Raw genomic sequence first — 72,089 nt, forward strand, 5'->3', positions numbered from 1 at the left:
CGGACGTTCACATCTTCTTGCAGCCGAACACCACAGCTTCCGCTTTTGATGGTATATATTTGGGCATTCGAACCTTTTCTTACCCGCTTTTTACAAACCATGGTCGGACTTTCACACCTTCTTGTAGCCAAATAACTCCACTCCCGCTATTGATTGTGTACAGTCGGGTATTTTAAACTTTTCTTACCCGCTTTTTACCAACTAAGGTCGGACATTCACACCGTCTTACAGCGGAACACCTCCGCTCCTGCTTTTGATCATGTATGGTTGGGCATTCGAAGCTTTTCTTACCCATTCTTCAGTAATTATGTGTGGACATTAACACCTTCGTGCAGCTGAACACCTCCTCTCCCGCTTATGATCATGTGCGGTTTGATATTCGAAAATTTTCTTTCATGTTTTCTAGCAATTATTGATGGACATTCAGACCTTCTTGCAGCTGAACACCTCCGCTCCCGCTTTTGATGGTGTATAGTCGGGCTTTCGAGCCTTTTCTTCCCCGGTTTTTACAAATTATGTTTGGACATTCAGACCTTCTTGCAGCCGAAGACTTCCGCTCCACCTTTTGGTGTTCTATCACACCTTTTTTTTCAACGCATTTTATAGATTATGGTTGGAAATTCTCAACCACTCTCATCCCAAGACCTCTCCTCTCGCTTTTGTTAATATATTTGAACTTTAGTCGGACATTCACACCTTCTTGCAGCTGAACCACCTCCGCTCCCTGTTTTGATCATGTATGGTCTGGCAATACTACCTTTTCTTACCCGTTTGTGAGTAATTATGGCTGGACATTCACACCTACTTGCAGCCGAACACCACCTCTCTCGCTTTTGATGATGTATGGACCGGCATTCTTACGTTTTCTAACACATTTTTCAGAAATTATGGTCGGAGATTCACACCTACTCACAGCCGAACAACTCCGCTCCCGCATTTGATGGTGTATAGTTGGGCATTCTCACCCATTCTCATTAGCTTTTTGCAAATTATGATCTGACATTCACACCTACTTGCAGTCGAACAGCTCTACTCCCGCTTTTGATTATGTTTGGTTGGATATTCGAACCTGTTCTTAACTGCTTTTTACAATCTTTGGTCGGACGTTCACACAATTTTGCAGCCGAACACCTCCGCTTCCGCTTTTGATGGTATATAATCGGGCATTCGAACCTTTTCTTACCCGCTTTTTAAAAACCATGGTCGGACATTCACACCTTCTTGTAGCCGAACAACTCTGCTCCCGCTATTGATTGTGTACAGTCGGGTATTTTAACCTTTTCTTACCAACTTTTTACCAACTATGGTCGGACATTCACACCGTCTTACAGCGGAACGCCTCCGCTTCCTCTTTTGATGATGTATGGTTGGGCATTTGCACCTTTTCTTACCCATTTTTCAGTAATTATGGGTGGACATTGACACCTTCTTGCAGCTGAACACCTCCTCTTCTGCTTATGATCATGTGCGGTTTGATATTCGAAAATTTTCTTTCATGTTTTCTAGCAATTATTGATGGACATTCAGACCTTCTTGCAGCTGAACACCTTCGCTCCCGCTTTTGATGGTGTATAGTCGGGCTTTCGAGCCTTTTCTTCCCCGGTTTTTACAAATTATGGTTGGACATTCAGACCTTCCTGCAGCCGAAAACCTCCGCTCCCTCTTTTGATCATACATTGTCGGGCATTCGCACCTTTTCTTACCCGCTTTTAACAAACCATGGTCGGACGTTCACACCTTTTAGTACCCGAACAACTCCACTCCCGCTATTGATTGTGTACAGTCGGGTATTTTAACCTTTTCTTACCCGCTTTTTACCAACTATGGTTGGACATTCACACCTTCTTACAGCGGAACACCTCCGCTCCCTCTTTTTATGGTGTATGTTCGGGCATTCAAACCTTTTCTTACCCGCTTTTTACAAACTATGGTCGGATATTCAAACCTTCTTGTAGCCGAACATATCCACTCCTGCTTTTGATGATGTATGGTTTGACATTCGAAACTACTTGTTGCCCGCTTTTCATTAATTATGGGTGGACATTCACACCTTGTCACAGTCAAACACCTCCGCTCCCTGTTTTGATCATGTATGGTTTGACCTTCGCACCTTCTCTCACCCGCTTTTTACTATGGTCGGCCATTCACAGCTTACTCTCCACCATACTTGTATGGTGGGATATTCACACCCACTTGCATCTGAAGACCTCCGCCCCCACTTTTGTTGATATTTAGTCGGTCATTCGCACCTTACCCGCTTTTGGCAAACTATGGCCTTCTTGCAGCCAAACACCTCTGATCTCGCTTTTGATGATGTAAGGTTGGGCATTCAGACCTTGCTTCACCTGCTTTTCAACAAATATAGTCGGACATTCACACCTTATTGCAGCCGAACACTTCCGCTCCACCTTTTAGTGTTCTATCACACCATTTTTTTCACCGCATTTTATAGATTATGGTTGGAAATTCTCAACCACTCTCATCCGAAGACCTCTCCTCCCGCTTTTGTTAATATATTTGAACTTTAGTCGGACATTCACCCCTTCTTGCAGCTGAACCACCTCCGCTCCCTGTTTTGATCATGTATGGTCTGGCATTCTTACCTTTTCCTACCCGTTTGTGAGTAATTATGGCTGGACATTCACACCTAATTGCAGCCGAACAGCACCTCTCCCGCTTTTGATTATGTATGGACCGGCATTCTTACCTGTTCTAACACATTTTTCAGCAATTATGGTCTGAGATTCACACCTACTCACAGCTGAACAACTCCGCTCCCGCATTTGATGGTGTATAGTTGGGCATTCTCATCCTTTCTCATCAGCTTTTTGCAAATTATGATCTGACATTCACACCTACTTGCAGTCGAACAGCTCTACTCCCGCTTTTGATTATGTTTGGTTGGATATTCAAACATTTTAACTGCTTTTTACAAACTTTGGTCGGACGTTCACATCTTCTTGCAGCCGAACACCACAGCTTCCGCTTTTGATGGTATATATTTGGGCATTCGAACCTTTTCTTACCCGCTTTTTACCAACTATGGTCGGACATTCAAACCTTCTTGTAGCCGAACACATCCACTCCTGCTTTTGATGATGTATGGTTTGGCATTCGCACCTTTTCTTACCCATTTTTCAGTAATTATGGTTGGACATTCACACCTTCTTGCAGCTGAACACATCCACTCCTGCTTTCGATGATGTATGGTTGGGCATTCGCACCCTTTTTTTTACCCATTTTTCAGGAATTATGATTGGACATTCAGACCTTCTTGCAGCTGAACTACGTCCGCTCCCTGTTATGATCATGTGCGGTTTGATATTCGAAAATTCTCCTTCATGTTTTCTAGCAATTATTGATGGACATTCAGACCTTCTTGCAGCCGAACACATCCACTCCTGCTTTTGATGATGTATGGTTGGGCATTCGCACCCTTTTCTTGCCCATTTTTCAGGAATTATGGTTGGACATTAAGACCTTCTTGCAACCGAACACATCCACTCCTGCTTTCGATGATGTATGGTTGGGCATTCGCACCCTTTTTTTTACCCATTTTCAGGAATTATGATTGGACATTCAGACCTTCTTGCAGCTGAACTACGTCCGCTCCCTGTTTTGATCATGTATGGTCTTGCAATACGACCTTTTCTTACTCGTTTGTGAGTAATTATGGCTGGACATTCACACCTACTTGCAGCCGAACACCACCTCTCTCGCTTTTGATGATGTATGGACCGGCATTCTTACCTTTTCTAACACATTTTTCAGCAATTATGGTCGGAGATTCACACCTACTCACAGCCGAACAACTCCGCTCCCGCATTTGATGGTGTATAGTTGGGCATTCTCATCCATTCTCATTAGCTTTTTGCAAATTATGATCTGACATTCACACCTACTTGCAGTCGAACAGCTCTGCTCCTGCTTTTGATTATGCTTGGTTGGATATTTGAACCTTTTCTCAACTGCTTTTTACAAACTTTGGTTGGACGTTCACGTCTTCTTGAAGCCGAACACCACCGCTTCTGCTTTTGATGGTGTATATTCGGGCATACGAACCTTATCTTACCCGCTTTTTACAAACCATGGTCGGAGATTCACACCTACTTGTAGCTGAAAAACTCCGCTCCCTCTTTTGATTGTGTACAGTCAGGAATTTCGAGCCTTTTCTTACCCGCTTTTTACCAACTAAGGTTGGACATTCACACCTTCTTAAAGCGGAACACCTCCGCTCCCTCTTTTGATCATACATTGTCGGGCATTCGCATCTTTTCTTACCCGCTTTTTACAAACCAGGGTCGGACTTTCACACCTTTTAGTAGCTGAACAACTCCGCTCCCGCTATTGATTGTGTACAGTCAGGTATTTTCACCTTTTCTTACCCGCTTTTTACCAACTATGGTCGGACATTCACACCTTCTTGCAGAGGAACACCTCCGCTCCCTCTTTTGATGGTGTATGTTCGGGCATTCAAACCTTTTCTTACCCATTTGTCAGTAATTATGGGTGGACATTCACACCTTCTTGCAGCTGAACACCTCCTCTCCCGTTTATGATCATGTGCGGTTTGATATTCGAAAATTCTCTTTCATGTTTTCTAGCAATTATTGATGGACATTCAGACCCTGCAGCTGAACACCTCCGCTCCCTGTTTTGATGATGTATGGTTTGACATTTGCACCTTTTCTCACCCGCTTTTTATCATGGTCGGCCATTCACAGCTTCCTCTCCACCATACTGGTATGGTGGGATATTCACACCCACTTGCATCCGAAGACCTCCGCCCCCACTTTTGTTGATATTTAGTCGGTCATTCGCACCTTACTCGCTTTTGGCAAACTATGGCCTTCTTGCAGCCAAACACCTCTGATCTCGCTTTTGATGATGTAAGGTTGGGCATTCAGACCTTGCTTCACCTGCTTTTCACCAAATATAGTCGGACATTCACACCTTCTTGCAGCCGAACAACTCCGCTCCCACTATTGATTGTGTACAGTCGGGTATTTTAACCTTTTCTTACCCGATTTTTACCAACTATGGTCGGACATTCACACCGTCTTACAGCAGAACACCTCCACTGCCTCTTTTGATGGTGTATGTTCGGGCATTCGAACCTGTTCTTACCCACTTTTTACCAACTATGGTCGGACATTCAAACCTTCTTGTAGCCGAACACATCCACTCCTGCTTTTGATGATGTATGGTTTGGCATTCGCACCTTTTCTTACCAATTTTTCAGTAATTATGGTTGGACATTCACACCTTCTTGCAGCTGAACACATCCACTCCTGCTTTCGATGATGTATGGTTGGGCATTCGCACCCTTTTTTTTACCCATTTTTCAGGAATTATGATTGGACATTCAGACCTTCTTGCAGCTGAACTACGTCCGCTCCCTGTTATGATCATGTGCGGTTTGATATTCGAAAATTCTCCTTCATGTTTTCTAGCAATTATTGATGGACATTCAGACCTTCTTGCAGCCGAACACATCCACTCCTGCTTTTGATGATGCATGGTTGGACATTCACACCTTTTCTTACCAATTTTTCAGTAATTATGGGTGGACATTCACACCTTCTTGCAGCCGAACACTTCCGCTCCACCTTTTAGTGTTCTATGGGGTATTCACACCTTTTTTTCACCGCATTTTATAGATTATGGTTGGAAATTCTCACCCACTCTCATCCGAAGACCTCTCCTCCTGCTTTTGTTAATATATAGTCGGGTATTGGAACCTTTTCTTACCCGCTTTTTACAAATTATGGTCGAACATTCACACCTACTTGCAGCCGAATACTTCCGCTCCTCCTTTTAGTGATGTATGGTTGGCATTTGCACCTTTTCTTACTCTCTTTTTATACTGATTGCTGAAGATTAAGTTGTTCTTTCTCAAACTACAAAATTTTTTTAATTGTTGAAACTTGATTTGAAGTGGATAAATAAGGAGGACAAACAGTTTTAAGTCAGGCTGATAGAAGGAATTAATTTTATAGCAAAATCTGTATTTCGTCATATGTCGAGAGATGCTTATTGCTGAAGAAGTTCTTTCTCATTCTACAAAGTACAAAGTTGTTTATTGTTGAAACTTGATTAGACATGAATAAATATGAAGGACAAAGCAGTCTTAACTTGGTTTGAGTTAAGGAATTCGTTTTATAGGAGAATCCGAATTCGTGCATAACTCGTAAAATAGAGCTTATTTTCGGATTCCTGAAGAATGAGTCTGGTTCTTTCTCATAATACAAAGTTTGTTGTTTATTGTTGAAACTTCATCAGAAGTGAAGAAATAAGGACAAACCGTTTTAAGTCAGTTTGATAGAAGGATTTCCTTTTGTAGCAAAATCTGTATTGCTTCATATCTCCTCGAGAGAAGCTTATTGTTGAAAATTAGTTCTGGTTCTTTTTCATACTACAAAATACAGTGTTGTTTATTGTTGAAACTAAATTAGAAGTAGATAAATATGAAGGACAAAGCAGTGTGAACTTGGTTTGAGAGAAGGAATTAATTTTATTGCAAAATCCGAATTCATGCATAACTCGTCAAATAGATAGTGATGTGTCGTTCGTGAGCGATTCGTTCGATATGAACTAATTTTTTATATGACTCGGGAGTAACGAGTTGTCTCAGTGAGTGATTCGTTCATTTTCATGCAGTACCCTTCCTCACCACATGGCAGGCGGCAGCTTCATAAGCTCAGTCAGCAGGACAGGAAACGGTATTGATTCGTTCACGACTCAACTCCTCGGGTGACGGGTCCTCGCACAGGAAACAGTATTGATTCGTTCATGACTCAACTCCTCGGCTGACGGGTCCTCGCACAGGAAACAGTATTGATTCATTTACGACTCAACTCCTTGGGTCTTCGTTCATTTGTCACGTTTCAAATTCTACGTTTCATTTGACAGGCTGAAGAGCAGTAGGCACAACAGTTCGTTCACAAACCAGATCATTAATCCCATAGACTATTCTACCATCAACAACTTGGAAACCACAATCGACTCTCTAGATGCAGAAAAAGCATTTGATGGAGTGAACTGGAAATTTTTATTCGCAGCATTAAACAAATTCGGGTTTGGGTCACACTTCATCAACTGGATAAGGATATTATATAGCTCCCCAAATGCAAGTGTCAGGACAAATGATCAAAATTCTCCAAGCTTCAGTCTGCAGAGAGGTACAAGACAGGGTTGCCCACTTTCTCCCTCACTTTTTGCTATTTTCATCAAACCTTTAGCAGCTTCTATCAGACAAGATAGAAATATTAAAGGCATCCAATCCCAAAATATTGAGCATAAAATAAGTCTTTATGCTGATGATGTATTACTTTTCCTTCAGAACTCACAGACGTCTCTCACTCACACGATCACACTCATAAATAAATTCTCAGCACTTTCTGACTACTCTATCACCTGATCTAAGACCACAGTTCTGCCTATTAACTGCAGGGTCCAGAATATACCTGCGATCACTTTACAGTCAGGAAATATTAGATATTTAGGCATAAACATTTCCTCCAGGCTCTCAGAGCTAACAAAGCTAAATTATGTGCAATTATTAAAGAGAGTAGAGGACGATCTCTCTCGTTGGAAGTCCTTACCTATATCACTTATGGGGAGAGTTACAACCATTAAAATGATGATACTACCAAAAGTTAACTATTTGTTCTCAATGATCCCCATAAAACCATCTGCTACTTGGTTTAAGTCACTAGATTCATGCATCTCCAAATTTCTGTGGAAAAACAAACCACCACGTATTAGTTTAAAAACCCTACAGAAGACCAAGGACAGTGGTGGATTAGATTTACCTCATTTTCAGCACTATTCCTTAGCCAATAGGTTACAATATATATCAAAATGGTTTAAACCTAGCCCAATAGATGAACCATGGATAAATATATATATTCGAACCTTTTCTTACCCGCCTTTTACAAACTATGGTCGGACATTCAAACCTTCTTGTAGCCGAACATATCCACTCCTGCTTTTGATGTATGGTTGGGCATTCGAACCTACTTGTTGCCCGCTTTTCATTAATTATGGGTGGACATTCACACCTTGTCGCAGCCAAACACCTCCGCTCCCTGTTTTGATCATGTATGGTTGGACATTTGCACCTTTTCTCACCCGCTTTTTACTATGGTCGGCCATTCACAGCTACCTCTCCACCATACTTGTATAGTGGGATATTCACACCCACTTGCATCCGAAGACCTCCGCCCCCACTTTTGTTGATATTTAGTCGGTCATTCGCACCTTACCCGCTTTTGGCAAACTATGGCCTTCTTGCAGCCAAACACCTCTGATCTCGCTTTTGATGATGTAAGGTTGGGCATTCAGACCTTGCTTCACCTGCTTTTCACCAAATATAGTCGGACATTCACACCTTCTTGCAGCCGAACACTTCCGCTCCACCTTTTAGTGTTCTATGGGGTATTCACACCTTTTTTTTCACCGCATTTTATAGATTATGGTTGGAAATTCTCACCCACTCTCATCTGAAGACCTCTCCTTCCGCTTTTGTTAATATATAGTCGGGCATTCGAACCTTTTCTTACCCGCTTTTTACAAATTATGGTCGAACAGTCACACCTACTTGCAGCCGAATACTTCCGCTCCACCTTTTAGTGATATATGGTTGGCATTTGCACCTTTTCTTACCCTCTTTTTATACTGATTGCTGAAGATTAAGTTGTTCTTTGTCAAACTACAAAATTTTTTTAATTTTTGAAACTTGATTTGAAGTGGATAAATAAGGAGGACAAACAGTTTTAAGTCAGGCTGATAGAAGGAATTAATTTTATAGCAAAATCTGTATTTCGTCATATGTCGAGAGATGCTTATTGCTGAAGAAGTTCTTTCTCATTCTACAAAGTACAACGTTGTTTATTGTTGAAACTTGATTAGACATGAATAAATATGAAGGACAAAGCAGTCTTAACTTGGTTTGAGTTAAGGAATTCGTTTTATAGGAGAATCCGAATTCGTGCATAACTCGTGAAATAGAGTTTATTTTCGGATTCCTGAAGAATAAGTCTGGTTCTTTCTCATAATACAAAGTTTGTTGTTAATTGTTGAAACTTCATCAGAAGTGAAGAAATAAGGACAAACCGTTTTAAGTCAGTTTGATAGAAGGATTTCATTTTATAGAAAAATCTATATTCCTTCATGTCTCCTCGAGAGAAGCTTATTGTTGAAAATTAGGTCAGGTTCTTTTTCATACTACAAAATACAGTGTTGTTGGCAGGCGGCAGCTTCATAAGCTCAGTCAGCAGGACAGGAAACAGTATTGATTCGTTCATGACTCAACTCCTCGGGTGACGGGTCCTCGCACAGGAAACAGTATTGATTCGTTTACGACTCAACTCCTTGGGTTCATTTGTCACGTTTCAATTTCTACGTTTCATTTGACAGGCTGAAGAGCAGTAGGCACAACAGTCCGTTCACAAACCGGATCATTAATCTCATAGACTATTCTACCATCAACAACTTGGAAACCACAATCGACTCTCTAGATGCAGAAAAGCATTTGCTGGAGTGAACTGGAAATTTTTATTCGCAGCATTAAACAAATTCGGGTTTGGGTCACACTTCATCAACTGGATAAGGATATTATATAGCTCCCCAAATGCAAGTGTCAGGACAAATGATCAAACTTCTCCAAGCTTCAGTCTGCAGAGAGGTACAAGACAGGGTTGCCCACTTTCTCCCTCACTTTTTGCTATTTTCATCAAACCTTTAGCAGCTTCTATCAGACAAGATAGAAATATTAAAGGCATCCAATCCCAAAATATTGAGCATAAAATAAGTCTTTATGCTGATGATGTATTACTTTTCCTTTAGAACTCACAGACGTCTCTCACTCACACGATCACACTCATAAATAAATTCTCAGCACTTTCTGACTACTCTATCAACTGGTCTAAAACCACAGTTCTGCCCATTAACTGTAGGGTCCAGAATATACCTGCGATCACTTTACAGTCAAGAAATATTAGATATTTAGGCATAAACATTTCCGCCAGGCTCTCAGAGCTAACAAAGCTATATTATGTGCAATTATTAAAGAGAGTAGAGGACGATCTCTCTCGTTGGAAGTCCTTACCTATATCACTTATGGGGAGAGTTACAACCATTAAAATGATGATACTACCAAAAGTTAACTATTTGTTCTCAATGATCCCCATAAAACCATCTGCTTCATGGTTTAAGTCACTAGATTCATGCATCTCCAAATTTCTGTGGAAAAACAAACCATCACGTATTAGTTTAAAAACCCTACAGAAGACCAAGGACAGTGGTGGATTAGATTTACCTCATTTTCAGCACTATTCCTTAGCCAATAGGTTACAATATATATCAAAATGGTTTAAACCTAGCCCAATAGATGAACCATGGATAAATATAGAACAAGCATTGTGTGATAATCTGGAATCTCTGACCTGCCACTTATTAGTCAAAACGTAAAAAATCACAAAAGTTTCAAAAGCATTAACATCAACACCTCTCTGGCAGCCTGGTGGGAATTTTTTAAAATAACAAAGTCCTCACTTGTCCCGTGTAAGCTTACACCCATCTGGAACAATCCTGACATACTGCAAAACAAAAAAATGCTAAACTTTACTCTGTGGAACATCAAAGGAATCAAACATCTGGAACATATAATCCAAAATGGAAATTTTATTTCATTTGATGAGCTCATATCACAACATGAGATAGGCAGCAATAAATTCCTAGAATATCAACAACTTAAGTCTATAATAACAAAGAAATATATCCTCCACCAACCAGACTTACAACTCCCGACTAGGGTAGCAGAATTTCTAAGCATCTGCACCCCAAAACTACTATCAAAAATATATAAATTATTGTCTAACATAGATGACACAATGTCTCTTCCATCCTCAAAATGGGAGGCAGATTTATCCATCAGTTCTAGTCATAGCTTCTGGCCGCAAATATGTTTGAACACCTTCAGAATGACTCGAAATCCTAATTTACAGCTCATTCAATACAAAATCCTTCATAGAACACACTATACAGGACAAAGGATGTTCAGGATGGGTCTAACACAGTCAAACATCTGCTCACATTGCACAGATAACACACCTGATGATTATGCACACGCTTTGTGGTTCCGTGCTCCTGTCCAGAAGTTCTGTCTTGAAGTCTGTGAGGACCTATCAACATGGCTAAAGTGTAGCATCCCTGCATGCCCCACACTGTGCATACTGGGTGACTTAGACAACATCAACATGGAAATGAACTCAGCACACATGGTTCTCACAGTGTTATGTATCGCAAAGAAAACTATTCTCATGAACTGGAAAGCGAAGAACAATCTGTGTATTAACCAGTTTAGAAATTTTCTTTTAGATTATATTAGCATGGAAACAATGTCTGCCTCCTCAAAACATCAATTGGCTGAATTTCATTCTCTCTGGTCCCCTCTGATTAGCTTTATCACATAGTGGTGGTGGTGGGTTGCTGTCCCGTCGCTCTGGGCGGTTGGGTGTGTGCTGGGGGGGGCTGTGTGGCTTCGGGCTTGGAGGGCAGTTTTGGGGGCTTGCGAGTGGTGCTGTCTTGCGGTGTGGGGCGGGGTCCCTTAGGGGCCTTGGGGTGGTGGCTGCTGGCTCTATGCCGGTTGGCCGGGCCGCTCTGGCGTGGGTGGTGGTGCTGGGCCTGGGACCTGGTGGCTGGGCGCTGCCTTGCGCCCGGAGGGGGTCCCTGCCTGTGCCTGGGGGGGCTGGGTTGCCCTGGACGCGCCACAGTATGGGTGGGTTGGTGCAGGTCCTGGTGCCGGGCTTGTTGCTCTGGGACCTCCAAGGTGTCCGCAGATGGTTGTTTTTTTTTCAGGGTGTTGGGGCGTGCGGTGGGGGGGGGGGGGCTTTTCCCCTGTTAGGGGGGGGCCTGGGTGATGGTGGGTCTGAGGCCCGGGCTGCTGCGACTGGTGTGACCGGGTGGTTTGTTTGTTTGCTTTTTGTTGTTGTTTGTTTGTTTTTGGTAGAGGTCCTCCGGGGTGGGGTTGGGTTGAGTGGGGTGGGGCGGGATGGGTACCTTCTGGGGGTACAGTAGCTCCCGGAATATGGTCGCTGCAGGCCCCGAATCTGGTGGACATCAGGCCCTCCTGCCCTGTGTTGGCTCCCAGGTAGCGGGGATGCCTATTGCAGCCAGTCCCTGGCTGCCCTCTCTGGGGGAGAGAAGCTCCCCCGGTGTATATCCCCATACCCCTCTCCCTTCTGGCTCCTGTACACAGCACACACTCACACATGAAGGGTTTTGGGGGCGTGTGTGTTCGGTGGGGTGTAGTGGATGGGGCCACGTAGGTGGTCCCCTTTGGTTGCACTCTGCAGTTCCCCGCCCCTGTTTTAATTACACCTTAGACATTACTACTTATCAAACACACTCACAAACACACATTAGGTCTTGGGGGGTGGTTACACTGAGTGGCATCTGGTGGGCGGGTCTCTTTGGGTATGTAGGCTGCCCAGAGGGCCGCGCTCCCAGTTTGGCTGCCCCTCAATTTTAATTGCTCACTATTAGAAAATATTGAAGAGCCAGAAGGGTGAGTGGAGGGGTCTTCTTCGCACACCCCTGCTTCCTGGTTGCTGCTCGGGGCGGGAGGGGCCAGGAGGATTAATTAATTGTTCTGCTGGTTCGGGGTCTGTGGTGGCTGGGGGGCTGCTGGCCCCCTGGTGTGCCCGCTGCACTACACCCCAGCGGAGTCGAGGGAGGGAGGACGTGTGGATGTGTGGATGTATGGGACGTGAAAGTGTGTGTGGTAATGATTGGGCCTGGATCTGGGACTTGCTGTCGCCTGGCCTGCCTGTGCTTCTACTGCCATCCCGATGGGGGGGCAGCGTTGCCTCTCCCCGCTGCTCGCGACTTCACCCATCTGTGGGCACGTCTTGACTCCCAGGGCACTTGGCCAGGGGCGCTGGGGCAGGCGCTGACCCACTGTGTGGCTGTCTGGGGTGCTTGGCCCTCCTGGGTATTGGGTGGGGCCTCTGCCGGGGGGTTTGGGGGCGCTCGGGCTCCTGGGGCCTGGGTCCAGTGCACAGCCCATGTCTGGGCGGCTGGGGCCTGGCGGGGTCGGTGGGCTGTTGCCCCTGGCTCCCGGAGGGCCTCTGCCCTATGCTTATGGGGGCTCTTTCCGGGGGATTCCTCTGCAGTCCTCTGGGTGAATGCGTGGTTGCCCCTGCGGTGGGCTTCCTGGGTTCTGTGCTCTGTGGGGGCTGCTGGTGGCCTGGGTCTTGTGGCCCTCTCTGCCTGCTTCTGATTGCTTGGGGGGGCTGTGGATTGTGGCCCTGTACGCTTATACACTCATAACTAAGCACGGTTATCATGTAGGTCCTGTGCCATGGGTGTTGCATGTTCTCGCACACACACACACACACACACATTCATTAGTCCAGTAGCATGGTCGCTAAGCAGTTGATGTATTATCATGTCGTCTCAGGTCATCTATATCCACAGCTGTGTTGTATGCGATTGCCGCTTCTTGTGCTTGTTTTTGTTTCTTTGTGTGTTTGTTTTTTCTCTGCTTGTCTGCTTTCAGGTGCTTCTGGTGGCGCTAAGGCTGGATTCCCCTCAGAGGCCATGGATTGTTGTCTGTTTTGTTTTTTACAGGTGTAGCAGCTGGTTGTCTGGTTTTTGTTTCTATTTTTGTTCTGTTTCCTCTTCTTTCCTCTTCTTCTTCTTTCCTTGTCCCCCGGTCCGGTTCAGTTCTATTACATGTCATATATTGTAAACAGAAATAAATAAATGGGCATCAAGGGGAGCTTTACATTTATAAAACTTCCCTTGGCAAAGCAAATCTGTTTGGCATCAAAGGTATTCAGACTACAATTCTGCTGCCATAATGCTGAACAGGACAAGGGAAAAAAAAAAAAGTAAAGAAGACAGTTCTGCCGAAAGCCAGGGACTAGACCTGTTCTAAGTTCTATACTTTTTAAAAGGGGCATGTTTATCAACTATAGAATTAGAAGATTTACAAAAATGGTCAAGTGCTAGATCTTCATCTGGGATTTTAACAGTGTCATGAACTATTCAACAGATCAGTTAAAAAAAAGCCTGCTCATGGAGATGTTTCAGGATCTGGATACCAAGCGTGGACCTAATGTTTTCATTTTTTGCAATTCTGATAAAGGCTATTGAGCAGTGATAACTAACACCAAGTTCGGATACTGCGGATTTTCTACCTTTGATTTGTTAAGATTGAGCCAATCAGGGACAACCTTGAAGGATCTCTTAAGTTTGGTTTAGTAGGATCAGTAATTACCTGAGAAAGGTTGATATTGGTACACACCTTTTTTAAATGATCAGAGGCAGAGTTCAACTTGTTTAAATTAAAATTGCCACACAGAGATTGGGTTTAGGCCACATGCACACAGAATGCCCTCAACAAATAAAAGAAATATTAAACATTTACACATGGATTTTTGAATACATGTAGAGGAATGATACTTTGAAATGTGCTCATTGCGGAGTTATGCTCAGTTGCGTAATGAAGGTTGAACTATTCTGGGAAAGAGGTTCTATTCCCAGCATCATGATGGACACTCCTGATATAGAAGGTTTCGCTAACGCATTGGAATTGTTTTACTATTTTCATATGCATGTGCAATGAAGAATTGCTTGTTGCTGATAAATGCAAAGAAGAACAGCTTACACATAGATGCTCACATATAGGCTGCTGAATGCAACGAAGACCTGCTTATCCAGTAAAGTTCAATGTCAATGTGTAATATTCAATTAGGATTTGTAAAACAGTGAAGTTAAACAATGAATGGGTCCATAGTCGGTATGAGAAGACTATAGGAATATTTACCTGGGTGTACGTTCAAACAGAGATGAAAAAATTGCGATAAATAATTGTTTGTTTGTTTGTTAGTATGTATATGAATGTTATGTGTATAAACTGTGTTGAGTTATAGTTACTCAGTAGTGTCTCAGTGAAACAACCGACGGGGGAAGCCTTGCGGTGACAACAAAAGCAGTGTTTTACTGATCAGTCAAGTTGCTCCAGTGTACTCCATACAAACTGGTTGGCTACTGAAGGGATAGAAATTGAAGAATGCCTTTCTGAAGAGCTGTTTACCACAGATGAGCAGCTTTGCGACCAAGCACATTGTAGATCGCTTTACTGCCAAAATGATCTAATTTAATGGATTGGTTTAGACATGCATAACAGCATTTTAAGAACAAAGAGAGAAACAAAAAGGGACAACGCTTCATGGTGGAAGGTGATGTATAAATAACTGTGTATATGATGAAGGAGAGACCATTTGAGCAGCACAGCCATTTCGCAGCACAGGGACAGCAGTCCAAGTTAAAGGATCTCCCACGTGGTATCACCTGTCACACTGTCTCAAGGCATCAAAAGAAGAAAAAATCACCAAACTCAAGGACAAAGAGACGAAGACTCCGGTGAACGAAGAGAGAGGACTGACAAACCATAAATACAAAAGGATGCTCGATATCAAGATCCAGAAGAAGAGGCTAACAATGCCACGAACACTTACGATGCTGGGAATGATGCCAGCAATGAACAGAGAAGAAGATTCAGTGTCATCAATCTGCAACACGTGCCTCTAATGACGGGGTGAATATAGAATCCTCAACAATTACAACGTCTCTGGGAACTGTGACAACAACAAGGTTTAAACCATTTTGATATATATTGTAACCTATTGGCTAAGGAATAGTGCTGAAAATGAGGTAAATCTAATCCACCACTGTCCTTGGTCTTCTATAGGGTTTTTAAACTAATACGTGGTGGTTTGTTTTTCCACAGAAATTTGGAGATGCATGAATCTAGTGACTTAAACCAAGTAGCAGATGGTTTTATGGGGATCATTGAGAACAAATAGTTAACTTTTGGTAGTATCATCATTTTAATGGTTGTAACTCTCCCCATAAGTGATATAGGTGAGGACTTCCAACGAGAGAGATCGTCCTCTACTCTCTTTAATAATTGCACATAATTTAGCTTTGTTAGCTCTGAGAGCCTGGAGGAAATGTTTATGCCTAAATATCTAATATTTCCTGACTGTAAAGTGATCACAGGTATATTCTGGACCCTGCAGTTAATGGGCAGAACTTTGGTCTTAGACCAGTTGATAGAGTAGTCAGAAAGTGCTGAGAATTTATTTATGAGTGTGATCGTGTGAGTGAGAGACGTCTGTGAGTTCTGAAGGAAAAGGCTCCCGGAGGGCCTCTGCCCTATGCTTATGGGGGCTCTTTCCGGGGGATTCCTCTGCAGTCTTCTGGGTGAATGCATGGTTGCCCCTGCGGTGGGCTTCCTGGGTTCTGTGCTCTGTGGGGGCTGCTGGTGGCCTGGGTCTTGTGGCCCTCTCTGCCTGCTTCTGATTGCTTGGGGGGGCTGTGGATTGTGGCCCTGTACGCTTATACACTCATAACTAAGCACGGTTATCATGTAGGTCCTGTGCCATGGGTGTTGCATGTTCTCGCACACACACACACACATTCATTAGTCCAGTAGCATGGTCGCTAAGCAGTTGATGTATTATCATGTCGTCTCAGGTCATCTATATCCACAGCTGTGTTGTATGCGATTGCCGCTTCTTGTGCTTGTTTTTGTTTCTTTGTGTGTTTGTTTTTTCTCTGCTTGTCTGCTTTCAGGTGCTCCTGGTGGCGCTAAGGCTGGAATCCCCTCAGAGGCCATGGATTGTTGTCTGTTTTGTTTTTTACAGGTGTAGCAGCTGGTTGTCTGGTTTTTGTTTCTATTTTTGTTCTCTTTCCTCTTCTTTCCTCTTCTTCTTTCCTTGTCCCCCGGTCCGGTTCAGTTCTATTACATGTCATATATTGTAAACAGAAATAAATAAATGGGCATCAAGGGGAGCTTTACCTTTATAAAACTTCCCTTGGCAAAGCAAATCTGTTTGGCATCAAAGGTATTCAGACTACAATTCTGCTGCCATAATGCTGAACAGGACAAGGGGAAAAAAAAAAAAAGTAAAGAAGACAGTTCTGCCGAAAGCCAGGGACTAGACCTGTTCTAAGTTCTATACTTTTTAAAAGGGGCGTGTTTATCAACTATAGAATTAGAAGATTTACAAAAATGGTCAAGTGCTAGATCTTCATCTGGGATTTTAACAGTGTCATGAACTATTCAACAGATCAGTTAAAAAAAAGCCTGCTCATGGAGATGTTTCAGGATCTGGATACCAACCGTGGACCTAATGTTTTCATTTTTGCAATTCTGATACAAGCTATTGAGCAGTGATAACTAACACCAAGTTCAGATACTGCGGATTTTCTACCTTTGATGTGTTAAGATTGAGCCAATCAGGGACAACCTTGAAGGATCTCTTAAGTTTGGTTTAGTAGGATCAGTAATTACCTGAGAAAGGTTGATATTGGTACACACCTTTTTTAAATGATCAGAGGCAGAGTTCAACTTGTTTAAATTAAAATTGCCACACAGAGATTGGGTTTAGGCCACATGCACACAGAATGACCTCAACAAATATAAGAAATATTAAACATTTACACATGGATTTTTGAATACATGTAGAGGAATGATACTTTGAAATGTGCTCATTGCGGAGTTATGCTCAGTTGAGTAATGAAGGTTGAACTATTCTGGGAAAGAGGTTCTATTCCCAGCATCATGATGGACACTCCTGATATAGAAGGTTTCGCTAACGCATTGGAATTGTTTTACTATTTTCATATGCATGTGCAATGAAGAATTGCTTGTTGCTGATAAATGCAAAGAAGAACAGCTTACACATAGATGCTCACATATAGGCTGCTGAATGCAATGAAGACCTGCTTATCCAGTAAAGTTCAATGTCAATGTGTAATATTCAATTAGGATTTGCAAAACAGTGAAGTTAAACAATGAATGGGTCCATAGTCAGTATGAGAAGACTACAGGAATATCTACCTGGGTGTACGTTCAAACAGAGATGAAAAAATTGCGATAAATAATTGTTTGTTTGTTAGTATGTATATGAATGTTATGTGTATAAACTGTGTTGGGTTATAGTTACTCAGTAGTGTCTCAGTGAAACAACCGACGGGGGAAGCCTTGCGGTGACAACAAAAGCAGTGTTTTACTGATCAGTCAAGTTTTCCAGTGTACTCCATACAAACTGGTTGGCTACTGAAGGGATAGAAAATGGGGAATACTTGTTTTAAAGCAAACAAGGAATTAGATGGGAAAAATACATGTTTTAACGGGACCCAGACAATATTAAATACTCAGACAGATGGGAGAAGAAGTGTAGTTTTGTAGCAAATCACAAAATTATTACATAAAATTAGTGAAATCAATTGAAGAATTTCTTTCTGAAGAGCTGTTTACCACAGATGAGCAGCTTTGCGACCAAGCACATTGTAGATCGCTTTACTGCCAAAATGATCTAATTTAATGGATTGGTTTAGACATGCATAACAGCATTTTAAGAACAAAGAGAGAAACAAAAAGGGACAACGCTTCATGGTGGAAGGTGATGTATAAATAACTGTGTATATGATGAAGGAGAGACCATTTGAGCAGCACAGCCATTTCGCAGCACAGGGACAGCAGTCCAAGTTAAAGGATCTCCCACGTGGTATCACCTGTCACACTGTCTCAAGGCATCAAAAGAAGAAAAAATCACCAAACTCAAGGACAAAGAGACGAAGACTCCGGTGAACGAAGAGAGAGGACTGACAAACCATAAATACAAAAGGATGCTCGATATCAAGATCCAGAAGAAGAGGCTAACAATGCCACGAACACTTACGATGCTGGGAATGATGCCAGCAATGAACAGAGAAGAAGATTCAGTGTCATCAATCTGCAACACATGCCTCTAATGAGGGGGTGAATATAGAATCCTCAACAATTACAACGTCTCTGGGAACTGTGACAACAACAAGGTTTAAACCATTTTGATATATATTGTAACCTATTGGCTAAGGAATAGTGCTGAAAATGAGGTAAATCTAATCCACCACTGTCCTTGGTCTTCTATAGGGTTTTTAAACTAATACGTGGTGGTTTGTTTTTCCACAGAAATTTGGAGATGCATGAATCTAGTGACTTAAACCAAGTAGCAGATGGTTTTATGGGGATCATTGAGAACAAATAGTTAACTTTTGGTAGTATCATCATTTTAATGGTTGTAACTCTCCCCATAAGTGATATAGGTGAGGACTTCCAACGAGAGAGATCGTCCTCTACTCTCTTTAATAATTGCACATAATTTAGCTTTGTTAGCTCTGAGAGCCTGGAGGAAATTTTTATGCCTAAATATCGAATATTTCCTGACTGTAAAGTGATCACAGGTATATTCTGGACCCTGCAGTTAATGGGCAGAACTTTGCTCTTAGACCAGTTGATAGAGTAGTCAGAAAGTGCTGAGAATTTATTTATGAGTGTGATCGTGTGAGTGAGAGACGTCTGTGAGTTCTGAAGGAAAAGGCTCCCGGAGGGCCTCTGCCCTATGCTTATGGGGGCTCTTTCCGGGGGATTCCTCTGCAGTCTTCTGGGTGAATGCATGGTTGCCCCTGCGGTGGGCTTCCTGGGTTCTGTGCTCTGTGGGGGCTGCTGGTGGCCTGGGTCTTGTGGCCCTCTCTGCCTGCTTCTGATTGCTTGGGGGGGCAGTGGATTGTGGCCCTGTACGCTTATACACTCATAACTAAGCACGGTTATCATGTAGGTCCTGTGCCATGGGTGTTGCATGTTCTCGCACACACACACACACATTCATTAGTCCAGTAGCATGGTCGCTAAGCAGTTGATGTATTATCATGTCGTCTCAGGTCATCTATATCCACAGCTGTGTTGTATGCGATTGCCGCTTCTTGTGCTTGTTTTTGTTTGTTTGTGTGTTTGTTTTTTCTCTGCTTGTCTGCTTTCAGGTGCTCCTGGTGGCGCTAAGGCTGGAATCCCCTCAGAGGCCATGGATTGTTGTCTGTTTTGTTTTTTACAGGTGTAGCAGCTGGTTGTCTGGTTTTTGTTTCTATTTTTGGTCTCTTTACTCTTCTTTCCTCTTCTTCTTTCCTTGTCCCCCGGTCCGGTTCAGTTCTATTACATGTCATATATTGTAAACAGAAATAAATAAATGGGCATCAAGGGGAGCTTTACATTTATAAAACTTCCCTTGGCAAAGCAAATCTGTTTGGCATCAAAGGTATTCAGACTACAATTCTGCTGCCATAATGCTGAACAGGACAAGGGGAAAAAAAAAAAAAAGTAAAGAAGACAGTTCTGCCGAAAGCCAGGGACTAGACCTGTTCTAAGTTCTATACTTTTTAAAAGGGGCGTGTTTATCAACTATAGAATTAGAAGATTTACAAAAATGGTCAAGTGCTAGATCTTCATCTGGGATTTTAACAGTGTCATGAACTATTCAACAGATCAGTTAAAAAAAAGCCTGCTCATGGAGATGTTTCAGGATCTGGATACCAACCGTGGACCTAATGTTTTCATTTTTGCAATTCTGATACAAGCTATTGAGCAGTGATAACTAACACCAAGTTCAGATACTGCGGATTTTCTACCTTTGATTTGTTAAGATTGAGCCAATCAGGGACAACCTTGAAGGATCTCTTAAGTTTGGTTTAGTAGGATCAGTAATTACCTGAGAAAGGTTGATATTGGTACACACCTTTTTTAAATGATCAGAGGCAGAGTTCAACTTGTTTAAATTAAAATTGCCACACAGAGATTGGGTTTAGGCCACATGCGCACAGAATGACCTCAACAAATATAAGAAATATTAAACATTTACACATGGATTTTTGAATACATGTAGAGGAATGATACTTTGAAATGTGCTCATTGCGGAGTTATGCTCAGTTGAGTAATGAAGGTTGAACTATTCTGGGAAAGAGGTTCTATTCCCAGCATCATGATGGACACTCCTGATATAGAAGGTTTCGCTAACGCATTGGAATTGTTTTACTATTTTCATATGCATGTCCAATGAAGAATTGCTTGTTGCTGATAAATGCAAAGAAGAACAGCTTACACATAGATGCTCACATATAGGCTGCTGAATGCAATGAAGACCTGCTTATCCAGTAAAGTTCAATGTCAATGTGTAATATTCAATTAGGATTTGCAAAACAGTGAAGTTAAACAATGAATGGGTCCATAGTCGGTATGAGAAGACTACAAGAATATTTACCTGGGTGTACGTTCAAACAGAGATGAAAAAATTGCTATAAATAATTGTTTGTTTGTTAGTATGTATATGAATGTTATGTGTATAAACTGTGTTGGGTTATAGTTACTCAGTGGTGTCTCAGTGAAACAACCGACGGGGGAAGCCTTGCGGTGACAACAAAAGCAGTGTTTTACTGATCAGTCAAGTTTTCCAGTGTACTCCATACAAACTGGTTGGCTACTGAAGGGATAGAAAATGGGGAATACTTGTTTTAAAGCAAACAAGGAATTAGATGGGAAAAATACATGTTTTAACGGGACCCAGACAATATTAAATACTCAGACAGATGGGAGAAGAAGTGTAGTTTTGTAGGAAATCACAAAATTATTACATAAAATTAGTGAAATCAATTGAAGAATGCCTTTCTGAAGAGCTGTTTACCACAGATGAGCAGCTTTGCGACCAAGCACATTGTAGATCGCTTTACTGCCAAAATGATCTAATTTAATGGATTGGTTTAGACATGCATAACAGCATTTTAAGAACAAAGAGAGAAACAAAAAGGGACAACGCTTCATGGTGGAAGGTGATCTATAAATAACTGTGTATATGATGAAGGAGAGACCATTTGAGCAGCACAGCCATTTCGCAGCACAGGGACAGCAGTCCAAGTTAAAGGATCTCCCACGTGGTATCACCTGTCACACTGTCTCAAGGCATCAAAAGAAGAAAAAAATCACCAAACTCAAGGACAAAGAGACGAAGACTCCGGTGAACGAAGAGAGAGGACTGACAAACCAGAAATACAAAAGGATGCTCGATATCAAGATCCAGAAGAAGAGGCTAACAATGCCACGAACACTTACGATGCTGGGAATGATGCCAGCAATGAACAGAGAAGAAGATTCAGTGTCATCAATCTGCAACACGTGCCTCTAATGAGGGGGTGAATATAGAATCCTCAACAATTACAACGTCTCTGGGAACTGTGACAACAACAAGGTTTAAACCATTTTGATATATATTGTAACCTATTGGCTAAGGAATAGTGCTGAAAATGAGGTAAATCTAATCCACCACTGTCCTTGGTCTTCTATAGGGTTTTTAAACTAATACGTGGTGGTTTGTTTTTCCACAGAAATTTGGAGATGCATGAATCTAGTGACTTAAACCAAGTAGCAGATGGTTTTATGGGGATCATTGAGAACAAATAGTTAACTTTTGGTAGTATCATCATTTTAATGGTTGTAACTCTCCCCATAAGTGATATAGGTGAGGACTTCCAACGAGAGAGATCGTCCTCTACTCTCTTTAATAATTGCACATAATTTAGCTTTGTTAGCTCTGAGAGCCTGGAGGAAATTTTTATGCCTAAATATCGAATATTTCCTGACTGTAAAGTGATCACAGGTATATTCTGGACCCTGCAGTTAATGGGCAGAACTTTGCTCTTAGACCAGTTGATAGAGTAGTCAGAAAGTGCTGAGAATTTATTTATGAGTGTGATCGTGTGAGTGAGAGACGTCTGTGAGTTCTGAAGGAAAAGGCTCCCGGAGGGCCTCTGCCCTATGCTTATGGGGGCTCTTTCCGGGGGATTCCTCTGCAGTCTTCTGGGTGAATGCATGGTTGCCCCTGCGGTGGGCTTCCTGGGTTCTGTGCTCTGTGGGGGCTGCTGGTGGCCTGGGTCTTGTGGCCCTCTCTGCCTGCTTCTGATTGCTTGGGGGGGCAGTGGATTGTGGCCCTGTACGCTTATACACTCATAACTAAGCACGGTTATCATGTAGGTCCTGTGCCATGGGTGTTGCATGTTCTCGCACACACACACACACATTCATTAGTCCAGTAGCATGGTCGCTAAGCAGTTGATGTATTATCATGTCGTCTCAGGTCATCTATATCCACAGCTGTGTTGTATGCGATTGCCGCTTCTTGTGCTTGTTTTTGTTTGTTTGTGTGTTTGTTTTTTCTCTGCTTGTCTGCTTTCAGGTGCTCCTGGTGGCGCTAAGGCTGGAATCCCCTCAGAGGCCATGTATTGTTGTCTGTTTTGTTTTTTACAGGTGTAGCAGCTGGTTGTCTGGTTTTTGTTTCTATTTTTGGTCTCTTTACTCTTCTTTCCTCTTCTTCTTTCCTTGTCCCCCGGTCCGGTTCAGTTCTATTACATGTCATATATTGTAAACAGAAATAAATAAATGGGCATCAAGGGGAGCTTTACATTTATAAAACTTCCCTTGGCAAAGCAAATCTGTTTGGCATCAAAGGTATTCAGACTACAATTCTGCTGCCATAATGCTGAACAGGACAAGGGGAAAAAAAAAAAAAAGTAAAGAAGACAGTTCTGCCGAAAGCCAGGGACTAGACCTGTTCTAAGTTCTATACTTTTTAAAAGGGGCGTGTTTATCAACTATAGAATTAGAAGATTTACAAAAATGGTCAAGTGCTAGATCTTCATCTGGGATTTTAACAGTGTCATGAACTATTCAACAGATCAGTTAAAAAAAAGCCTGCTCATGGAGATGTTTCAGGATCTGGATACCAACCGTGGACCTAATGTTTTCATTTTTGCAATTCTGATACAAGCTATTGAGCAGTGATAACTAACACCAAGTTCAGATACTGCGGATTTTCTACCTTTGATTTGTTAAGATTGAGCCAATCAGGGACAACCTTGAAGGATCTCTTAAGTTTGGTTTAGTAGGATCAGTAATTACCTGAGAAAGGTTGATATTGGTACACACCTTTTTTAAATGATCAGAGGCAGAGTTCAACTTGTTTAAATTAAAATTGCCACACAGAGATTGGGTTTAGGCCACATGCGCACAGAATGACCTCAACAAATATAAGAAATATTAAACATTTACACATGGATTTTTGAATACATGTAGAGGAATGATACTTTGAAATGTGCTCATTGCGGAGTTATGCTCAGTTGAGTAATGAAGGTTGAACTATTCTGGGAAAGAGGTTCTATTCCCAGCATCATGATGGACACTCCTGATATAGAAGGTTTCGCTAACGCATTGGAATTGTTTTACTATTTTCATATGCATGTCCAATGAAGAATTGCTTGTTGCTGATAAATGCAAAGAAGAACAGCTTACACATAGATGCTCACATATAGGCTGCTGAATGCAATGAAGACCTGCTTATCCAGTAAAGTTCAATGTCAATGTGTAATATTCAATTAGGATTTGCAAAACAGTGAAGTTAAACAATGAATGGGTCCATAGTCGGTATGAGAAGACTACAAGAATATTTACCTGGGTGTACGTTCAAACAGAGATGAAAAAATTGCTATAAATAATTGTTTGTTTGTTAGTATGTATATGAATGTTATGTGTATAAACTGTGTTGGGTTATAGTTACTCAGTGGTGTCTCAGTGAAACAACCGACGGGGGAAGCCTTGCGGTGACAACAAAAGCAGTGTTTTACTGATCAGTCAAGTTTTCCAGTGTACTCCATACAAACTGGTTGGCTACTGAAGGGATAGAAAATGGGGAATACTTGTTTTAAAGCAAACAAGGAATTAGATGGGAAAAATACATGTTTTAACGGGACCCAGACAATATTAAATACTCAGACAGATGGGAGAAGAAGTGTAGTTTTGTAGGAAATCACAAAATTATTACATAAAATTAGTGAAATCAATTGAAGAATGCCTTTCTGAAGAGCTGTTTACCACAGATGAGCAGCTTTGCGACCAAGCACATTGTAGATCGCTTTACTGCCAAAATGATCTAATTTAATGGATTGGTTTAGACATGCATAACAGCATTTTAAGAACAAAGAGAGAAACAAAAAGGGACAACGCTTCATGGTGGAAGGTGATGTATAAATAACTGTGTATATGATGAAGGAGAGACCATTTGAGCAGCACAGCCATTTCGCAGCACAGGGACAGCAGTCCAAGTTAAAGGATCTCCCACGTGGTATCACCTGTCACACTGTCTCAAGGCATCAAAAGAAGAAAAAAATCACCAAACTCAAGGACAAAGAGACGAAGACTCCGGTGAACGAAGAGAGAGGACTGACAAACCAGAAATACAAAAGGATGCTCGATATCAAGATCCAGAAGAAGAGGCTAACAATGCCACGAACACTTACGATGCTGGGAATGATGCCAGCAATGAACAGAGAAGAAGATTCAGTGTCATCAATCTGCAACACGTGCCTCTAATGAGGGGGTGAATATAGAATCCTCAACAATTACAACGTCTCTGGGAACTGTGACAACAACAAGGTTTAAACCATTTTGATATATATTGTAACCTATTGGCTAACGAATAGTGCTGAAAATGAGGTAAATCTAATCCACCACTGTCCTTGGTCTTCTATAGAGTTTTTAAACTAATACGTGTTGGTTTTTTTTTCCACAGAAATTTGGAGATGCATGAATCTAGTGACTTAAACCAAGTAGCAGATGGTTTTATGGGGATCATTGAGAACAAATAGTTAACTTTTGGTAGTATCATCATTTTAATGGTTGTAACTCTCCCCATAAGTGATATAGGTGAGGACTTCCAACGAGAGAGATCGTCCTCTACTCTCTTTAATAATTGCACATAATTTAGCTTTGTTAGCTCTGAGAGCCTGGAGGAAATTTTTATGCCTAAATATCTAATATTTCCTGACTGTAAAGTGATCACAGGTATATTCTGGACCCTGCAGTTAATGGGCAGAACTTTGGTCTTAGACCAGTTGATAGAGTAGTCAGAAAGTGCTGAGAATTTATTTATGAGTGTGATCGTGTGAGTGAGAGACGTCTGTGAGTTCTGAAGGAAAAGGCTCCCGGAGGGCCTCTGCCCTATGCTTATGGGGGCTCTTTCCGGGGGATTCCTCTGCAGTCTTCTGGGTGAATGCATGGTTGCCCCTGTGGTGGGCTTCCTGGGTTCTGTGCTCTGTGGGGGCTGCTGGTGGCCTGGGTCTTGTGGCCCTCTCTGCCTGCTTCTGATTGCTTGGGGGGGCAGTGGATTGTGGCCCTGTACGCTTATACACTCATAACTAAGCACGGTTATCATGTAGGTCCTGTGCCATGGGTGTTGCATGTTCTCGCACACACACACACACATTCATTAGTCCAGTAGCATGGTCGCTAAGCAGTTGATGTATTATCATGTCGTCTCAGGTCATCTATATCCACAGCTGTGTTGTATGCGATTGCCGCTTCTTGTGCTTGTTTTTGTTTCTTTGTGTGTTTGTTTTTTCTCTGCTTGTCTGCTTTCAGGTGCTCCTGGTGGCGCTAAGCCTGGAATCCCCTCAGAGGCCATGGATTGTTGTCTGTTTTGTTTTTTACAGGTGTAGCAGCTGGTTGTCTGGTTTTTGTTTCTATTTTTGTTCTCTTTCCTCTTCTTTCCTCTTCTTCTTTCCTTGTCCCCCGGTCCGGTTCAGTTCTATTACATGTCATATATTGTAAACAGAAATAAATAAATGGGCATCAAGGGGAGCTTTACATTTATAAAACTTCCCTTGGCAAAGCAAATCTGTTTGGCATCAAAGGTATTCAGACTACAATTCTGCTGCCATAATGCTGAACAGGACAAGGGGAAAAAAAAAAAAAAGTAAAGAAGACAGTTCTGCCGAAAGCCAGGGACTAGACCTGTTCTAAGTTCTATACTTTTTAAAAGGGGCGTGTTTATCAACTATAGAATTAGAAGATTTACAAAAATGGTCAAGTGCTAGATCATCATCTGGGATTTTAACAGTGTCATGAACTATTCAACAGATCAGTTAAAAAAAAGCCTGCTCATGGAGATGTTTCAGGATCTGGATACCAACCGTGGACCTAATGTTTTCATTTTTGCAATTCTGATACAAGCTATTGAGCAGTGATAACTAACACCAAGTTCAGATACTGCGGATTTTCTACCTTTGATTTGTTAAGATTGAGCCAATCAGGGACAACCTTGAAGGATCTCTTAAGTTTGGTTTAGTAGGATCAGTAATTACCTGAGAAAGGTTGATATTGGTACACACCTTTTTTAAATGATCAGAGGCAGAGTTCAACTTGTTTAAATTAAAATTGCCACACAGAGATTGGGTTTAGGCCACATGCGCACAGAATGACCTCAACAAATATAAGAAATATTAAACATTTACACATGGATTTTTGAATACATGTAGAGGAATGATACTTTGAAATGTGCTCATTGCGGAGTTATGCTCAGTTGAGTAATGAAGGTTGAACTATTCTGGGAAAGAGGTTCTATTCCCAGCGTCATAATGGACACTCCTGATATAGAAGGTTTCGCTAACGCATTGGAATTGTTTTACTATTTTCATATGCATGTGCAATGAAGAATTGCTTGTTGCTGATAAATGCAAAGAAGAACAGCTTACACATAGATGCTCACATATAGGCTGCTGAATGCAATGAAGACCTGCTTATCCAGTAAAGTTCAATGTCAATGTGTAATATTCAATTAGGATTTGCAAAACAGTGAAGTTAAACAATGAATGGGTCCATAGTCGGTATGAGAAGACTACAGGAATATTTACCTGGGTGTACGTTCAAACAGAGATGAAAGAATTGCGATAAATAATTGTTTGTTTGTTAGTATGTATATGAATGTTATGTGTATAAACTGTGTTGGGTTATAGTTACTCAGTGGTGTCTCAGTGAAACAACCGACGGGGGAAGCCTTGCGGTGACAACAAAAGCAGTGTTTTACTGATCAGTCAAGTTTTCCAGTGTACTCCATACAAACTGGTTGGCTACTGAAGGGATAGAAAATGGGGAATACTTGTTTTAAAGCAAACAAGGAATTAGATGGGAAAAATACATGTTTTAACGGGACCCAGACAATATTAAATACTCAGACAGATTGGAGAAGAAGTGTAGTTTTGTAGGAAATCACAAAATTATTACATAAAATTAGTGAAATAAATTGAAGAATGCCTTTCTGAAGAGCTGTTTACCACAGATGAGCAGCTTTGCGACCAAGCACATTGTAGATCGCTTTACTGCCAAAATGATCTAATTTAATGGATTGGTTTAGACATGCATAACAGCATTTTAAGAACAAAGAGAGAAACAAAAAGGGACAACGCTTCATGGTGGAAGGTGATGTATAAATAACTGTGTATATGATGAAGGAGAGACCATTTGAGCAGCACAGCCATTTCGCAGCACAGGGACAGCAGTCCAAGTTAAAGGATCTCCCACGTGGTATCACCTGTCACACTGTCTCAAGGCATCAAAAGAAGAAAAAAATCACCAAACTCAAGGACAAAGAGACGAAGACTCCGGTGAACGAAGAGAGAGGACTGACAAACCAGAAATACAAAAGGATGCTCGATATCAAGATCCAGAAGAAGAGGCTAACAATGCCACGAACACTTACGATGCTGGGAATGATGCCAGCAATGAACAGAGAAGAAGATTCAGTGTCATCAATCTGCAACACGTGCCTCTAATGAGGGGGTGAATATAGAATCCTCAACAATTACAACGTCTCTGGGAACTGTGACAACAACAAGGTTTAAACCATTTTGATATATATTGTAACCTATTGGCTAACGAATAGTGCTGAAAATGAGGTAAATCTAATCCACCACTGTCCTTGGTCTTCTATAGAGTTTTTAAACTAATACGTGGTGGTTTGTTTTTCCACAGAAATTTGGAGATGCATGAATCTAGTGACTTAAACCAAGTAGCAGATGGTTTTATGGGGATCATTGAGAACAAATAGTTAACTTTTGGTAGTATCATCATTTTAATGGTTGTAACTCTCCCCATAAGTGATATAGGTGAGGACTTCCAACGAGAGAGATCGTCCTCTACTCTCTTTAATAATTGCACATAATTTAGCTTTGTTAGCTCTGAGAGCCTGGAGGAAATGTTTATGCCTAAATATCTAATATTTCCTGACTGTAAAGTGATCACAGGTATATTCTGGACCCTGCAGTTAATGGGCAGAACTTTGGTCTTAGACCAGTTGATAGAGTAGTCAGAAAGTGCTGAGAATTTATTTATGAGTGTGATCGTGTGAGTGAGAGACGTCTGTGAGTTCTGAAGGAAAAGGCTCCCGGAGGGCCTCTGCCCTATGCTTATGGGGGCTCTTTCCGGGGGATTCCTCTGCAGTCTTCTGGGTGAATGCATGGTTGCCCCTGCGGTGGGCTTCCTGGGTTCTGTGCTCTGTGGGGGCTGCTGGTGGCCTGGGTCTTGTGGCCCTCTCTGCCTGCTTCTGATTGCTTGGGGGGGCAGTGGATTGTGGCCCTGTACGCTTATACACTCATAACTAAGCACGGTTATCATGTAGGTCCTGTGCCATGGGTGTTGCATGTTCTCGCACACACACACACACATTCATTAGTCCAGTAGCATGGTCGCTAAGCAGTTGATGTATTATCATGTCGTCTCAGGTCATCTATATCCACAGCTGTGTTGTATGCGATTGCCGCTTCTTGTGCTTGTTTTTGTTTGTTTGTGTGTTTGTTTTTTCTCTGCTTGTCTGCTTTCAGGTGCTCCTGGTGGCGCTAAGCCTGGAATCCCCTCAGAGGCCATGGATTGTTGTCTGTTTTGTTTTTTACAGGTGTAGCAGCTGGTTGTCTGGTTTTTGTTTCTATTTTTGTTCTCTTTCCTCTTCTTCTTTCCTTGTCCCCCGGTCCGGTTCAGTTCTATTACATGTCATATATTGTAAACAGAAATAAATAAATGGGCATCAAGGGGAGCTTTACATTTATAAAACTTCCCTTGGCAAAGCAAATCTGTTTGGCATCAAATGTATTCAGACTACAATTCTGCTGCCATAATGCTGAACAGGACAAGGGGAAAAAAAAAAAAAAGTAAAGAAGACAGTTCTGCCGAAAGCCAGGGACTAGACCTGTTCTAAGTTCTATACTTTTTAAAAGGGGCGTGTTTATCAACTATAGAATTAGAAGATTTACAAAAATGGTCAAGTGCTAGATCTTCATCTGGGATTTTAACAGTGTCATGAACTATTCAACAGATCAGTTAAAAAAAAGCCTGCTCATGGAGATGTTTCAGGATCTGGATACCAACCGTGGACCTAATGTTTTCATTTTTGCAATTCTGATACAAGCTATTGAGCAGTGATAACTAACACCAAGTTCAGATACTGCAGATTTTCTACCTTTGATTTGTTAAGATTGAGCCAATCAGGGACAACCTTGAAGGATCTCTTAAGTTTGGTTTAGTAGGATCAGTAATTACCTGAGAAAGGTTGATATTGGTACACACCTTTTTTAAATGATCAGAGGCAGAGTTCAACTTGTTTAAATTAAAATTGCCACACAGAGATTGGGTTTAGGCCACATGCACACAGAATGACCTCAACAAATATAAGAAATATTAAACATTTACACATGGATTTTTGAATACATGTAGAGGAATGATACTTTGAAATGTGCTCATTGCGGAGTTATGCTCAGTTGAGTAATGAAGGTTGAACTATTCTGGGAAAGAGGTTCTATTCCCAGCATCATGATGGACACTCCTGATATAGAAGGTTTCGCTAACGCATTGGAATTGTTTTACTGTTTTCATATGCATGTGCAATGAAGAATTGCTTGTTGCTGATAAATGCAAAGAAGAACAGCTTACACATAGATGCTCACATATAGGCTGCTGAATGCAATGAAGACCTGCTTATCCAGTAAAGTTCAATGTCAATGTGGAATATTCAATTAGGATTTGCAAAACAGTGAAGTTAAACAATGAATGGGTCCATAGTCGGTATAAGAAGACTACAGGAATATTTACCTGGGTGTACGTTCAAACAGAGATGAAAAAATTGCGATAAATAATTGTTTGTTTGTTAGTATGTATATGAATGTTATGTGTATAAACTGTGTTGGGTTATAGTTACTCAGTGGTGTCTCAGTGAAACAACCGACGGGGGAAGCCTTGCGGTGACAACAAAAGCAGTGTTTTACTGATCAGTCAAGTTTTCCAGTGTACTCCATACAAACTGGTTGGCTACTGAAGGGATAGAAAATGGGGAATACTTGTTTTAAAGCAAACAAGGAATTAGATGGGAAAAATACATGTTTTAAGGGGACCCAGACAATATTAAATACTCAGACAGATGGTAGAAGAAGTGTAGTTTTGTAGGAAATCACAAAATTATTACATAAAATTAGTGAAATCAATTGAAGAATGCCTTTCTGAAGAGCTGTTTACCACAGATGAGCAGCTTTGCGACCAAGCACATTGTAGATCGCTTTACTGCCAAAATGATCTAATTTAATGGATTGGTTTAGACATGCATAACAGCATTTTAAGAACAAAGAGAGAAACAAAAAGGGACAACGCTTCATGGTGGAAGGTGATGTATAAATAACTGTGTATATGATGAAGGAGAGACCATTTGAGCAGCACAGCCATTTCGCAGCACAGGGACAGCAGTCCAAGTTAAAGGATCTCCCACGTGGTATCACCTGTCACACTGTCTCAAGGCATCAAAAGAAGAAAAAATCACTAAACTCAAGGATAAAGAGACGAAGACTCCGGTGAACGAAGAGAGAGGACTGACAAACCAGAAATACAAAAGGATGCTCGATATCAAGATCCAGAAGAAGAGGCTAACAATGCCACGAACACTTACAATGCTGGGAATGATGCCAGCAATGAACAGAGAAGATTCAGTGTCATCAATCTGCAACACGTGCCTCTAATGAGGGGGTGAATATAGAATCCTCAACAATTACAACGTCTCTGGGAACTGTGACAACAACAAGGTTTAAACCATTTTGATATATATTGTAACCTATTGGCTAAGGAATAGTGCTGAAAATGAGGTAAATCTAATCCACCACTGTCCTTGGTCTTCTATAGGGTTTTTAAACTAATACGTGGTGGTTTGTTTTTCCACAGAAATTTGGAGATGCATGAATCTAGTGACTTAAACCAAGTAGCAGATGGTTTTATGGGGATCATTGAGAACAAATAGTTAACTTTTGGTAGTATCATCATTTTAATGGTTGTAACTCTCCCCATAAGTGATATAGGTGAGGACTTCCAACGAGAGAGATCGTCCTCTACTCTCTTTAATAATTGCACATAATTTAGCTTTGTTAGCTCTGAGAGCCTGGAGGAAATTTTTATGCCTAAATATCGAATATTTCCTGACTGTAAAGTGATCACAGGTATATTCTGGACCCTGCAGTTAATGGGCAGAACTTTGGTCTTAGACCAGTTGATAGAGTAGTCAGAAAGTGCTGAGAATTTATTTATGAGTGTGATCGTGTGAGTGAGAGACGTCTGTGAGTTCTGAAGGAAAAGGCTCCCGGAGGGCCTCTGCCCTATGCTTATGGGGGCTCTTTCCGGGGGATTCCTCTGCAGTCTTCTGGGTGAATGCATGGTTGCCCCTGCGGTGGGCTTCCTGGGTTCTGTGCTCTGTGGGGGCTGCTGGTGGCCTGGGTCTTGTGGCCCTCTCTGCCTGCTTCTGATTGCTTGGGGGGGCAGTGGATTGTGGCCCTGTACGCTTATACACTCATAACTAAGCACGGTTATCATGTAGGTCCTGTGCCATGGGTGTTGCATGTTCTCGCACACACACACACACATTCATTAGTCCAGTAGCATGGTCGCTAAGCAGTTGATGTATTATCATGTCGTCTCAGGTCATCTATATCCACAGCTGTGTTGTATGCGATTGCCGCTTCTTGTGCTTGTTTTTGTTTCTTTGTGTGTTTGTTTTTTCTCTGCTTGTCTGCTTTCAGGTGCTCCTGGTGGCGCTAAGGCTGGAATCCCCTCAGAGGCCATGGATTGTTGTCTGTTTTGTTTTTTACAGGTGTAGCAGCTGGTTGTCTGGTTTTTGTTTCTATTTTTGGTCTCTTTACTCTTCTTTCCTCTTCTTCTTTCCTTGTCCCCCGGTCCGGTTCAGTTCTATTACATGTCATATATTGTAAACAGAAATAAATAAATGGGCATCAAGGGGAGCTTTACATTTATAAAACTTCCCTTGGCAAAGCAAATCTGTTTGGCATCAAAGGTATTCAGACTACAATTCTGCTGCCATAATGCTGAACAGGACAAGGGGAAAAAAAAAAAAAGTAAAGAAGACAGTTCTGCCGAAAGCCAGGGACTAGACCTGTTCTAAGTTCTATACTTTTTAAAAGGGGCGTGTTTATCAACTATAGAATTAGAAGATTTACAAAAATGGTCAAGTGCTAGATCTTCATCTGGGATTTTAACAGTGTCATGAACTATTCAACAGATCAGTTAAAAAAAAGCCTGCTCATGGAGATGTTTCAGGATCTGGATACCAACCGTGGACCTAATGTTTTCATTTTTGCAATTCTGATACAAGCTATTGAGCAGTGATAACTAAAACCAAGTTCAGATACTGCGGATTTTCTACCTTTGATTTGTTAAGATTGAGCCAATCAGGGACAACCTTGAAGGATCTCTTAAGTTTGGTTTAGTAGGATCAGTAATTACCTGAGAAAGGTTGATATTGGTACACACCTTTTTTAAATGATCAGAGGCAGAGTTCAACTTGTTTAAATTAAAATTGCCACACAGAGATTGGGTTTAGGCCACATGCACACAGAATGACCTCAACAAATATAAGAAATATTAAACATTTACACATGGATTTTTGAATACATGTAGAGGAATGATACTTTGAAATGTGCTCATTGCGGAGTTATGCTCAGTTGAGTAATGAAGGTTGAATTATTCTGGGAAAGAGGTTCTATTCCCAGCATCATGATGGACACTCCTGATATAGAAGGTTTCGCTAACGCATTGGAATTGTTTTACTGTTTTCATATGCATGTGCAATGAAGAATTGCTTGTTGCTGATAAATGCAAAGAAGAACAGCTTACACATAGATGCTCACATATAGGCTGCTGAATGCAATGAAGACCTGCTTATCCCGTAAAGTTCAATGTCAATGTGTAATATTCAATTAGGATTTGCAAAACAGTGAAGTTAAACAATGAATGGGTCCATAGTCGGTATGAGAAGACTACAGGAATATTTACCTGGGTGTACGTTCAAACAGAGATGAAAAAATTGCGATAAATAATTGTTTGTTTGTTAGTATGTATATGAATGTTATGTGTATAAACTGTGTTGGGTTATAGTTACTCAGTGGTGTCTCAGTGAAACAACCGACGGGGGAAGCCTTGCGGTGACAACAAAAGCAGTGTTTTACTGATCAGTCAAGTTTTCCAGTGTACTTCATACAAACTGGTTGGCTACTGAAGGTATAGAAAATGGGGAATACTTGTTTTAAAGCAAACAAGGAATTAGATGGGAAAAATACATGTTTTAACGGGACCCAGACAATATTAAATACTCAGACAGATGGGAGAAGAAGTGTAGTTTTGTAGGAAATCACAAAATTATTACATAAAATTAGTGAAATCAATTGAAGAATGCCTTTCTGAAGAGCTGTTTACCACAGATGAGCAGCTTTGCGACCAAGCACATTGTAGATCGCTTTACTGCCAAAATGATCTAATTTAATGGATTGGTTTAGACATGCATAACAGCATTTTAAGAACAAAGAGAGAAACAAAAAGGGACAACGCTTCATGGTGGAAGGTGATGTATAAATAACTGTGTATATGATGAAGGAGAGACCATTTGAGCAGCACAGCCATTTCGCAGCACAGGGACAGCAGTCCAAGTTAAAGGATCTCCCACGTGGTATCACCTGTCACACTGTCTCAAGGCATCAAAAGAAGAAAAAATCACCAAACTCAAGGACAAAGAGACGAAGACTCCGGTGAACGAAGAGAGAGGACTGACAAACCAGAAATACAAAAGGATGCTCGATATCAAGATCCAGAAGAAGAGGCTAACAATGCCACGAACACTTACGATGCTGGGAATGATGCCAGCAATGAACAGAGAAGAAGATTCAGTGTCATCAATCTGCAACACGTGCCTCTAATGAGGGGGTGAATATAGAATCCTCAACAATTACAACGTCTCTGGGAACTGTGACAACAACAAGGTTTAAACCATTTTGATATATATTGTAACCTATTGGCTAAGGAATAGTGCTGAAAATGAGGTAAATCTAATCCACCACTGTCCTTGGTCTTCTATAGGGTTTTTAAACTAATACGTGGTGGTTTGTTTTTCCACAGAAATTTGGAGATGCATGAATCTAGTGACTTAAACCAAGTAGCAGATGGTTTTATGGGGATCATTGAGAACAAATAGTTAACTTTTGGTAGTATCATCATTTTAATGGTTGTAACTCTCCCCATAAGTGATATAGGTGAGGACTTCCAACGAGAGAGATCGTCCTCTACTCTCTTTAATAATTGCACATAATTTAGCTTTGTTAGCTCTGAGAGCCTGGAGGAAATGTTTATGCCTAAATATCTAATATTTCCTGACTGTAAAGTGATCACAGGTATATTCTGGACCCTGCAGTTAATGGGCAGAACTTTGGTCTTAGACCAGTTGATAGAGTAGTCAGAAAGTGCTGAGAATGTATTTATGAGTGTGATCGTGTGAGTGAGAGACGTCTGTGAGTTCTGAAGGAAAAGGCTCCCGGAGGGCCTCTGCCCTATGCTTATGGGGGCTCTTTCCGGGGGATTCCTCTGCAGTCTTCTGGGTGAATGCGTGGTTGCCCCTGCGGTGGGCTTCCTGGGTTCTGTGCTCTGTGGGGGCTGCTGGTGGCCTGGGTCTTGTGGCCCTCTCTGCCTGCTTCTGATTGCTTGGGGGGGCAGTGGATTGTGGCCCTGTACGCTTATACACTCATAACTAAGCACGGTTATCATGTAGGTCCTGTGCCATGGGTGTTGCATGTTCTCGCACACACACACACACATTCATTAGTCCAGTAGCATGGTCGCTAAGCAGTTGATGTATTATCATGTCGTCTCAGGTCATCTATATCCACAGCTGTGTTGTATGCGATTGCCGCTTCTTGTGCTTGTTTTTGTTTGTTTGTGTGTTTGTTTTTTCTCTGCTTGTCTGCTTTCAGGTGCTCCTGGTGGCGCTAAGGCTGGAATCCCCTCAGAGGCCATGGATTGTTGTCTGTTTTGTTTTTTACAGGTGTAGCAGCTGGTTGTCTGGTTTTTGTTTCTATTTTTGGTCTCTTTACTCTTCTTTCCTCTTCTTCTTTCCTTGTCCCCCGGTCCGGTTCAGTTCTATTACATGTCATATATTGTAAACAGAAATAAATAAATGGGCATCAAGGGGAGCTTTACATTTATAAAACTTCCCTTGGCAAAGCAAATCTGTTTGGCATCAAAGGTATTCAGACTACAATTCTGCTGCCATAATGCTGAACAGGACAAGGGGAAAAAAAAAAAAAGTAAAGAAGACAGTTCTGCCGAAAGCCAGGGACTAGACCTGTTCTAAGTTCTATACTTTTTAAAAGGGGCGTGTTTATCAACTATAGAATTAGAAGATTTACAAAAATGGTCAAGTGCTAGATCTTCATCTGGGATTTTAACAGTGTCATGAACTATTCAACAGATCAGTTAAAAAAAAGCCTGCTCATGGAGATGTTTCAGGATCTGGATACCAACCGTGGACCTAATGTTTTCATTTTTGCAATTCTGATACAAGCTATTGAGCAGTGATAACTAACACCAAGTTCAGATACTGCGGATTTTCTACCTTTGATTTGTTAAGATTGAGCCAATCAGGGACAACCTTGAAGGATCTCTTAAGTTTGGTTTAGTAGGATCAGTAATTACCTGAGAAAGGTTGATATTGGTACACACCTTTTTTAAATGATCAGAGGCAGAGTTCAACTTGTTTAAATTAAAATTGCCACACAGAGATTGGGTTTAGGCCACATGCACACAGAATGACCTCAACAAATATAAGAAATATTAAACATTTACACATGGATTTTTGAATACATGTAGAGGAATGATACTTTGAAATGTGCTCATTGCGGAGTTATGCTCAGTTGAGTAATGAAGGTTGAATTATTCTGGGAAAGAGGTTCTATTCCCAGCATCATGATGGACACTCCTGATATAGAAGGTTTCGCTAACGCATTGGAATTGTTTTACTGTTTTCATATGCATGTGCAATGAAGAATTGCTTGTTGCTGATAAATGCAAAGAAGAACAGCTTACACATAGATGCTCACATATAGGCTGCTGAATGCAATGAAGACCTGCTTATCCCGTAAAGTTCAATGTCAATGTGTAATATTCAATTAGGATTTGCAAAACAGTGAAGTTAAACAATGAATGGGTCCATAGTCGGTATGAGAAGACTACAGGAATATTTACCTGGGTGTACGTTCAAACAGAGATGAAAAAATTGCGATAAATAATTGTTTGTTTGTTAGTATGTATATGAATGTTATGTGTATAAACTGTGTTGGGTTATAGTTACTCAGTGGTGTCTCAGTGAAACAACCGACGGGGGAAGCCTTGCGGTGACAACAAAAGCAGTGTTTTACTGATCAGTCAAGTTTTCCAGTGTACTCCATACAAACTGGTTGGCTACTGAAGGTATAGAAAATTGGGAATACTTGTTTTAAAGCAAACAAGGAATTAGATGGGAAAAATACATGTTTTAACGGGACCCAGACAATATTAAATACTCAGACAGATGGGAGAAGAAGTGTAGTTTTGTAGGAAATCACAAAATTATTACATAAAATTAGTGAAATCAATTGAAGAATGCCTTTCTGAAGAGCTGTTTACCACAGATGAGCAGCTTTGCGACCAAGCACATTGTAGATCGCTTTACTGCCAAAATGATCTAATTTAATGGATTGGTTTAGACATGCATAACAGCATTTTAAGAACAAAGAGAGAAACAAAAAGGGACAACGCTTCATGGTAGAAGGTGATGTATAAATAACTGTGTATATGATGAAGGAGAGACCATTTGAGCAGCACAGCCATTTCGCAGCACAGGGACAGCAGTCCAAGTTAAAGGATCTCCCACGTGGTATCACCTGTCACACTGTCTCAAGGCATCAAAAGAAGAAAAAATCACCAAACTCAAGGACAAAGAGACGAAGACTCCGGTGAACGAAGAGAGAGGACTGACAAACCAGAAATACAAAAGGATGCTCGATATCAAGATCCAGAAGAAGAGGCTAACAATGCCACGAACACTTACGATGCTGGGAATGATGCCAGCAATGAACAGAGAAGAAGATTCAGTGTCATCAATCTGCAACACGTGCCTCTAATGAGGGGGTGAATATAGAATCCTCAACAATTACAACGTCTCTGGGAACTGTGACAACAACAAGGTTTAAACCATTTTGATATATATTGTAACCTATTGGCTAAGGAATAGTGCTGAAAATGAGGTAAATCTAATCCACCACTGTCCTTGGTCTTCTATAGGGTTTTTAAACTAATACGTGGTGGTTTGTTTTTCCACAGAAATTTGGAGATGCATGAATCTAGTGACTTAAACCAAGTAGCAGATGGTTTTATGGGGATCATTGAGAACAAATAGTTAACTTTTGGTAGTATCATCATTTTAATGGTTGTAACTCTCCCCATAAGTGATATAGGTGAGGACTTCCAACGAGAGAGATCGTCCTCTACTCTCTTTAATAATTGCACATAATTTAGCTTTGTTAGCTCTGAGAGCCTGGAGGAAATGTTTATGCCTAAATATCTAATATTTCCTGACTGTAAAGTGATCACAGGTATATTCTGGACCCTGCAGTTAATGGGCAGAACTTTGGTCTTAGACCAGTTGATAGAGTAGTCAGAAAGTGCTGAGAATGTATTTATGAGTGTGATCGTGTGAGTGAGAGACGTCTGTGAGTTCTGAAGGAAAAGGTTCCCGGAGGGCCTCTGCCCTATGCTTATGGGGGCTCTTTCCGGGGGATTCCTCTGCAGTCTTCTGGGTGAATGCGTGGTTGCCCCTGCGGTGGGCTTCCTGGGTTCTGTGCTCTGTGGGGGCTGCTGGTGGCCTGGGTCTTGTGGCCCTCTCTGCCTGCTTCTGATTGCTTGGGGGGGCAGTGGATTGTGGCCCTGTACGCTTATACACTCATAACTAAGCACGGTTATCATGTAGGTCCTGTGCCATGGGTGTTGCATGTTCTCGCACACACACACACACATTCATTAGTCCAGTAGCATGGTCGCTAAGCAGTTGATGTATTATCATGTCGTCTCAGGTCATCTATATCCACAGCTGTGTTGTATGCGATTGCCGCTTCTTGTGCTTGTTTTTGTTTGTTTGTGTGTTTGTTTTTTCTCTGCTTGTCTGCTTTCAGGTGCTCCTGGTGGCGCTAAGGCTGGAATCCCCTCAGAGGCCATGGATTGTTGTCTGTTTTGTTTTTTACAGGTGTAGCAGCTGGTTGTCTGGTTTTTGTTTCTATTTTTGGTCTCTTTACTCTTCTTTCCTCTTCTTCTTTCCTTGTCCCCCGGTCCGGTTCAGTTCTATTACATGTCATATATTGTAAACAGAAATAAATAAATGGGCATCAAGGGGAGCTTTACATTTATAAAACTTCCCTTGGCAAAGCAAATCTGTTTGGCATCAAAGGTATTCAGACTACAATTCTGCTGCCATAATGCTGAACAGGACAAGGGGAAAAAAAAAAAAAGTAAAGAAGACAGTTCTGCCGAAAGCCAGGGACTAGACCTGTTCTAAGTTCTATACTTTTTAAAAGGGGCGTGTTTATCAACTATAGAATTAGAAGATTTACAAAAATGGTCAAGTGCTAGATCTTCATCTGGGATTTTAACAGTGTCATGAACTATTCAACAGATCAGTTAAAAAAAAGCCTGCTCATGGAGATGTTTCAGGATCTGGATACCAACCGTGGACCTAATGTTTTCATTTTTGCAATTCTGATACAAGCTATTGAGCAGTGATAACTAACACCAAGTTCAGATACTGCGGATTTTCTACCTTTGATTTGTTAAGATTGAGCCAATCAGGGACAACCTTGAAGGATCTCTTAAGTTTGGTTTAGTAGGATCAGTAATTACCTGAGAAAGGTTGATATTGGTACACACCTTTTTTAAATGATCAGAGGCAGAGTTAAACTTGTTTAAATTAAAATTGCCACACAGAGATTGGGTTTAGGCCACATGCACACAGAATGACCTCAACAAATATAAGAAATATTAAACATTTACACATGGATTTTTGAATACATGTAGAGGAATGATACTTTGAAATGTGCTCATTGCGGAGTTATGCTCAGTTGAGTAATGAAGGTTGAATTATTCTGGGAAAGAGGTTCTATTCCCAGCATCATGATGGACACTCCTGATATAGAAGGTTTCGCTAACGCATTGGAATTGTTTTACTGTTTTCATATGCATGTGCAATGAAGAATTGCTTGTTGCTGATAAATGCAAAGAAGAACAGCTTACACATAGATGCTCACATATAGGCTGCTGAATGCAATGAAGACCTGCTTATCCCGTAAAGTTCAATGTCAATGTGTAATATTCAATTAGGATTTGCAAAACAGTGAAGTTAAACAATGAATGGGTCCATAGTCGGTATGAGAAGACTACAGGAATATTTACCTGGGTGTACGTTCAAACAGAGATGAAAAAATTGCGATAAATAATTGTTTGTTTGTTAGTATGTATATGAATGTTATGTGTATAAACTGTGTTGGGTTATAGTTACTCAGTGGTGTCTCAGTGAAACAACCGACGGGGGAAGCCTTGCGGTGACAACAAAAGCAGTGTTTTACTGATCAGTCAAGTTTTCCAGTGTACTCCATACAAACTGGTTGGCTACTGAAGGTATAGAAAATGGGGAATACTTGTTTTAAAGCAAACAAGGAATTAGATGGGAAAAATACATGTTTTAACGGGACCCAGACAATATTAAATACTCAGACAGATGGGAGAAGAAGTGTAGTTTTGTAGGAAATCACAAAATTATTACATAAAATTAGTGAAATCAATTGAAGAATGCCTTTCTGAAGAGCTGTTTACCACAGATGAGCAGCTTTGCGACCAAGCACATTGTAGATCGCTTTACTGCCAAAATGATCTAATTTAATGGATTGGTTTAGACATGCATAACAGCATTTTAAGAACAAAGAGAGAAACAAAAAGGGACAACGCTTCATGGTGGAAGGTGATGTATAAATAACTGTGTATATGATGAAGGAGAGACCATTTGAGCAGCACAGCCATTTCGCAGCACAGGGACAGCAGTCCAAGTTAAAGGATCTCCCACGTGGTATCACCTGTCACACTGTCTCAAGGCATCAAAAGAAGAAAAAATCACCAAACTCAAGGACAAAGAGACGAAGACTCCGGTGAACGAAGAGAGAGGACTGACAAACCAGAAATACAAAAGGATGCTCGATATCAAGATCCAGAAGAAGAGGCTAACAATGCCACGAACACTTACGATGCTGGGAATGATGCCAGCAATGAACAGAGAAGAAGATTCAGTGTCATCAATCTGCAACACGTGCCTCTAATGAGGGGGTGAATATAGAATCCTCAACAATTACAACGTCTCTGGGAACTGTGACAACAACAAGGTTTAAACCATTTTGATATATATTGTAACCTATTGGCTAAGGAATAGTGCTGAAAATGAGGTAAATCTAATCCACCACTGTCCTTGGTCTTCTATAGGGTTTTTAAACTAATACGTGGTGGTTTGTTTTTCCACAGAAATTTGGAGATGCATGAATCTAGTGACTTAAACCAAGTAGCAGATGGTTTTATGGGGATCATTGAGAACAAATAGTTAACTTTTGGTAGTATCATCATTTTAATGGTTGTAACTCTCCCCATAAGTGATATAGGTGAGGACTTCCAACGAGAGAGATCGTCCTCTACTCTCTTTAATAATTGCACATAATTTAGCTTTGTTAGCTCTGAGAGCCTGGAGGAAATGTTTATGCCTAAATATCTAATATTTCCTGACTGTAAAGTGATCACAGGTATATTCTGGACCCTGCAGTTAATGGGCAGAACTTTGGTCTTAGACCAGTTGATAGAGTAGTCAGAAAGTGCTGAGAATGTATTTATGAGTGTGATCGTGTGAGTGAGAGACGTCTGTGAGTTCTGAAGGAAAAGGCTCCCGGAGGGCCTCTGCCCTATGCTTATGGGGGCTCTTTCCGGGGGATTCCTCTGCAGTCTTCTGGGTGAATGCGTGGTTGCCCCTGCGGTGGGCTTCCTGGGTTCTGTGCTCTGTGGGGGCTGCTGGTGGCCTGGGTCTTGTGGCCCTCTCTGCCTGCTTCTGATTGCTTGGGGGGGCAGTGGATTGTGGCCCTGTACTCTTATACACTCATAACTAAGCACAGTTATCATGTAGGTCCTGTGCCATGGGTGTTGCATGTTCTCGCATACACACACACACATTCATTAGTCCAGTAGCATGGTCGCTAAGCAGTTGATGTATTATCATGTCGTCTCAGGTCATCTATATCCACAGCTGTGTTGTATGCGATTGCCGCTTCTTGTGCTTGTTTTTGTTTGTTTGTGTGTTTGTTTTTTCTCTGCTTGTCTGCTTTCAGGTGCTCCTGGTGGCGCTAAGGCTGGAATCCCCTCAGAGGCCATGGATTGTTGTCTGTTTTGTTTTTTACAGGTGTAGCAGCTGGTTGTCTGGTTTTTGTTTCTATTTTTGTTCTCTTTCCTCTTCTTTCCTCTTCTTCTTTCCTTGTCCCCCGGTCCGGTTCAGTTCTATTACATGTCATATATTGTAAACAGAAATAAATAAATGGGCATCAAGGGGAGCTTTACATTTATAAAACTTCCCTTGGCAAAGCAAATCTGTTTGGCATCAAAGGTATTCAGACTACAATTCTGCTGCCATAATGCTGAACAGGACAAGGGGAAAAAAAAAAAAGTAAAGAAGACAGTTCTGCCGAAAGCCAGGGACTAGACCTGTTCTAAGTTCTATACTTTTTAAAAGGGGCGTGTTTATCAACTATAGAATTAGAAGATTTACAAAAATGGTTAAGTGCTAGATCTTCATCTGGGATTTTAACAGTGTCATGAACTATTCAACAGATCAGTTAAAAAAAAGCCTGCTCATGGAGATGTTTCAGGATCTGGATACCAACCGTGGACCTAATGTTTTCATTTTTGCAATTCTGATACAAGCTATTGAGCAGTGATAACTAACACCAAGTTCAGATACTGCGGATTTTCTACCTTTGATTTGTTAAGATTGAGCCAATCAGGGACAACCTTGAAGGATCTCTTAAGTTTGGTTTAGTAGGATCAGTAATTACCTGAGAAAGGTTGATATTGGTACACACCTTTTTTAAATGATCAGAGGCAGAGTTCAACTTGTTTAAATTAAAATTGCCACACAGAGATTGGGTTTAGGCCACATGCACACAGAATGACCTCAACAAATATAAGAAATATTAAACATTTACACATGGATTTTTGAATACATGTAGAGGAATGATACTTTGAAATGTGCTCATTGCGGAGTTATGCTCAGTTGAGTAATGAAGGTTGAACTATTCTGGGAAAGAGGTTCTATTCCCAGCATCATGATGGACACTCCTGATATAGAAGGTTTCGCTAACGCATTGGAATTGTTTTACTATTTTCATATGCATGTGCAATGAAGAATTGCTTGTTGCTGATAAATGCAAAGAAGAACAGCTTACACATAGATGCTCACATATAGGCTGCTGAATGCAATGAAGACCTGCTTATCCAGTAAAGTTCAATGTCAATGTGTAATATTCAATTAGGATTTGCAAAACAGTGAAGTTAAACAATGAATGGGTCCATAGTCGGTATGAGAAGACTACAGGAATATTTACCTGGGTGTACGTTCAAACAGAGATGAAAAAATTGCTATAAATAATTGTTTGTTTGTTAGTATGTATATGAATGTTATGTGTATAAACTGTGTTGGGTTATAGTTACTCAGTGGTGTCTCAGTGAAACAACCGACGGGGGAAGCCTTGCGGTGACAACAAAAGCAGTGTTTTACTGATCAGTCAAATTTTCCAGTGTACTCCATACAAACTGGTTGGCTACTGAAGGGATAGAAAATGGGGAATACTTGTTTTAAAGCAAACAAGGAATTAGATGGGAAAAATACATGTTTTAACGGGACCCAGACAATATTAAATACTCAGACAGATGGGAGAAGAAGTGTAGTTTTGTAGGAAATCACAAAATTATTACATAAAATTAGTGAAATCAATTGAAGAATGCCTTTCTGAAGAGCTGTTTACCACAGATGAGCAGCTTTGCAACCAAGCACATTGTAGATCGCTTTACTGCCAAAATGATCTAATTTAATGGATTGGTTTAGACATGCATAACAGCATTTTAAGAACAAAGAGAGAAACAAAAAGGGACAACGCTTCATGGTGGAAGGTGATGTATAAATAACTGTGTATATGATAAAGGAGAGACCATTTGAGCAGCACAGCCATTTCGCAGTACAGGGACAGCAGTCCAAGTTAAAGGATCTCCCACGTGGTATCACCTGTCACACTGTCTCAAGGCATCAAAAGAAGAAAAAATCACCAAACTCAAGGACAAAGAGACGAAGACTCCGGTGAACGAAGAGAGAGGACTGACAAACCAGAAATACAAAAGGATGCTCGATATCAAGATCCAGAAGAAGAGGCTAACAATGCCACGAACACGTACGATGCTGGGAATGATGCCAGCAATGAACAGAGAAGAAGATTCAGTGTCATCAATCTGCAACACGTGCCTCTAATGAGGGGGTGAATATAGAATCCTCAACAATTATAACGTCTCTGGGAACTGTGACAACAACAAGGTTTAAACCATTTTGATATATATTGTAACCTATTGGCTAAGGAATAGTGCTGAAAATGAGGTAAATCTAATCCACCACTGTCCTTGGTCTTCTATAGGGTTTTTAAACTAATACGTGGTGGTTTGTTTTTCCACAGAAATTTGGAGATGCATGAATCTAGTGACTTAAACCAAGTAGCAGATGGTTTTATGGGGATCATTGAGAACAAATAGTTAACTTTTGGTAGTATCATCATTTTAATGGTTGTAACTCTCCCCATAAGTGATATAGGTGAGGACTTCCAACGAGAGAGATCGTCCTCTACTCTCTTTAATAATTGCACATAATTTAGCTTTGTTAGCTCTGAGAGCCTGGAGGAAATGTTTATGCCTAAATATCTAATATTTCCTGACTGTAAAGTGATCACAGGTATATTCTGGACCCTGCAGTTAATGGGCAGAACTTTGGTCTTAGACCAGTTGATAGAGTAGTCAGAAAGTGCTGAGAATGTATTTATGAGTGTGATCGTGTGAGTGAGAGACGTCTGTGAGTTCTGAAGGAAAAGGCTCCCGGAGGGCCTCTGCCCTATGCTTATGGGGGCTCTTTCCGGGGGATTCCTCTGCAGTCTTCTGGGTGAATGCGTGGTTGCCCCTGCGGTGGGCTTCCTGGGTTCTGTGCTCTGTGGGGGCTGCTGGTGGCCTGGGTCTTGTGGCCCTCTCTGCCTGCTTCTGATTGCTTGGGGGGGCAGTGGATTGTGGCCCTGTACGCTTATACACTCATAACTAAGCACAGTTATCATGTAGGTCCTGTGCCATGGGTGTTGCATGTTCTCGCATACACACACACACATTCATTAGTCCAGTAGCATGGTCGCTAAGCAGTTGATGTATTATCATGTCGTCTCAGGTCATCTATATCCACAGCTGTGTTGTATGCGATTGCCGCTTCTTGTGCTTGTTTTTGTTTCTTTGTGTGTTTGTTTTTTCTCTGCTTGTCTGCTTTCAGGTGCTCCTGGTGGCGCTAAGGCTGGAATCCCCTCAGAGGCCATGGATTGTTGTCTGTTTTGTTTTTTACAGGTGTAGCAGCTGGTTGTCTGGTTTTTGTTTCTATTTTTGTTCTCTTTCCTCTTCTTTCCTCTTCTTCTTTCCTTGTCCCCCGGTCCGGTTCAGTTCTATTACATGTCATATATTGTAAACAGAAATAAATAAATGGGCATCAAGGGGAGCTTTACATTTATAAAACTTCACTTGGCAAAGCAAATCTGTTTGGCATCAAAGGTATTCAGACTACAATTCTGCTGCCATAATGCTGAACAGGACAAGGGGAAAAAAAAAAAAGTAAAGAAGACAGTTCTGCCGAAAGCCAGGGACTAGACCTGTTCTAAGTTCTATACTTTTTAAAAGGGGCGTGTTTATCAACTATAGAATTAGAAGATTTACAAAAATGGTCAAGTGCTAGATCTTCATCTGGGATTTTAACAGTGTCATGAACTATTCAACAGATCAGTTAAAAAAAAGCCTGCTCATGGAGATGTTTCAGGATCTGGATACCAACCGTGGACCTAATGTTTTCATTTTTGCAATTCTGATACAAGCTATTGAGCAGTGATAACTAACACCAAGTTCAGATACTGCGGATTTTCTACCTTTGATTTGTTAAGATTGAGCCAATCAGGGACAACCTTGAAGGATCTCTTAAGTTTGGTTTAGTAGGATCAGTAATTACCTGAGAAAGGTTGATATTGGTACACACCTTTTTTAAATGATCAGAGGCAGAGTTCAACTTGTTTAAATTAAAATTGCCACACAGAGATTGGGTTTAGGCCACATGCACACAGAATGACCTCAACAAATATAAGAAATATTAAACATTTACACATGGATTTTTGAATACATGTAGAGGAATGATACTTTGAAATGTGCTCATTGCGGAGTTATGCTCAGTTGAGTAATGAAGGTTGAACTATTCTGGGAAAGAGGTTCTATTCCCAGCATCATGATGGACACTCCTGATATAGAAGGTTTCGCTAACGCATTGGAATTGTTTTACTATTTTCATATGCATGTGCAATGAAGAATTGCTTGTTGCTGATAAATGCAAAGAAGAACAGCTTACACATAGATGCTCACATATAGGCTGCTGAATGCAATGAAGACCTGCTTATCCAGTAAAGTTCAATGTCAATGTGTAATATTCAATTAGGATTTGCAAAACAGTGAAGTTAAACAATGAATGGGTCCATAGTCGGTATGAGAAGACTACAGGAATATTTACCTGGGTGTACGTTCAAACAGAGATGAAAAAATTGCTATAAATAATTGTTTGTTTGTTAGTATGTATATGAATGTTATGTGTATAAACTGTGTTGGGTTATAGTTACTCAGTGGTGTCTCAGTGAAACAACCGACGGGGGAAGCCTTGCGGTGACAACAAAAGCAGTGTTTTACTGATCAGTCAAGTTTTCCAGTGTACTCCATACAAACTGGTTGGCTACTGAAGGGATAGAAAATGGGGAATACTTGTTTTAAAGCAAACAAGGAATTAGATGGGAAAAATACATGTTTTAACGGGACCCAGACAATATTAAATACTCAGACAGATGGGAGAAGAAGTGTAGTTTTGTAGGAAATCACAAAATTATTACATAAAATTAGTGAAATCAATTGAAGAATGCCTTTCTGAAGAGCTGTTTACCACAGATGAGCAGCTTTGCAACCAAGCACATTGTAGATCGCTTTACTGCCAAAATGATCTAATTTAATGGATTGGTTTAGACATGCATAACAGCATTTTAAGAACAAAGAGAGAAACAAAAAGGGACAACGCTTCATGGTGGAAGGTGATGTATAAATAACTGTGTATATGATAAAGGAGAGACCATTTGAGCAGCACAGCCATTTCTCAGTACAGGGACAGCAGTCCAAGTTAAAGGATCTCCCACGTGGTATCACCTGTCACACTGTCTCAAGGCATCAAAAGAAGAAAAAATCACCAAACTCAAGGACAAAGAGACGAAGTCTCCGGTGAACGAAGAGAGAGGACTGACAAACCAGAAATACAAAAGGATGCTCGATATCAAGATCCAGAAGAAGAGGCTAACAATGCCACGAACACGTACGATGCTGGGAATGATGCCAGCAATGAACAGAGAAGAAGATTCAGTGTCATCAATCTGCAACACGTGCCTCTAATGAGGGGGTGAATATAGAATCCTCAACAATTACAACGTCTCTGGGAACTGTGACAACAACAAGGTTTAAACCATTTTGATATATATTGTAACCTATTGGCTAAGGAATAGTGCTGAAAATGAGGTAAATATAATCCACCACTGTCCTTGGTCTTCTATAGGGTTTTTAAACTAATACGTGGTGGTTTGTTTTTCCACAGAAATTTGGAGATGCATGAATCTAGTGACTTAAACCAAGTAGCAGATGGTTTTATGGGGATCATTGAGAACAAATAGTTAACTTTTGGTAGTATCATCATTTTAATGGTTGTAACTCTCCCCATAAGTGATATAGGTGAGGACTTCCAACGAGAGAGATCGTCCTCTACTCTCTTTAATAATTGCACATAATTTAGCTTTGTTAGCTCTGAGAGCCTGGAGGAAATGTTTATGCCTAAATATCTAATATTTCCTGACTGTAAAGTGATCACAGGTATATTCTGGACCCTGCAGTTAATGGGCAGAACTTTGGTCTTAGACCAGTTGATAGAGTAGTCAGAAAGTGCTGAGAATTTATTTATGAGTGTGATCGTGTGAGTGAGAGACGTCTGTGAGTTCTGAAGGAAAAGGCTCCCGGAGGGCCTCTGCCCTATGCTTATGGGGGCTCTTTCCGGGGGATTCCTCTGCAGTCTTCTGGGTGAATGCGTGGTTGCCCCTGCGGTGGGCTTCCTGGGTTCTGTGCTCTGTGGGGGCTGCTGGTGGCCTGGGTCTTGTGGCCCTCTCTGCCTGCTTCTGATTGCTTGGGGGGGCTGTGGATTGTGGCCCTGTACGCTTATACACTCATAACTAAGCACGGTTATCATGTAGGTCCTGTGCCATGGGTGTTGCATGTTCTCGCACACACACACACACATTCATTAGTCCAGTAGCATGGTCGCTAAGCAGTTGATGTATTATCATGTCGTCTCAGGTCATCTATATCCACAGCTGTGTTGTATGCGATTGCCGCTTCTTGTGCTTGTTTTTGTTTCTTTGTGTGTTTGTTTTTTCTCTGCTTGTCTGCTTTCAGGTGCTCCTGGTGGCGCTAAGGCTGGAATCCCCTCAGAGGCCATGGATTGTTGTCTGTTTTGTTTTTTACAGGTGTAGCAGCTGGTTGTCTGGTTTTTGTTTCTATTTTTGTTCTCTTTCCTCTTCTTTCCTCTTCTTCTTTCCTTGTCCCCCGGTCCGGTTCAGTTCTATTACATGTCATATATTGTAAACAGAAATAAATAAATGGGCATCAAGGGGAGCTTTACATTTATAAAACTTCCCTTGGCAAAGCAAATCTGTTTGGCATCAAAGGTATTCAGACTACAATTCTGCTGCCATAATGCTGAACAGGACAAGGGGAAAAAAAAAAAAGTAAAGAAGACAGTTCTGCCGAAAGCCAGGGACTAGACCTGTTCTAAGTTCTATACTTTTTAAAAGGGGCGTGTTTATCAACTATAGAATTAGAAGATTTACAAAAATGGTCAAGTGCTAGATCTTCATCTGGGATTTTAACAGTGTCATAAACTATTCAACAGATCAGTTAAAAAAAAAGCCTGCTCATGGAGATGTTTCAGGATCTGGATACCAACCGTGGACCTAATGTTTTCATTTTTGCAATTCTGATACAAGCTATTGAGCAGTGATAACTAACACCAAGTTCAGATACTGCGGATTTTCTACCTTTGATTTGTTAAGATTGAGCCAATCAGGGACAACCTTGAAGGATCTCTTAAGTTTGGTTTAGTAGGATCAGTAATTACCTGAGAAAGGTTGATATTGGTACACACCTTTTTTAAATGATCAGAGGCAGAGTTCAACTTGTTTAAATTAAAATTGCCACACAGAGATTGGGTTTAGGCCACATGCACACAGAATGACCTCAACAAATATAAGAAATATTAAACATTTACACATGGATTTTTGAATACATGTAGAGGAATGATACTTTGAAATGTGCTCATTGCGGAGTTATGCTCAGTTGAGTAATGAAGGTTGAACTATTCTGGGAAAGAGGTTCTATTCCCAGCATCATGATGGACACTCCTGATATAGAAGGTTTCGCTAACGCATTGGAATTGTTTTACTATTTTCATATGCATGTGCATTGAAGAATTGCTTGTTGCTGATAAATGCAAAGAAGAACAGCTTACACATAGATGCTCACATATAGGCTGCTGAATGCAATGAAGACCTGCTTATCCAGTAAAGTTCAATGTCAATGTGTAATATTCAATTAGGATTTGCAAAACAGTGAAGTTAAACAATGAATGGGTCCATAGTCGGTATGAGAAGACTACAGGAATATTTACCTGGGTGTACGTTCAAACAGAGATGAAAAAATTGGGATAAATAATTGTTTGTTTGTTAGTATGTATATGAATGTTATGTGTATAAACTGTGTTGGGTTATAGTTACTCAGTGGTGTCTCAGTGAAACAACCGACGGGGGAGGCCTTGCGGTGACAACAAAAGCAGTGTTTTACTGATCAGTCAAGTTTTCCAGTGTACTCCATACAAACTGGTTGGCTACTGAAGGGATAGAAAATGGGGAATACTTGTTTTAAAGCAAACAAGGAATTAGATGGGAAAAATACATGTTTTAACGGGACCCAGACAATATTAAATACTCAGACAGATGGTAGAAGAAGTGTAGTTTTGTAGGAAATCACAAAATTATTACATAAAATTAGTGAAATCAATTGAAGAATGCCTTTCTGAAGAGCTGTTTACCACAGATGAGCAGCTTTGCGACCAAGCACATTGTAGATCGCTTTACTGCCAAAATGATCTAATTTAATGGATTGGTTTAGACATGCATAACAGCATTTTAAGAACAAAGAGAGAAACAAAAAGGGACAACGCTTCATGGTGGAAGGTGATGTATAAATAACTGTGTATATGATGAAGGAGAGACCATTTGAGCAGCACAGCCATTTCGCAGCACAGGGACAGCAGTCCAAGTTAAAGGATCTCCCACGTGGTATCACCTGTCACACTGTCTCAAGGCATCAAAAGAAGAAAAAATCACCAAACTCAAGGACAAAGAGACGAAGACTCCGGTGAACGAAGAGAGAGGACTGACAAACCAGAAATACAAAAGGATGCTCGATATCAAGATCCAGAAGAAGAGGCTAACAATGCCACGAACACTTACGATGCTGGGAATGATGCCAGCAATGAACAGAGAAGAAGATTCAGTGTCATCAATCTGCAACACGTGCCTCTAATGAGGGGGTGAATATAGAATCCTCAACAATTACAACGTCTCTGGGAACTGTGACAACAACAAGGTTTAAACCATTTTGATATATATTGTAACCTATTGGCTTAGGAATAGTGCTGAAAATGAGGTAAATCTAATCCACCACTGTCCTTGGTCTTCTATAGGGTTTTTAAACTAATACGTGGTTTGTTTTTCCACAGAAATTTGGAGATGCATGAATCTAGTGACTTAAACCAAGTAGCAGATGGTTTTATGGGGATCATTGAGAACAAATAGTTAACTTTTGGTAGTATCATCATTTTAATGGTTGTAACTCTCCCCATAAGTGATATAGGTGAGGACTTCCAACGAGAGAGATCGTCCTCTACTCTCTTTAATAATTGCACATAATTTAGCTTTGTTAGCTCTGAGAGCCTGGAGGAAATGTTTATGCCTAAATATCTAATATTTCCTGACTGTAAAGTGATCACAGGTATATTCTGGACCCTGCAGTTAATGGGCAGAACTTTGGTCTTAGACCAGTTGATAGAGTAGTCAGAAAGTGCTGAGAATTTATTTATGAGTGTGATCGTGTGAGTGATAGACGTCTGTGAGTTCTGAAGGAAAAGGCTCCCGGAGGGCCTCTGCCCTATGCTTATGGGGGCTCTTTCCGGAGGATTCCTCTGCAGTCTTCTGGGTGAATGTGTGGTTGCCCCTGCGGTGGGCTTCCTGGGTTCTGTGCTCTGTGGGGGCTGCTGGTGGCCTGGGTCTTGTGGCCCTCTCTGCCTGCTTCTGATTGCTTGGGGGGGCAGTGGATTGTGGCCCTGTACGCTTATACACTCATAACTAAGCACGGTTATCATGTAGGTCCTGTGCCATGGGTGTTGCATGTTCTCGCACACACACACACACATTCATTAGTCCAGTAGCATGGTCGCTAAGCAGTTGATGTATTATCATGTCGTCTCAGGTCATCTATATCCACAGCTGTGTTGTATGCGATTGCCGCTTCTTGTGCTTGTTTTTGTTTCTTTGTGTGTTTGTTTTTTCTCTGCTTGTCTGCTTTCAGGTGCTCCTGGTGGCGCTAAGGCTGGAATCCCCTCAGAGGCCATGGATTGTTGTCTGTTTTGTTTTTTACAGGTGTAGCAGCTGGTTGTCTGGTTTTTGTTTCTATTTTTGTTCTCTTTCCTCTTCTTTCCTCTTCTTCTTTCCTTGTCCCCCGGTCCGGTTCAGTTCTATTACATGTCATATATTGTAAACAGAAATAAATAAATGGGCATCAAGGGGAGCTTTACATTTATAAAACTTCCCTTGGCAAAGCAAATCTGTTTGGCATCAAAGGTATTCAGACTACAATTCTGCTGCCATAATGCTGAACAGGACAAGGGAAAAAAAAAAAAAAAGTAAAGAAGACAGTTCTGCCGAAAGCCAGGGACTAGACCTGTTCTAAGTTCTATACTTTTTAAAAGGGGCGTGTTTATCAACTATAGAATTAGAAGATTTACAAAAATGGTCAAGTGCTAGATCTTCATCTGGGATTTTAACAGTGTCATGGACTATTCAACAGATCAGTTAAAAAAAAGCCTGCTCATGGAGATGTTTCAGGATCTGGATACCAACCGTGGACCTAATGTTTTCATTTTTGCAATTCTGATACAAGCTATTGAGCAGTGATAACTAACACCAAGTTCAGATACTGCGGATTTTCTACCTTTGATTTGTTAAGATTGAGCCAATCAGGGACAACCTTGAAGGATCTCTTAAGTTTGGTTTAGTAGGATCAGTAATTACCTGAGAAAGGTTGATATTGGTACACACCTTTTTTAAATGATCAGAGGCAGAGTTCAACTTGTTTAAATTAAAATTGCCACACAGAGATTGGGTTTAGGCCACATGCACACAGAATGACCTCAACAAATATAAGAAATATTAAACATTTACACATGGATTTTTGAATACATGTAGAGGAATGATACTTTGAAATGTGCTCATTGCGGAGTTATGCTCAGTTGAGTTATGAAGGTTGAACTATTCTGGGAAAGAGGTTCTATTCCCAGCATCATGATGGACACTCCTGATATAGAAGGTTTCGCTAACGCATTGGAATTGTTTTACTATTTTCATATGCATGTGCAATGAAGAATTGCTTGTTGCTGATAAATGCAAAGAAGAACAGCTTACACATAGATGCTCACATATAGGCTGCTGAATGCAATGAAGACCTGCTTATCCAGTAAAGTTCAATGTCAATGTGTAATATTCAATTAGGATTTGCAAAACAGTGAAGTTAAACAATGAATGGGTCCATAGTCGGTATGAGAAGTGTGAGTGAGGATAGCTGTATAAGGTGATATCCTGTATAACCGGCTTGCTCATTTCTGTGCTTGCACAGCAGCCTTATAAGGAAATATCTCTGAGAACAACATGTTGTAAAACTAGGACCGCACCCACAACGGTCTTCTGAAAGTAACGCCTTATACCAGTATACACACGCACACACATAGAGGAAGAGATAAGATATTGACGCACACACATCTCATAAGGCGGAGACTGAACTCAAGTCTATATAACATCACACCCCTAGACAAAGACAGAGCTTTTCCGTACTTTGTGCTGTTCGCATGTATTGTACTGAACTGTTCTCCGCACTTTGCAAACTGCGCAAATAAAACTGTGTTGATTCTTATATCGTCTCCTCTGTCTTCCTCCTTCACTGCATCAACGGACTCGGAAAGAGGTACAGGTTGACCTCAACAATTTTGGGGGCTCGTTCGGGATGTGGTGAGGAGAGGACGGAGTTCATTCGGATAAAAGATTCCTTCACGGTGACAGAGACGGGACACGAGCCGGCACGTTAACACAGAGGTAAGCAGAACCTGTTTTATCAAACTCTGCACATTGAATATCTTAAAACAACGTGTCCTGTCCTGAAACTGGTGATTGAATCAGCAAAAGACGATAAGAATTAATGTCGATAACTGCGTGAAACTATAAGAGAAAAGTGAATATAAAAGAGGATAAAACAGACTGTCTTTGGTCTTGGCGGACCCCACCGGTTGCCTGACGAGGAACCGGAAGCCTGAGAGGCTGCTGGGTTAGAGTCCCGGGGAGGTGAAGACACCCCGAATTCTACTGGGTTTGAGTCCCTGGGGTTAGAGTCCCCTAAAGTAGTATACTCTACGGAGTTGGGTTAGAGTCCCTTGAGGTTATACTCCTCATAAATTCTTGAAGTCTGTTTGGGGCTAGAGTCCCCTATACTAGAGTACAGGAACAGGGTTCCTGAGGTATTTTTCTATAAGTGCATTTTGAAAAAGTTTGTGAAGATTTTAACGTGCTTTGTGTGTTTTGTATTTGTTTGAGAGAGAGAAGGAGAAGCGGGCTGTGGGAAAAATAAAATTCTGAGGTGTCTAAAGGTGAATGGGTACATAAAACGGTGTCTTGACAAACTCGACAATCAGACAGAGGAAACCTAACGGTGATAACGTAATCTGTCTGAGCCATCGAAACCTAGCGGTGCTAACATAAGTGGCTTGGTTTGTCAAAAGGGTCAGTTGCTCGGGTGTTATGCCACACTAACTGACTGGCCGTTAATAAATCATCACCTTACAAGGCCTGTTGCTCGGACGTACGTCATACAAACCGGCTGGCCTCAGAATTTAGAAAAAGAGAAGTAAAATGGAGGGAGAGTTTGACAGGGAAATAGATGATGGGGGATGGGGCCCAGGTATGGGTGCCTGGAGGCCCCTCGAGCTGCAGTTAGAGAAATACCTTAAAAGCAGCAGGGGCAGTGTTACCTAAAAAGGGTAGGGACAGGAAATTAGCCGACATGAAGGGACAAGTGGAACAATTGGTGAGATATAAGGGCAAGAAAATGTCAGACCCCGGTCCGTTAAGGGCATGGTTGTGGGAAAAGGAGAAAGAATGTAAGGTGAGGAAAGAAGAGCTGGCAGAGCAGGGACAAAAGGCAGGTGTGCTGCAACGTTCAAAATTAAAAAAGGAGGCGAAAGAGCAGGAGGAGCGACGACGGGGCTGGTCTGAGCTGGCGGTCTTCTGGCAAAGTGTGAGACATCTCCATGAGAACGCAGGAAAACCAGGAGGCAAACAAATGGTAACTGCACCTGACACTCCTACATGCCCACCTCCATATGCACCGCCTGCTGCACCGACACCAGGGTTATATCCCACACTATATGTGACTAGTGGTACACTTCAGGTTGGAGCCTCAGAAGAGACACTTGTAAGTGACAGTGTGACTGAAGCAGGTGCAGCCACTCCTACAGCATCAATCTCTGAGACTTCAGTAAGGACAGGGACGACGTCCAAATCCTCTTATAACCCCTTCACAGGTGATAACCTTTCGGCGCCCCCAGACCCATTCTCGCAGAGACGGGCAAGGGAACAGGCTCCACAGCCCACGGTAAAACGAAAAGTCACACCACAGCCACGGAGGCAGGTCAGGAGGGGAAGTGAGATTTCAGATTGTGAGGAGGAAGCAGAAGCAGCAGGGACAGCTTCTTTTCAAGGAAAGGGACAGTGGGAAGGTGAAAGACAAGAAGTACCAGTAAGTTTTAGCTTGGCAGGAACATGGAGGGAAGAGGAGGAAGATTCAGCCGTCAGGAAAGAGAGAGAGCTAGATGAGTTATGTCGGAGAGAGATAGAAGAGCTCTGTCAAAAAAGGGACGGACTGGTGAGAAGTGTAGAGAAAGGAATGAAGGTGGCAGAGGAACTGACAGATACGATAGGCAGAAGAGTTAGCCAGCGCCGACGTGGTGGGACAATCCTTCCGGTCACAATGTACCCACTAACAGCAGTACCAGGACAAGGTGACCAGTACCGACCATTCACTATAGGGGACATACAGGCCATAGTGGAGAAATTACCACCTGTAGCCGAGGGTGGAAATTTGTGGCTCAGCAAATTGGATTCTCTGACGGCAGGACAGAAATTGGCATTAGGGGACTTTAGAGCTATTGCAGGACGATGCATGACGGGTGGGGACATGAGAGAAATTGAGACTATCGCTCATACAAACAGAATGACAGATGACACCCCCTTCACGCATCATAGCACTGAAATAGGGAAAGCAATGAGAGACAAATATCCACTACCTAACGCCACCGTAATGCCAAAGATGAGATGGGACCCCAAACAAAATCCCAGGGAGTATGTGGATCAGAGCAAGGATTTATGGTTAAAACACACAGGATGCCACCCAGGGAAAGCTGGAGCTCAGAGAGAGTGGTTTAGACAGGCTATACTGGAAGGAGTGCCGGAGAATGTCAAAACAGCCATGGTAAATAACCCGGACATGCTCGGTGCTGAATCACATGTCTGGGAGAAACACTTAATACACCACCTCACCCGTGCTCAAGATAATACGCAGAAGGAACAGGATGACTTAAAAGAATTGCAGGTTCAGCTGTTAAAATTACAGTTAACGGAAGCTAGACAGAAATGTAATGATAAAAATAAAAAACAAAAAGGGGAAGCTTTTGTTATGTAGGTTTGTAGGTCATGTTAGCTGCCGAGCCACCACAGGTTCCTGATTTATTTCCGGTCCCACCATGGGTACCGCAGCCCCCATCAGGCGGGAGAAGACATGGGGGAGGACCAATGTGGGGTGGAGGCTTTGGGGGAGAGGTCGGGGACTAAGGGGCGGTACAGGAAGAGGACAGTCAGGGGAGACTCGTTGTTGTTATCTCTGTGGAGACCCTAATCATTGGATAAGAAGCTGCCCACATAATCCAAGAGCACAGAAAGGTGTGGATAGTGGTCCTCCTGGGAGAGGCAGGGGTCGCGGCTCCGGACCTCCTGTTACTGCACCTATGTATCCTCAGCAGCCTTGGGGAGCAGCTGCTGCTGGTCAGTTCCCATTGTGGGACAATGGGGAGAACCCTGACCAGTCCGGTCAGTATTGACACACCCCACAGAGACTCTCAGACAGCATCACTACGGCAGAACCGATGCTGTCAGTTCAGATTGAGAAAAAAGATCTGCCTTTCTTGGTTGACACTGGAGCCACATGTTCCACATTGAAAGTTGTACCATCTGGTTCCCTGTCATCGCATACCAACACGCTTATGGGCTTCTCTGGGGAGAAAAAGACACTGCCGTTCACTAAGCCGCTACTCACCCAGGTGGGAAAACAGACTGTGACACATCCATTTGTACATTCACCTTCTGTACCGATGAACTTGCTGGGAAGAGATCTCCTGATAAAACTGGGGGCCACGATACTCTGCAGCGCCGATGGCCTGGTTGTTGTCATGCCTGATGGATCTCATTTGCCGTGCTCTGGACCGATGGAGAACATCACTGGTCAATATCTTGTGCAGCCAGTGAATGAACAATACGCGGACATATACTGGGGTCTATTACAGCCGGAAACATCTGAGCGGCGTGGTATCCTCTCGGCTTACCTCCAGTGGAAACCCTGGATTTCCCAACTCGAACCCTATGTCTCACCTCCCGATTCCCCCCATGTTACTCTATTTTATGATGGGTTATAGACAGATTGGTATCAGGAAAATTTAGTGGTTTACCTGCATTGACTTGGCTAATGCATTCTTTTGTCTTCCCTTGGCGGAAGACTGCAGGCACATTTTCTCGTTTTCGTATCAGCACAAGCAGCTACAGTACACCAGGCTGCCGCAAGGGTTCGCTTTGTCCCCAGGGATTTTTAACCAGGTTCTAAAAGATATCCTGAGTGATTGCCCACTACCAGAGCAGGTGACTCTCGTTCAGTATGTAGATGATTTGTTGTTGGCAGCACCCACTGCGGCTCTGTGTTTGGAAGCAACTAAAAATGTCCTTTTACATCTTGCAAGAACAGGGTTCAAGGTCAGCAAAGCCAAACTTCAGGTTGCACGGCGGCAGGTAGCGTTTTTGGGCAGGCAAATTTCCCAAAAAGGAGCAGGGCTCTCCCCTCAGCACAGGTCTACTATTCTCCATCACTCTAAGCCAGTGAAGGTAAAGGACATGTTGTCTTTCTTAGGGTTGACGGGCTATAGTAGGACTTACATAGCCAATTACACCGGCTTAACTAGACCTCTGCGGGCCCTAGTGAAAGAACAAGGCATGCGCAACCTGTCAGCGACCCTGAATTGGACTCAGGAGGCGGAGGCAGCCTTTATTGCACTAAAACAGGCCCTCTCCACAGCAGCAGACCTAGCTATACCCGATTATAGCTTACCATTCTACTTGGATGTCTCTGGAACAGAACTTTGCACTAATGGCGTCCTGTTCCAGAGAAAAGGGGGTGAGAGAGTAGTACTAATGTATATCAGTGTGATGCTAGACAATATGGAAAAGCGCCATCCTATGTGTACACAACAGGCAGCAGGGATAGCAAAGCTCATTCAAAAAACTGCACACATTGTCATGGGACATCAACTGCACATTCTGACCACACATAGCGTTGTGGCCTATGTGAACTCACAGACTTTTACGCTGACTGCTCTGAGACAAAGACGACTGAGCAAAATTCTCGAGGCACCAAACCTGACTTTCACTCATGAAGGCATAAACATGGCAGATCAGCTAGGAACAGGTGAGCCACATGAGTGTACGGACAGAGTGCAGAAAGAGGAGAAAGTACGACTGGACCTACAAACAGAACCGATACCAGGGGCCAGAGAACTGTACACAGACGGCTGTTGCTTCAGGGATGAACGAGAAGGACTGAAAGCAGCATATGCAGTTGTAGAGGACGTCCAAGGGGAACTGATCACACGACAAACAGAGAGACTGGAAGGACAGCAGTCAGCACAAAGAGCAGAAGTACTGGCAGTAATAGCAGCACTGAGGCTAGGGGAAGGGCAGGAAGTAAACATTTACACAGATTCAGCCTATGCAGCAGGAGCAGTACATGTGGAACTGAAACAGTGGTTGAGGGCTGGATTTCTAACCGCAACAAATAAACCCATCAGACAGTGAAGAGCAAATTGGCTAAAATCTGTGCACAGACCAAAATGAATTGGCTAGATGCGTTTCCCTTAGCCTTAATGTCCATCAGGAGCTCTGTTAATCAGTCCACAAGGTTTACACCACATGAGCTCCAGACAGGGAGAGCTTTTGCTGGACCTCAATCTAAGTTGCCAGGAACAGGACACATTGAACAACACCTAACCCACAAAATGTATTTCCATGAACTCCAAAGTCTCGTTGCAGAATTTTCAAAGCAGGTGGCGAGTAGCAGAGGAGAGGGCCAACCAGCGCCGGCTCCAGAGGCTGAGTGGGTATTGCTGAGGGTCATCAAAAGAAAGTGGTCGGAGCCAAGGTGGACAGGGCCCTATCAGGTGACCGAGAGGACCTCCCACGCAGTCCGAGTCAAAGGGAAAGGTGATACGTGGTTCCATTGGAGCCAGTGTGCGGCAGCCGAGGAACCTCAACGCTCCCTAGCAGCGACTCACCAGGCGCTGAAAGATTTGTACACTGTACCAGCTGGTACAGAGGAAAAGACCACCAACCAACAAGGGGCAGAATAATCCCCTGGTGGCATTTTGCAGGCAGAAGTAGTACACTTCTGCCTCCTTGCAACGACATCATTTACGAGCAGGACGGGTGTTGGACCCGGGCTCCAACTCAACCCTCATCTGGAAACGTCAGCCCTCACCCTCTTCATATTACCAGCGACTGACTTTCCTTAAAGAGCACCCGGAGTTGTGCTTCTCAGAAGAACGGGACCAGATGACGTCATCGCAGTTGAATTCTTTTATTTTTGGATTTGTTATACTCATAATCGTGTTTGCTGGGGCTTTGCTTAAACTTGCTCTTACAGGTCATACCAAATTATAATCATTGCAGTATCACCCTTATGTTATCTTTTAATAATGTGTGATATTTGCTAAGGAGTTGGGTAATGTTGACAAACTATAAGGTTTTAAGCTCCTCTAGGGGTAACCCCGCCTAGAGCACCCTGACGGATAAGGTGGCTTGGAGTTGAATTACACAGTAGGCTCCACCACAGCGTTTCAATTCGATTTGTGCGACGTTATTAAATGCGGAGGCAATGCAGCGGGTTGGAGAGGATATGATGTTTATCTCTGTGCTGACTCCTTTGTAAGTGAAGATTGCGCAAGGCGCCGAACGCCAGGTGGCTCCACGTGGTGGAAGCGTCTGTGCCACTCGTGGGGTCAGGCGGTGGGTTATACAGGGCCATGGACGCCCACTTATACGTATGGGAATGCAACCAAAGCTGCAAAAGTCGCCTTAGCCAGAGAAGGATGGGTTAATGATAAGCAAGGTCTGAACCCTCCCGATCCTGATATAGATGAAGACGATATCATCAGAATGTCAGAGATTGTGTGATCATCTTGTTGTTATCAAAAGGGGGCGTGAGGTTTTTCAATTTCTTTTTAGTCATGTATTGTTACTCAACTATTTGTGTGATCTCTTAATAGAGATCAAAAGGGGGTATTGTGAGTGAGGATAGCTGTATAAGGTGATATCCTGTATAACCGGCTTGCTCATTTCTGTGCTTGCACAGCAGCCTTATAAGGAAATATCTCTGAGAACAACATGTTGTAAAACTAGGACCGCACCCACAACGGTCTTCTGAAAGTAACGCCTTATACCAGTATACACACGCACACACATAGAGGAAGAGATAAGATATTGACGCACACACATCTCATAAGGCGGAGACTGAACTCAAGTCTATATAACATCACACCCCTAGACAAAGACAGAGCTTTTCCGTACTTTGTGCTGTTCGCATGTATTGTACTGAACTGTTCTCCGCACTTTGCAAACTGCGCAAATAAAACTGTGTTGATTCTTATATCGTCTCCTCTGTCTTCCTCCTTCACTGCATCAACGGACTCGGAAAGAGGTACAGGTTGACCTCAACAGAAGACTACAGGAATATTTACCTGGGTGTACGTTCAAACAGAGATGAAAAAATTGCGATAAATAATTGTTTGTTTGTTAGTATGTATATGAATGTTATGTGTATAAACTGTGTTGGGTTATAGTTACTCAGTGGTTTCTCAGTGAAACAACCGACAGGGGAAGCCTTGCGGTGACAACAAAAGCAGTGTTTTACTGATCAGTCAAGTTTTCCAGTGTACTCCATACAAACTGGTTGGCTACTGAAGGGATAGAAAATGGGGAATACTTGTTTTAAAGCAAACAAGGAATTAGATGGGAAAAATACATGTTTTAACGGGACCCAGACAATATTAAATACTCAGACAGATGGGAGAAGAAGTGTAGTTTTGTAGGAAATCACAAAATTATTACATAAAATTAGTGAAATCAATTGAAGAATGCCTTTCTGAAGAGCTGTTTACCACAGATGAGCAGCTTTGCGACCAAGCACATTGTAGATCGCTTTACTGCCAAAATGATCTAATTTAATGGATTGGTTTAGACATGCATAACAGCATTTTAAGAACAAAGAGAGAAACAAAAAGGGACAACGCTTCATGGTGGAAGGTGATGTATAAATAACTGTGTATATGATGAAGGAGAGACCATTTGAGCAGCACAGCCATTTCGCAGCACAGGGACAGCAGTCCAAGTTAAAGGATCTCCCACGTGGTATCACCTGTCACACTGTCTCAAGGCATCAAAAGAAGAAAAAAATCACCAAACTCAAGGACAAAGAGACGAAGACTCCGGTGAACGAAGAGAGAGGACTGACAAACCAGAAATACAAAAGGATGCTCGATATCAAGATCCAGAAGAAGAGGCTAACAATGCCACGAACACTTACGATGCTGGGAATGATGCCAGCAATGAACAGAGAAGAAGATTCAGTGTCATCAATCTGCAACACGTGCCTCTAATGAGGGGGTGAATATAGAATCCTCAACAATTACAACGTCTCTGGGAACTGTGACAACAACAAGGTTTAAACCATTTTGATATATATTGTAACCTATTGGCTAACGAATAGTGCTGAAAATGAGGTAAATCTAATCCACCACTGTCCTTGGTCTTCTATAGAGTTTTTAAACTAATACGTGTTGGTTTGTTTTTCCACAGAAATTTGGAGATGCATGAATCTAGTGACTTAAACCAAGTAGCAGATGGTTTTATGGGGATCATTGAGAACAAATAGTTAACTTTTGGTAGTATCATCATTTTAATGGTTGTAACTCTCCCCATAAGTGATATAGGTGAGGACTTCCAACGAGAGAGATCGTCCTCTACTCTCTTTAATAATTGCACATAATTTAGCTTTGTTAGCTCTGAGAGCCTGGAGGAAATGTTTATGCCTAAATATCTAATATTTCCTGACTGTAAAGTGATCACAGGTATATTCTGGACCCTGCAGTTAATGGGCAGAACTTTGGTCTTAGACCAGTTGATAGAGTAGTCAGAAAGTGCTGAGAATTTATTTATGAGTGTGATCGTGTGAGTGAGAGACGTCTGTGAGTTCTGAAGGAAAAGGCTCCCGGAGGGCCTCTGCCCTATGCTTATGGGGGCTCTTTCCGGGGGATTCCTCTGCAGTCTTCTGGGTGAATGCATGGTTGCCCCTGCGGTGGGCTTCCTGGGTTCTGTGCTCTGTGGGGGCTGCTGGTGGCCTGGGTCTTGTGGCCCTCTCTGCCTGCTTCTGATTGCTTGGGGGGGCAGTGGATTGTGGCCCTGTACGCTTATACACTCATAACTAAGCACGGTTATCATGTAGGTCCTGTGCCATGGGTGTTGCATGTTCTCGCACACACACACACACATTCATTAGTCCAGTAGCATGGTCGCTAAGCAGTTGATGTATTATCATGTCGTCTCAGGTCATCTATATCCACAGCTGTGTTGTATGCGATTGCCGCTTCTTGTGCTTGTTTTTGTTTCTTTGTGTGTTTGTTTTTTCTCTGCTTGTCTGCTTTCAGGTGCTCCTGGTGGCGCTAAGCCTGGAATCCCCTCAGAGGCCATGGATTGTTGTCTGTTTTGTTTTTTACAGGTGTAGCAGCTGGTTGTCTGGTTTTTGTTTCTATTTTTGTTCTCTTTCCTCTTCTTTCCTCTTCTTCTTTCCTTGTCCCCCGGTCCGGTTCAGTTCTATTACATGTCATATATTGTAAACAGAAATAAATAAATGGGCATCAAGGGGAGCTTTACATTTATAAAACTTCCCTTGGCAAAGCAAATCTGTTTGGCATCAAAGGTATTCAGACTACAATTCTGCTGCCATAATGCTGAACAGGACAAGGGGAAAAAAAAAAAAAAGTAAAGAAGACAGTTCTGCCGAAAGCCAGGGACTAGACCTGTTCTAAGTTCTATACTTTTTAAAAGGGGCGTGTTTATCAACTATAGAATTAGAAGATTTACAAAAATGGTCAAGTGCTAGATCTTCATCTGGGATTTTAACAGTGTCATGAACTATTCAACAGATCAGTTAAAAAAAAGCCTGCTCATGGAGATGTTTCAGGATCTGGATACCAACCGTGGACCTAATGTTTTCATTTTTGCAATTCTGATACAAGCTATTGAGCAGTGATAACTAACACCAAGTTCAGATACTGCGGATTTTCTACCTTTGATTTGTTAAGATTGAGCCAATCAGGGACAACCTTGAAGGATCTCTTAAGTTTGGTTTAGTAGGATCAGTAATTACCTGAGAAAGGTTGATATTGGTACACACCTTTTTTAAATGATCAGAGGCAGAGTTCAACTTGTTTAAATTAAAATTGCCACACAGAGATTGGGTTTAGGCCACATGCGCACAGAATGACCTCAACAAATATAAGAAATATTAAACATTTACACATGGATTTTTGAATACATGTAGAGGAATGATACTTTGAAATGTGCTCATTGCGGAGTTATGCTCAGTTGAGTAATGAAGGTTGAACTATTCTGGGAAAGAGGTTCTATTCCCAGCATCATGATGGACACTCCTGATATAGAAGGTTTCGCTAACGCATTGGAATTGTTTTACTATTTTCATATGCATGTGCAATGAAGAATTGCTTGTTGCTGATAAATGCAAAGAAGAACAGCTTACACATAGATGCTCACATATAGGCTGCTGAATGCAATGAAGACCTGCTTATCCAGTAAAGTTCAATGTCAATGTGTAATATTCAATTAGGATTTGCAAAACAGTGAAGTTAAACAATGAATGGGTCCATAGTCGGTATGAGAAGACTACAAGAATATTTACCTGGGTGTACGTTCAAACAGAGATGAAAAAATTGCTATAAATAATTGTTTGTTTGTTAGTATGTATATGAATGTTATGTGTATAAACTGTGTTGGGTTATAGTTACTCAGTGGTGTCTCAGTGAAACAACCGACGGGGGAAGCCTTGCGGTGACAACAAAAGCAGTGTTTTACTGATCAGTCAAGTTTTCCAGTGTACTCCATACAAACTGGTTGGCTACTGAAGGGATAGAAAATGGGGAATACTTGTTTTAAAGCAAACAAGGAATTAGATGGGAAAAATACATGTTTTAACGGGACCCAGACAATATTAAATACTCAGACAGATGGGAGAAGAAGTGTAGTTTTGTAGGAAATCACAAAATTATTACATAAAATTAGTGAAATCAATTGAAGAATGCCTTTCTGAAGAGCTGTTTACCACAGATGAGCAGCTTTGCGACCAAGCACATTGTAGATCGCTTTACTGCCAAAATGATCTAATTTAATGGATTGGTTTAGACATGCATAACAGCATTTTAAGAACAAAGAGAGAAACAAAAAGGGACAACGCTTCATGGTGGAAGGTGATGTATAAATAACTGTGTATATGATGAAGGAGAGACCATTTGAGCAGCACAGCCATTTCGCAGCACAGGGACAGCAGTCCAAGTTAAAGGATCTCCCACGTGGTATCACCTGTCACACTGTCTCAAGGCATCAAAAGAAGAAAAAAATCACCAAACTCAAGGACAAAGAGACGAAGACTCCGGTGAACGAAGAGAGAGGACTGACAAACCAGAAATACAAAAGGATGCTCGATATCAAGATCCAGAAGAAGAGGCTAACAATGCCACGAACACTTACGATGCTGGGAATGATGCCAGCAATGAACAGAGAAGAAGATTCAGTGTCATCAATCTGCAACACGTGCCTCTAATGAGGGGGTGAATATAGAATCCTCAACAATTACAACGTCTCTGGGAACTGTGACAACAACAAGGTTTAAACCATTTTGATATATATTGTAACCTATTGGCTAACGAATAGTGCTGAAAATGAGGTAAATCTAATCCACCACTGTCCTTGGTCTTCTATAGAGTTTTTAAACTAATACGTGGTGGTTTGTTTTTCCACAGAAATTTGGAGATGCATGAATCTAGTGACTTAAACCAAGTAGCAGATGGTTTTATGGGGATCATTGAGAACAAATAGTTAACTTTTGGTAGTATCATCATTTTAATGGTTGTAACTCTCCCCATAAGTGATATAGGTGAGGACTTCCAACGAGAGAGATCGTCCTCTACTCTCTTTAATAATTGCACATAATTTAGCTTTGTTAGCTCTGAGAGCCTGGAGGAAATGTTTATGCCTAAATATCTAATATTTCCTGACTGTAAAGTGATCACAAGTATATTCTGGACCCTGCAGTTAATGGGCAGAACTTTGGTCTTAGACCAGTTGATAGAGTAGTCAGAAAGTGCTGAGAATTTATTTATGAGTGTGATCGTGTGAGTGAGAGACGTCTGTGAGTTCTGAAGGAAAAGGCTCCCGGAGGGCCTCTGCCCTATGCTTATGGGGGCTCTTTCCGGGGGATTCCTCTGCAGTCTTCTGGGTGAATGCATGGTTGCCCCTGCGGTGGGCTTCCTGGGTTCTGTGCTCTGTGGGGGCTGCTGGTGGCCTGGGTCTTGTGGCCCTCTCTGCCTGCTTCTGATTGCTTGGGGGGGCAGTGGATTGTGGCCCTGTACGCTTATACACTCATAACTAAGCACGGTTATCATGTAGGTCCTGTGCCATGGGTGTTGCATGTTCTCGCACACACACACACACATTCATTAGTCCAGTAGCATGGTCGCTAAGCAGTTGATGTATTATCATGTCGTCTCAGGTCATCTATATCCACAGCTGTGTTGTATGCGATTGCCGCTTCTTGTGCTTGTTTTTGTTTGTTTGTGTGTTTGTTTTTTCTCTGCTTGTCTGCTTTCAGGTGCTCCTGGTGGCGCTAAGCCTGGAATCCCCTCAGAGGCCATGGATTGTTGTCTGTTTTGTTTTTTACAGGTGTAGCAGCTGGTTGTCTGGTTTTTGTTTCTATTTTTGTTCTCTTTCCTCTTCTTTCCTCTTCTTCTTTCCTTGTCCCCCGGTCCGGTTCAGTTCTATTACATGTCATATATTGTAAACAGAAATAAATAAATGGGCATCAAGGGGAGCTTTACATTTATAAAACTTCCCTTGGCAAAGCAAATCTGTTTGGCATCAAAGGTATTCAGACTACAATTCTGCTGCCATAATGCTGAACAGGACAAGGGGAAAAAAAAAAAAAAGTAAAGAAGACAGTTCTGCCGAAAGCCAGGGACTAGACCTGTTCTAAGTTCTATACTTTTTAAAAGGGGCGTGTTTATCAACTATAGAATTAGAAGATTTACAAAAATGGTCAAGTGCTAGATCATCATCTGGGATTTTAACAGTGTCATGAACTATTCAACAGATCAGTTAAAAAAAAGCCTGCTCATGGAGATGTTTCAGGATCTGGATACCAACCGTGGACCTAATGTTTTCATTTTTGCAATTCTGATACAAGCTATTGAGCAGTGATAATTAACACCAAGTTCAGATACTGCGGATTTTCTACCTTTGATTTGTTAAGATTGAGCCAATCAGGGACAACCTTGAAGGATCTCTTAAGTTTGGTTTAGTAGGATCAGTAATTACCTGAGAAAGGTTGATATTGGTACACACCTTTTTTAAATGATCAGAGGCAGAGTTCAACTTGTTTAAATTAAAATTGCCACACAGAGATTGGGTTTAGGCCACATGCGCACAGAATGACCTCAACAAATATAAGAAATATTAAACATTTACACATGGATTTTTGAATACATGTAGAGGAATGATACTTTGAAATGTGCTCATTGCGGAGTTATGCTCAGTTGAGTAATGAAGGTTGAACTATTCTGGGAAAGAGGTTCTATTCCCAGCATCATGATGGACACTCCTGATATAGAAGGTTTCGCTAACGCATTGGAATTGTTTTACTATTTTCATATGCATGTGCAATGAAGAATTGCTTGTTGCTGATAAATGCAAAGAAGAACAGCTTACACATAGATGCTCACATATAGGCTGCTGAATGCAATGAAGACCTGCTTATCCAGTAAAGTTCAATGTCAATGTGTAATATTCAATTAGGATTTGCAAAACAGTGAAGTTAAACAATGAATGGGTCCATAGTCGGTATGAGAAGACTACAGGAATATTTACCTGGGTGTACGTTCAAACAGAGATGAAAAAATTGCGATAAATAATTGTTTGTTTGTTAGTATGTATATGAATATTATGTGTATAAACTGTGTTGGGTTATAGTTACTCAGTGGTGTCTCAGTGAAACAACCGACGGGGGAAGCCTTGCGGTGACAACAAAAGCAGTGTTTTACTGATCAGTCAAGTTTTCCAGTGTACTCCATACAAACTGGTTGGCTACTGAAGGGATAGAAAATGGGGAATACTTGTTTTAAAGCAAACAAGGAATTAGATGGGAAAAATACATGTTTTAACGGGACCCAGACAATATTAAATACTCAGACAGATGGGAGAAGAAGTGTAGTTTTGTAGGAAATCACAAAATTATTACATAAAATTAGTGAAATCAATTGAAGAATGCCTTTCTGAAGAGCTGTTTACCACAGATGAGCAGCTTTGCGACCAAGCACATTGTAGATCGCTTTACTGCCAAAATGATCTAATTTAATGGATTGGTTTAGACATGCATAACAGCATTTTAAGAACAAAGAGAGAAACAAAAAGGGACAACGCTTCATGGTGGAAGGTGATGTATAAATAACTGTGTATATGATGAAGGAGAGACCATTTGAGCAGCACAGCCATTTCGCAGCACAGGGACAGCAGTCCAAGTTAAAGGATCTCCCACGTGGTATCACCTGTCACACTGTCTCAAGGCATCAAAAGAAGAAAAAATCACCAAACTCAAGGACAAAGAGACGAAGACTCCGGTGAACGAAGAGAGAGGACTGACAAACCAGAAATACAAAAGGATGCTCGATATCAAGATCCAGAAGAAGAGGCTAACAATGCCACGAACACTTACGATGCTGGGAATGATGCCAGCAATGAACAGAGAAGAAGATTCAGTGTCATCAATCTGCAACACGTGCCTCTAATGAGGGGGTGAATATAGAATCCTCAACAATTACAACGTCTCTGGGAACTGTGACAACAACAAGGTTTAAACCATTTTGATATATATTGTAACCTATTGGCTAAGGAATAGTGCTGAAAATGAGGTAAATCTAATCCACCACTGTCCTTGGTCTTCTATAGGGTTTTTAAACTAATACGTGGTGGTTTGTTTTTCCACAGAAATTTGGAGATGCATGAATCTAGTGACTTAAACCAAGTAGCAGATGGTTTTATGGGGATCATTGAGAACAAATAGTTAACTTTTGGTAGTATCATCATTTTAATGGTTGTAACTCTCCCCATAAGTGATATAGGTGAGGACTTCCAACGAGAGAGATCGTCCTCTACTCTCTTTAATAATTGCACATAATTTAGCTTTGTTAGCTCTGAGAGCCTGGAGGAAATGTTTATGCCTAAATATCTAATATTTCCTGACTGTAAAGTGATCACAGGTATATTCTGGACCCTGCAGTTAATGGGCAGAACTTTGGTCTTAGACCAGTTGATAGAGTAGTCAGAAAGTGCTGAGAATTTATTTATGAGTGTGATCGTGTGAGTGAGAGACGTCTGTGAGTTCTGAAGGAAAAGGCTCCCGGAGGGCCTCTGCCCTATGCTTATGGGGGCTCTTTCCGGGGGATTCCTCTGCAGTCTTCTGGGTGAATGCATGGTTGCCCCTGCGGTGGGCTTCCTGGGTTCTGTGCTCTGTGGGGGCTGCTGGTGGCCTGGGTCTTGTGGCCCTCTCTGCCTGCTTCTGATTGTTTGGGGGGGCTGTGGATTGTGGCCCTGTACGCTTATACACTCATAACTAAGCACGGTTATCATGTAGGTCCTGTGCCATGGGTGTTGCATGTTCTCGCACACACACACACACATTCATTAGTCCAGTAGCATGGTCGCTAAGCAGTTGATGTATTATCATGTCGTCTCAGGTCATCTATATCCACAGCTGTGTTGTATGCGATTGCCGCTTCTTGTGCTTGTTTTTGTTTCTTTGTGTGTTTGTTTTTTCTCTGCTTGTCTGCTTTCAGGTGCTCCTGGTGGCGCTAAGGCTGGAATCCCCTCAGAGGCCATGGATTGTTGTCTGTTTTGTTTTTTACAGGTGTAGCAGCTGGTTGTCTGGTTTTTGTTTCTATTTTTGTTCTCTTTCCTCTTCTTCTTTCCTTGTCCCCCGGTCCGGTTCAGTTCTATTACATGTCATATATTGTAAACAGAAATAAATAAATGGGCATCAAGGGGAGCTTTACATTTATAAAACTTCCCTTGGCAAAGCAAATCTGTTTGGCATCAAAGGTATTCAGACTACAATTCTGCTGCCATAATGCTGAACAGGACAAGGGGAAAAAAAAAAAAAAGTAAAGAAGACAGTTCTGCCGAAAGCCAGGGACTAGACCTGTTCTAAGTTCTATACTTTTTAAAAGGGGCGTGTTTATCAACTATAGAATTAGAAGATTTACAAAAATGGTCAAGTGCTAGATCTTCATCTGGGATTTTAACAGTGTCATGAACTATTCAACAGATCAGTTAAAAAAAAGCCTGCTCATGGAGATGTTTCAGGATCTGGATACCAACCGTGGACCTAATGTTTTCATTTTTGCAATTCTGATACAAGCTATTGAGCAGTGATAACTAACACCAAGTTCAGATACTGCGGATTTTCTACCTTTGATTTGTTAAGATTGAGCCAATCAGGGACAACCTTGAAGGATCTCTTAAGTTTGGTTTAGTAGGATCAGTAATTACCTGAGAAAGGTTGATATTGGTACACACCTTTTTTAAATGATCAGAGGCAGAGTTCAACTTGTTTAAATTAAAATTGCCACACAGAGATTGGGTTTAGGCCACATGCACACAGAATGACCTCAACAAATATAAGAAATATTAAACATTTACACATGGATTTTTGAATACATGTAGAGGAATGATACTTTGAAATGTGCTCATTGCGGAGTTATGCTCAGTTGAGTAATGAAGGTTGAACTATTCTGGGAAAGAGGTTCTATTCCCAGCATCATGATGGACACTCCTGATATAGAAGGTTTCGCTAACGCATTGGAATTGTTTTACTATTTTCATATGCATGTGCAATGAAGAATTGCTTGTTGCTAATAAATGCAAAGAAGAACAGCTTACACATAGATGCTCACATATAGGCTGCTGAATGCAATGAAGACCTGCTTATCCAGTAAAGTTCAATGTCAATGTGTAATATTCAATTAGGATTTGCAAAACAGTGAAGTTAAACAATGAATGGGTCCATAGTCGGTATGAGAAGACTACAGGAACATTTACCTGGGTGTACGTTCAAACAGAGATGAAAAAATTGCGATAAATAATTGTTTGTTTGTTAGTATGTATATGAATGTTATGTGTATAAACTGTGTTGGGTTATAGTTACTCAGTGGTGTCTCAGTGAAACAACCGAAGGGGGAAGCCTTGCGGTGACAACAAAAGCAGTGTTTTACTGATCAGTCAAGTTTTCCAGTGTACTCCATACAAACTGGTTGGCTACTGAAGGGATAGAAAATGGGGAATACTTGTTTTAAAGCAAACAAGGAATTAGATGGGAAAAATACATGTTTTAACGGGACCCAGACAATATTAAATACTCAGACAGATGGGAGAAGAAGTGTAGTTTTGTAGGAAATCACAAAATTATTACATAAAATTAGTGAAATCAATTGAAGAATGCCTTTCTGAAGAGCTGTTTACCACAGATGAGCAGCTTTGCGACCAAGCACATTGTAGATCGCTTTACTGCCAAAATGATCTAATTTAATGGATTGGTTTAGACATGCATAACAGCATTTTAAGAACAAAGAGAGAAACAAAAAGGGACAACGTTTCATGGTGGAAGGTGATGTATAAATAACTGTGTATATGATGAAGGAGAGACCATTTGAGCAGCACAGCCATTTCGCAGCACAGGGACAGCAGTCCAAGTTAAAGGATCTCCCACGTGGTATCACCTGTCACACTGTCTCAAGGCATCAAAAGAAGAAAAAATCACCAAACTCAAGGACAAAGAGACGAAGACTCCGGTGAACGAAGAGAGAGGACTGACAAACCAGAAATACAAAAGGATGCTCGATATCAAGATCCAGAAGAAGAGGCTAACAATGCCACGAACACTTACGATGCTGGGAATGATGCCAGCAATGAACAGAGAAGAAGATTCAGTGTCATCAATCTGCAACACGTGCCTCTAATGAGGGGGTGAATATAGAATCCTCAACAATTACAACGTCTCTGGGAACTGTGACAACAACAAGGTTTAAACCATTTTGATATATATTGTAACCTATTGGCTAAGGAATAGTGCTGAAAATGAGGTAAATCTAATCCACTACTGTCCTTGGTCTTCTATAGGGTTTTTAAACTAATACATGGTGGTTTGTTTTTCCACAGAAATTTGGAGATGCATGAATCTAGTGACTTAAACCAAGTAGCAGATGGTTTTATGGGGATCATTGAGAACAAATAGTTAACTTTTGGTAGTATCATCATTTTAATGGTTGTAACTCTCCCCATAAGTGATATAGGTGAGGACTTCCAACGAGAGAGATCGTCCTCTACTCTCTTTAATAATTGCACATAATTTAGCTTTGTTAGCTCTGAGAGCCTGGAGGAAATGTTTATGCCTAAATATCTAATATTTCCTAACTGTA

This window comes from Leuresthes tenuis, unplaced genomic scaffold (assembly GCF_036924035.1).
Source record: "Leuresthes tenuis unplaced genomic scaffold, fLeuTen1.0.hap1 SCAF_38, whole genome shotgun sequence".
NCBI classification, from domain to species: Eukaryota; Metazoa; Chordata; class Actinopteri; order Atheriniformes; family Atherinopsidae; genus Leuresthes; species Leuresthes tenuis.